At 36.4% G+C, this 72089-nt stretch overlaps 4 protein-coding genes, 1 long non-coding RNA gene and 1 other non-coding gene across 7 annotated transcripts in view; 2 read left to right on the top strand and 4 right to left on the bottom strand.

Annotated features, from left to right (window-relative positions):
* Positions 8489–9740, bottom strand: LOC109720645 (dirigent protein 25-like). The gene has a single exon (XM_020247886.1). It carries the CDS (start codon positions 9651–9653, stop codon positions 8682–8684), a length of 972 nt encoding a protein of 323 aa, XP_020103475.1. The 5' UTR covers positions 9654–9740; the 3' UTR covers positions 8489–8681.
* Positions 11724–11797, top strand: TRNAR-UCG. Its single transcript has one exon. It is a non-coding gene; the product is annotated as a tRNA-Arg (tRNA).
* On the bottom strand, positions 24669–27833 carry LOC109720497 (60S ribosomal protein L35). The gene is made up of 4 exons (XM_020247652.1): positions 27704–27833; positions 27496–27631; positions 27224–27380; positions 24669–24987 (listed from the first exon to the last, which is right to left on the bottom strand). The coding sequence occupies exons 1-4, from the start codon at positions 27705–27707 to the stop codon at positions 24913–24915; spliced, it is 372 nt and encodes a 123-aa protein (XP_020103241.1). The 5' UTR covers positions 27708–27833; the 3' UTR covers positions 24669–24912.
* On the bottom strand, positions 37075–38674 carry LOC109720670. Its single transcript, XR_002219030.1, has 3 exons — positions 38483–38674; positions 37407–38376; positions 37075–37166 (listed from the first exon to the last, which is right to left on the bottom strand). It is a non-coding gene; the product is annotated as an uncharacterized LOC109720670 (long non-coding RNA).
* On the top strand, positions 42156–66172 carry LOC109720106 (nudix hydrolase 9). Of its 2 annotated transcripts, XM_020246991.1 has the most exons (10): positions 42160–42391; positions 45593–45667; positions 45809–45865; positions 46051–46133; positions 46508–46566; positions 60862–61010; positions 61467–61610; positions 63344–63502; positions 63593–63698; positions 65632–66172. In XM_020246991.1, the coding sequence occupies exons 1-9, from the start codon at positions 42227–42229 to the stop codon at positions 63686–63688; spliced, it is 987 nt and encodes a 328-aa protein (XP_020102580.1). In that variant the 5' UTR covers positions 42160–42226; the 3' UTR covers positions 63689–63698; positions 65632–66172. The 2 variants fall into 2 exon arrangements, with proteins under 2 accessions (XP_020102581.1, XP_020102580.1); XM_020246992.1 differs by lacking the exons at positions 63344–63502; positions 63593–63698; positions 65632–66172 and adding an exon at positions 62484–63337 and having other exon boundaries at positions 42156–42391.
* Positions 71841–72089, bottom strand: part of LOC109720105 — a 14726-nt gene continuing 14477 nt past the window's right edge. The window contains exon 18 of the mRNA XM_020246990.1: positions 71841–72089. This exon is cut by the window's right edge and continues 338 nt beyond it. Within this exon, the coding sequence (XP_020102579.1) occupies positions 72055–72089 (35 nt within the window). The 3' untranslated portion in view covers positions 71841–72054.

Here is a 72089-nt window from a genome sequence, read left to right as displayed (position 1 = left end):
GAATTTGATTGTGTTTGGAAGTTAGAATCAAGAAATCAATGTTGTAATAACTTTGTTAAGAACTCGATGGTATTAGGAAGCTAAAAAGAAAATGAAAAGTGTAATATGTGATGTAGAATGTATTAAGTGCGTTGAATACATGTAATAACTTAGTTGTTTATATTTTCGATACTTCCTTATGCAATCTCTGCTTGAAATCTGTTCCTGGTTGGAACATCGCGCTTTGTATTGATTGCGACGCCTAGAACGTACAGGAAAAACTCTGTCTGTTTGGCGGTCTGTCGGCGTGCCCGAATCCGACCAAAGAGACGGGCTCGGAGTGTGACAGCTAAGATGGTATCAGAGCATAAAAAGAATATAAAAAGAATAATAGAAAATGGTTTAGTCGGACCTAGGAAACCCTAGGATAGTAAACCATAGGTGATTAAGGCTCGTGAGAGACGAGGACTTGTGACTTTTGGCAAAAGGTAAATTGATTGGGTTGTGTCATAAACCTCTAAGACTGATGTTAGAGGTAGATTCAAGATGTGGGTTATTCTCAACCGAGGATGTTCGTGTTGGGCGCGCACAATATGAAACCGAGTGATAAGAATAGACACCCTTGCGTGACTTTCGCCCGATTTGAGTCGGTATTAAGTGTCTCGTGTTCGACCTAGAAGGTCGAGGATTAATAAAGTTGTCGCGTTTTAGGAAGCGATAGCACTTTTAGGTGATCTTCGTTTAGATCGGCGCGGGATGGTCCAAGTGGTGTCCCTGGGCAATTTAAGGCAAGCGGAGACTTGGAACTTTCCAAGTTTTGGCGGCCCTCGTGACCTTTGAGAAAATAATGGAATCCTCATCGCGTTAGATCACTTTTGGTCAAATTGACCGAAGTGCGTCGAGAGAAATAATTGGACAAAGTCCAATTGACATTCTAATAATGTTGGAAGAGTCAAAGTTGAGTCTCAAAAGAATTAGTAAGGTTTTAACATTGCTCGGCGTGAAGTAGAGTCGAAAAGGAGCTAAAATAGCAATCTGGGCAAAGTGTACCGGTACAACATTGATGCTGTCCCGGTACAGCCATCACAGACCGAGAGCAGAATGCTTTCGGGTTTGCCTCTGCGCGAGTGTGTTATCGGTAACACCCCTGGTGTGTACCGGTACACTTTGGCAGAACCCGAGTAGTTGCTCTCGGGTTTGGTTCTGCGAGATCGTGTTACCAGTGACACCATGAAGTGTACCGGTACACTTTGGGCCTCGCAGCAAACTTTGGTCTGCTACAAATATGATTGGGGGTTTAAATGCGATTGTGGCATCCTATAAAGACCCCGCCAACTCCTCCTTTCTTGTTCACAGCCAGAGACAACCCAACAAGTGGTTTTTCTCCCTCTATTTCTCTAGGAGCCCTTCCCGAGTGTGGAGTGGTGGAGATTAGAAGAGATTTGAGGATTAGACCTTATGGATAGAACAAGGCAGTGCAATTGTGCGGGAGGGAGCATGAGTCTAATTGCAAGGAAAAAGAAAATAGGACGGCCAACGAGTGGATTCGGTAGTCCGTCAAGTTCTCAACTGAGTGCAATGTGTTCGCGCTCATGATCCCGAGTTTTGGGGACCTACGGTATTCGGTCCTTGGTGAGATATGTCGTTTGTGGGTGTTTTCGCTACCCACAGCAGTGTGAGCTGTGAGAGGGTCTTGAGGACAATGCAACCTAAGGGTTCGCGGCGAGTGCCGTGTGGCCGTAGATACACGACCCAGGTTGAGGAACCTACTGCTGACGACGTTGTTGCAGGTATGGGTTATTGATGCAAGCATATGTTTTGCATGACGTGAAGTCCATGCATTGCATGCAATGGTTATGTGGTTAATTACTATTATCGTGCATGACCATAGTAGAGACCTAGTGGACGGGTAAGTATAGATACCCGGGCATGCTCGTGTTGTGAGCGCGTAGTACCTACCAGTACAGGTATAGAGCCAGATGGCACTAGTGAAGTACTGGTAGTGATCTATGGCAAGAAGTGAGACTCGCGGTAGAGACAGAAGTGGCGAATCGACTCTCCAAGCAATGTGAGGAGTAAATTGTGAGAGTTGAGCCATGATGCTTATGGGCACCCGTGTAGTCAGAGTATTTCGAATGTCGTTTCGATGTGTCGAACAGTGAATGTGAATCACTGTTGACGGAACAGTTGGTTGGTGGCCAAGTACTAGCACGTGGGCCTAGTAGTATCTCGATGTGAGGTAGGAGGGTCGTGCTCGTAAAGTCGGCGTGTGTAGACAAGAGTTGCCTAATGCTGGACTTAGTGTGAAGCGCTATAGAGGCGTGTGGCGTTCGAGTAGAGTTACTCGTGGAGTTCGAACTGTGTTTAGCCGAGCGAGTGAGTTGGCAGTAGCACTTGAGCTTTGCTAAGTGTGAAGCGTGCCTTGGATCACTCGTAGGGCTGGTGGCTCGCACTAGCTGCTTAAGAGCCGGTAGTGGTGCATGTGGCTCGGTAAAGCATGTCGTGCGGTTGATAGTATACCGAGAGTGCAATTGTGATCCAACCCGAGGATTTGTAACGGTTTGGGATTTTAGTTGCTCCTAGCTGGAGTGTGCGAATTCCAAAGTGAGAATTTTGCCCGATAATGATTGGGTCTGCATTTGCAAGCGAGAGACGCTGCGTATTGAGACAGGTTTAAGCGGTAGGCCTACGTAGGATTGGTGGCCTTTGGTCCACCTGTGGAGACCGAAGAGAGCGATTTGGCGGATAGCCTTATCGAGGAATTTCACTCGAATTTATTAACGAAGCGTTCGAGTGAGCTCGTTGCGAAAATAGTTTGATGTTAATCGCGGCATGTGGTATCAGATGATGAAGTGCTCTTGGTGAGACCTTGAGCTAGTAGCAAGCCACGTGGAGTTTGAGGATTGGAATTGGGATGCGCCGAGGTGGGCCATCTCACATTAGAGCTAAAGGTTAGTGCGGAATTGGAGCACTCACGATGGAGCGGTGCACCGGTGATATTGCTTCTAAGCAATGTCGGTGATCAAATCAGAATGTATTTCCCGAAGAAAAGGTAAATGCAAAGAAGAGTTCTTGCGTGCCAAGTGGCGAGCGGTGTTGAAGCGCGTAGAGTCGTCGAGTTTCGACTTGCGCTGCTGCCAAGAAGGACGGAGACCGTAATGCACTTTATGTGCTGCGCCTTGCAAACATGTATGCGTTTGATTTTGTATCCTCCGTTGCAGGCCTTTGAATCGTTCCGATGAACGTGATGCCATTCCAGAATGGGAAACTGCATTGGTACCCTCAATTGCTCGAGAAGCTAAATTGAGGCGTGGTTTGAATTTCGCGGATGAAATTCTTTTAAGGGGTAGAGAATGTAACATACCAGATTTTGGTATAAAAGTAAAAATAAATAAAAATAGTATGAGGTACTATTTTTATTGGATTTATAGAAATAAAATATAAGTTGGAAATAACCTGTGCTAAAATCAGAACGAAAACAAAAGATTTGAAATTTTCTGTGAGAAACGGAGCTAATATTTTAGTAGAAAATGCACAGTGTCAGAAAATTACGAAAACTAGAGATTATGTCAGAATTATTTTTATGAGGCTAGATTTAAACTTTCATGTCATTCTGACATCCGAAAAGTGGAAAATAAAATCCGACTGCTATCTGCTAGAAATTACAGTTCGATAGAGCTTTCCGTGATCAAACGGGGTCGAAACTGAAAGATTAAAAATTCTTTCGTTAAGTTAAGTAAAACCGAGCATGACTGTCAAATTTGAGCTCAAACGGACATTCAGAATGGCAGGCGAAAAATATCTGTATCTAAGCTGAAAACTGACGTGAATAGTATTGAGGGGCTATTTGTGTAATGGAGGCTTTTCTTCTCCTCCCTCCTCAACCGAACACAGCACACACACAACACACACACGCATGGAGAGGGAGAGAGAAAAACCTCCCTTTCTGTCTCTAAATCTCTCCCAAAATTGAAGGATTTGGTGGAGAAGGAAACTCGAAGGTGGATCTTCATCTTCTTCATTTTCTTCCTTAGCTTTGAGGAGAGCTTTTGAGGTAAGCTTCAAACCCTTTAATGGTAGATTTCTAGGGTTTAGATTTTTAAGCTCTAGAATGGTTTTAGATGCATCCTAGGGTGCTAAGTAGATGGTTAATGCTTGAATCATGAAGTTATATGATGGATTCTTGCATTGGTTCAATGTTAGGGCTCATAATGGGGTTTTGTAAAATATAAGGATTTGATCTAATTTAACCCTATACAAACCTAATTGCTAGGTATACGAACGCGTTGGCGAAGTCGGTTCGGCGATTCGTCGAGCCTATGCGAACATATTGAAGAAACGGACATTTCGGCTTCGTTTCCGCCTGGAGGGCCGAGGTGACGTCCAAAAATCACGAGAACGGATCTGAAGCATCGTGGCATCAAGTTATAGATCTTTAATTTACGGATCATGGATTGGTGGCCGTTCGGGTGGTCGCGCAAGAGTTCGGGCCAAAGCGGGTCACGGGTGCCGCGGGAGGCCGATTGCAAGTGACTACAAGCAATCGGAGAGCGTTACAAGGTGGGTTGTGCTCACCGAAATGTCTAATTCGCTTCCATGTCGAAGCAAAGTAATATTTCATTATTGATGCATACATGTATAGTAGTAGGTTGCATAAGATAATATGGATGCATGAACCTTATTATGCTTGATGTTTATTACCTACCGTTGAGATAAACATATTAATACATTGAGGAATATGTTAGAGGTAATATGCATGTTGATAAATTATGAAACATGTTAGATGACATATGAATGTTTGGTATATGTATATAGACATATAGTGGAATATGATAAATGAATATGCATGTTGACATTATGGAGTATGCTAGAGGAAAGTATGCATGACGGAAAGTTGTGAAATGTTCTAAAATGTATATACTTGTGCAATTGTGACATTGTGGCATTTGACATAACAATGAAAACTTAAAAACAAAGTGACATGTTGACATAGATGTATGAGTGGCATTAATGAATATAATCAATGCTAAAGAATGCTAGAAAGAGAACACTTAGCGTGTGTGGCATTAATGAGAACAAACGAGTGCATGAAAACGAGTGCATGAAAACGAGTATAAAGAACAAGTAGTGTAAATGACACTAATAAAAATAAAGAATGCAAGTAAAAAAGTGATAGTGACATTATGACATAACAACCTTAGAGTTAAGGGTCGTTTGTGCATTGTTTCCTTATAGTTAAGGAATGGATTGAACTTGACATCCTTATAGTTAAGGATTGGATCATACTCACCTGTAAGTCCTTATTCTAAGGCGGTAGCTCCCCCTCGGGCGATGTGCTCCGGAGTTATCATCACTGGATGTAGTAGTCTCCCCAGAGGACGGTCCCGTCGGGCGTAGTAGTCTCCCCGATACTGGAATTTGAGTTGGTGAGCCTATTGTGGGCGAAACCTACGGGCTAGTCTAGAGATTGGGTTCTGAGCAGTAATCTTGCATTCATCATGAATTGACTCAAGACCGAGTCGAATGGCATAGTTGGCTAAGGTAAATGTAACCTTAGGAAAGAATGACATTTGAGCAAAATGTGGCTAAGAATAAAGAGTAAAGAATGGCGAGTGATAAAGAATTGCTAATAATATAAAGAATGATAATTGATAGAGAGTAGAATCAATAAATCTACTTGCATGAGTTGCATAATTTACATATTGCATGTCTTGAGGCATAAACATGTATTCAATATTTGCATAAATATTATCTGTGGATATCTGTTGGACTAACATGTTTGCAGTGCCTCCTTTGGACCTGGTGGGTCGAGCTTTTTCCTTGGGTGGCCGTACCTACTGGGAACTATGGATAATAGTTCTCACCCCCGTTTTGTTTTTGGGGGTACAGGTTCACACGTGAGTGGCGTGGCGGCGCGAGGCGAGGGCGCAGCTCCATAGTTAGCGCCCTACCACCGAGACGAGAGATGACGATACCCTGTGTCGGCTACTTAGGGATGTCAAAGAAAAGAAAAGAACCAAGTTGTATTGACATAGTAAGAATTGGATTGTATTTGGAAGTTAGAATCAAGAAATCAATGTTGTAATAACTTTGTTAAGAACTCGATGGTATTAGGAAGCTAAAAAGAAAATGAAAAGTGTAATATGTGATGTAGAATGTATTAAATGCGTTGAATGCATGTAATAACTTAGTTGTTTATGTTTTCGATACTTCCTTATGCAATCTCTGCTTGAAATCTGTTTCTGGTTGGAACATCGCGCTTTGTATTGATTGCGACGCCTTGAATGTATAGAGGAGACTCTGTCCGCGGTACAGGGAAAACTCTGTCCATTCGGCGGTCTGTCGGCGTGCCCAAATCTGACCAAACAGGCGGGCTTGGGGCGTGACAGGAGTGGCATGAGTAGGTGCGAAAGAAGGCAAGGTTGAGTAAATCGATGAAGGGAGGAGATGGAGCTAGGGTTAGGGATGGAGCTAGGGTTAGGGTTGAGGAGGAGGACAATCTTGTTAAGGGAGATAGTGAGGAATCTGAGGAGGGTGTCGCTGAACCTCTTGTTAGTCTCCGCGTACACCATCCCGTTCATCGTCTTGTCAATGAGGAGCTTCACCTCGATCTTCGCCTCCGCTATTATTGTCAAGCCCGCTCGAGCTATCCCTCTTGAGTTTACGGAAGGAAATAAATATTATTTGTGTATTATTTACGCATAATATATACTATATTATTTGTAATGTTATATAAAAAATCATACAATGTGTATTAACGATGCATATATTGCACTATTTACACAAATATTATACTATTTGGAAGAGAATCTTGTACTATTTGAGAGTTTGTTGCACTCTTTCATCCTATTAACTATATTTTATTTTTTTTATTTTATGTTAAATGACAGTTCTCATATCTTGGGAAATATACATACAATTATGACTTAGCATTTGTAATTTCTAAAAAAATTAACACTTTATTTAATATTTAATACACTTTAAGTTTTAAAAAGAAAGAGTGTAACATATATACCATTTAAATGGTGCAATATTCTCTCATAATAGTGCAACATATATACAAATAGTATAAATATTTATACAAATAGTGCAAAATATACACCGTTTATGCATGCAATGCATGATTTTTATAATGTATTATAATATGTTACATTATTTGCATGTTATTTGCACGTTATATATTATATTATTCGTAATTTTGTATAAAAATCATGTAATATATGTATTCACGATGCATATTTTGCACTATTTACATAGATAATGCATTATTTGGAAGAGAATATTGCACTATTTGAGAGTATATTGCACCTTTTTATCTTATCAACTATACTTTATTTTTTTATTAACTTAAATGAGGATTTTCATATCTCAAGAAAATGTAAATGCAATTATGACTTAGTATTTGTCATTTTCAAGAAATTTAATACTTTATTTAATATACAATGCAATTTAATTTTTGAAAAGAATGAGTACAACATGCCATCTAAATTGTGCAACATTCTCTCATAATAGTACAACATCTATACAAATGATGTAAGTATTTGTACAAATAATGCAAAATATGCATCGTTTAGACATATAATGCATGATTGTATAGTATATTATAATATGTTATATTATTTGCGCATAATATACTGTATTATTTATCATTTGTATAAAAAATTATATAATATTATATAAATTGTTCAAATATTACAGTGTTTGTACAAATATTACACTATTTGAAAAAAATATTGCATAATTTGAAATGATGTTGCAGTATTTAAGGTGTATTCTATTCTTTCTTTTTTACTTTTATTATTTCAAGATTTTTATTTATATGTTAATGAGAACTCCGTTTTTCAAGAAAAATTTAACTATAATAATAACTTATCAGTTGTATTTTCTAAGACATTTAATGCATATACTCTTTATGCATTTTGAAAGAGGGGGTACTTTCATCATCTTTTTAAAAATTCGATCAGAATCTACAAAATCCAAAAATGCAGCCCACTTTTGCAAAATCTCAAAACTAATATATTTTTTTTATACAAATGGGTCATAGCAGAATACTAACAAAAATTAATAATAATAAAGAAATTGTAGCGAAACTATTTTGAATATATAATAAAAAAATTAAGAGATTTTAATTTTTTGTTAAGGTTATGGGTGTCAAACGGCCGAGTGGCCTGTGGGCCGGCCTGGCCCTGCAAAGTTGTGAGCCGTGCTAGGCCATAGCCTTTCGGCCCGTGGCTTGACACGACCTGGCCCGCATCAAAGTCAAGGCCGGATGTGGCCCGGGACGGCCCATTCCATTTAAAACTAAGCCTTAATACGGGGCGACCTTTTTCTTTAATTTTTTCCTTTTTTCTAATATAGATTTTTTAAAAAAAAAATTTATTTTTCAAAATTAATTTAAATTATCTAAATTTTAAATAATTTTTTTTTAAATTCATTTAAAACTTATTTGTTTAATAAAAAAATTATATACATACAGAAGGCAAATAAAAAAAAAAAAGTTACTAGGGCATAAAAGTAAATTTAACACTGAGAATTCCACATAAAATAAATTACAATCACCCTTTTCCACGATCACTTAAACATTCAAACCCACAAAAAAAAAAAAAAAAGGAAAAAAGAAAAAACCCACACAAATCAAAGACACAAATTAACCCGCATACGAACACCACGCACGAGTCCGCATAGAAATCCTCCAATACTAGCTAGTACGCGGAGAGATACACCGTGAACTGGAGCACCGACTCGACCCCGTCGGTCTCGTGCGCCGCTGCGGGCGTCCGCACGACCGCGACCTTCGCGAACCCCTTGGCGCCCGCATACTTCCCGGTCCCGCCCACCACCGCGAGGTACGACTCCGACTCCGCCGTGCGGTGCACCCCGAAGAGGCTTATCGAGTCCGCATAATCCCCCGCCGTTAGCATCGCCGTTAGCGCTACCGTTTGGCTCGTCCCCTCCTCCGAGCTCGCCACGTAAAACCCCTGCGCCTTTCCCACCACCCCCGAGCCCAGCTCGGGCCCCTCCGTTAACTCGTCGTCCATCACCGTTAGCGTCCCGAACAGGAGCTTCTGCAGGGACGTGCCCTCGGGGAGGTTTCCCCCCGCGAAGAACGGGAGCCCGTTGGCGACGCCATTACCGTTACCGTTACCGTTAGTTTGGGTGACGGCGTTGGTGGTCCCGCCGAGGCCGGTGAGGAAGGGGAGGTTGTTGTTGTCGACGGCGCCGTTCCCGGCGCCGCCGCTGACCGAGACCCCGCCGTTGAACGGGAGCACGGCGCCGTTGGGGCGCGCGAAGGGGAGCTGGCCGTTGACCGCCGTGTTGTCGACGATCCCGGAGACGATGCGCGCCGACGGGTTCGCGCCCCCCAGCACGTCGTGCATGAAGAAGCTGATTGGGGGCTGCTCCGACGCCGACGCCGACGCGGCGGCGTCATCTGCCACGTCGGACGACGAAGTGGAGGGGGCAGCCGCAGCACCGGCGGCGGATGCCGACGTGGCAGAGTCCTCCGCCATGTCGGATGGCGACGTGGAGGGGGCGGCTGAGGCATCGACGGAGACGGGAACCGGGGGACCGGTTTTACGAGCGGATGCGTTCGCGGTCGCGGCGACGGCGGCGGCGAGAGTAAGGAGGAGGAGGAGGAGGAGAGTGAAGAGAGGGGTTGGTTTGAGGGTTTCCATTGGGAAAGTTTATTATATATATGAAGGTGTGAGTATATATAAGCGTTTGGCTTTGCGTGCGCGTGTGTGTAGTAAGCTTAATTTTGGGTGTGGTACAAAGCTTTGTTTTAGAGAGCGTGTGTTGTATATATGGGAAGCTAGGGATCGTATATATATATACATGCATGCATGGGGTGATGAGGTGGAGTTGGAGTGGTTTAAGTGTTTTAGTTGTAGTGTGTTTCAATTGTGGGTGGAGTTTTACAATAATTTAGACCTACTCCATTGGAATTAAAGAAGAAAAGGAGAGAGAGAGAGAGAGAGAGAGAGAGAGAGAGAGAGAGAGCGCAATCTAGGTTTTTTGTTGTATTTGGTCAAGCTATAATACTACTAGTTTCCAAACTATTGCTGAGATTTTACTTGGATTTGTAAACTTTGATTAATTTGTTTCAGTGGGCGCTTAAACTTTTAGATGTTCCAAGCTTAGCACCATGATTAGCTTCTGTTTCCCACATTGGCCAAAAATCTAAATTAATTAATTAATTAACATGCCAATTTTTAGTGTTAATTTCTAGCCTCGTATCAACATGCCAATTTTTAGTGTTTCTAGCTAGCCTCATATATATCATCCATCCAAGGAACAAACATTTATGTATATACTCCGATACGGAAAAAAGGTTAAAACCTCTAATTAAACTTTAAGCAATTTTTAGATGGATCCTCTATTTTTTTTAATTTAATTTACACCCTCTCTACTTACTAACGGTCGGATCGACTTAGTTTATTCTGTTAGTAATTTTGATAATTTTGTTAGAATCAAAACAAACACCCTCTGGAGATCGATTCACGTGAGCAAAAATTGCTTTAGTGAAAAAAAAAAAAGTTACATGCATATTTCGTTAAGTGTTTGATTCCAATAGAATCTCCAAAATTACCAGTAGATGGAGTTCAATCAAATGACTGGTAAATAGAGAAAGTGCAAATCATACCAAAAAAAAAAAAAAGGGGTCAATTTCAAAATTGAATAATTAATAATAATAATAAAACGCAGAGAATAGAGAAATAAATGGAGGAACAATCCAAGATCGGGCATTTCACATTAAAAATTTAAAACACTAATTTTAACTCTAATTCATGCATTATATAGGAATTTCAGACTTGAAATTTAATTTTACTTCAAAAATTAATCAGGACGGGGTGCTTCAAAAGTGAAACTCAACTGAAATTTGAGAACTAGTATCATAATTGGTGCCCAATTTGTTATTTTGACACATTATCTGTGAAATTGCACCACAAGAGCTTAAGAAAATACTATGGTATATAAAGCATGGATATATATGGCTAGCTGTTGTGTATTAACTATTAAGCAACTGAAAGTTTGTTATTTTCCTCCAAATTCGGCAACGACGCACCTGGAATGCCGAATATGAAAAAGCATTGAGTTGCCTTTACAGAGTCGGCGACGAAACAAGTAAGAGTGACGACTCGTACTCAAAGAACGAGCTAATTTCGGTGACGAAATACTCTAATCTGCTGGCTTCAAGGAAATTGACCTGAGACGAAAGGCGAAATTACAGAAAATATCCTTATAAATTTTTGCTTTTTGTCTTTGTTTTTTTTCTGACTCTTACGAAGCTACACTTTGGGCTCTTAAAATTTCAGAAATATTTTAGGGGTACGGTATTAATGTGGTGAAGATAAAATAAAAAACATAGCCCTTACTTCTTCTATAAATAAAAAAAAAAAATTTTAATATATTTCTATCATTTTGAGTACAAATTATAAAACAATTGAAACCCACCTGAAATGTAAATTAATTAGGATGTTACACGCTTGCGGCATTTTTTGAGAGAGGTAGCATGTCATACGCTTCGTTTAAACTTTAACTGAAAATGTGAATTAATTAGGATTCGAACTTGGGACTTCGGATACCAATCATTAAATCCTTTGCTTCTTGCGGCAGGGACGGTCGGTTAATAACTTGAAATATTAAGAAAGAGAATAAAATGTAGATTTTAAAAAAACAGATATGTAGACTAGGGTTTCCTATAATTTATTCTATATCGAAAACTTAGTGAAAACCAACAACATGACCGCATAGCGCAGTGGATTAGCGCGTCTGACTTCGGATCAGAAGGTCGTGGGTTCGACTCCCACTGTGGTCGCAGCATCTTCTTATTAGGCTTTTTTGACCATTTTTAACTACATTGTCTTCTTAACGATGAAAAAAATATATATATGATAATAACTAAATTGAATTCTTCACAATGTTGATTATTTTCTTTAATATAATATCAATCATTCTCTCCTTGAAAATTGTTTGTTTATAAGAGAAATCTATCCATTTTAATTAAAAGAAATGTTATCTATACACCGAAAAAGTTGGGATAAATCACACACTTCACTAGTCATCTAAAAATTTATATACTTTTTTCGATTTTTAGTATTAAAAAAGTAGAGGTGTTATAAAACTAGTGTATTAATATGGACTAGTGTTGAACCCGCATTTCGCTGCGGATAGTTTAAACGCTAATATTTTGATGTGAATTTTAATATGGTTTTGATGCTAATATTTTGATATGAATGTTAATATATAATTACGAAAAAGGAGAAAAGGAAGAAAATAAAAATATCAACACATATTTATGTAAGAGGATGTAAAAGAATAGTAGTCAAGATTGATTTGCCATACAAAATAAAATAGAATGACAACAAAATATATAATTATGAATTATGCAAACATATATTTAGCTTGATTGATTACTATTCTTTTACATCCTCTTACATAAATATGTGTTGATATTTTTATTTTCTTCCTTTTCTCCTTTTTCGTAATTATATATTAACATTCATATCAAANAAAAGAATAGTAGTCAAGATTGATTTGCCATACAAAATAAAATAGAATGACAACAAAATATATAATTATGAATTATGCAAACATATATTTAGCTTGATTGATTACTAATTATTTTAATATATATATATATATATAAGTAATTTGGATTGATAACAAAATATATAATTATATAATATGCAAACATATATTTAGTTTGAATAGCTACTAATTATTTTAATATAGATATATATAAGTTAGAAGCAGTATACAATATGGAATGCCTGCAAGAAGTGTACAACACACCATATACATTGTCACCCGAAAATACGACAGTAAGATGCTTCCAACCGAAAAAACTAATTTTTTCACTTCCGCATTAAGATGTATTGGTTAAATATAACTTAAATAATATATGAAAATAAGAAGGGATGACAATAGGTGAAAAACAATACAATCACTCCTACATTCGACATTAATTGACACAAACTTATTTTTAAAATTAAAACATAAAATAATATAACACTAATCATAGTTTAGAAATAGAGTAATAACTAACTAATAAACTTCATATAGAACACATTTTTAATATGATAAACGTAAGAAATCAGCAGCATTAATTGTCATTTCACTTGTCTTCATTTAGTGAAGCTTTATCAAATGTGCAAATCAGTTTGAAGCATTTAAAACAAATTATCTTATATATAAACAATGTCATTACATATGAAAATAAATCAACACTAGACATTACATAAGGCGACGTCTTTTTTTAGGTTGAATTTCATCTAAGTCAGCAGTAGATTGTACAGAGCTATTTTAACAAAATTATATAAAAATTAGAAGAAGTTATACAAAATTACTATAACTATAAAATATATAGAAGTTAAAATTAGAATAAATTATACAAAATTACTATAATTATAAAATATATAGAAGTTATAGTTTTATTTCTTTGATGAAATCATGGCTCCTGGTGATGCCTCTTCAAATAAGTCTTCACGAATTTATTTGTTGGTAGCAGATGAATCAAGTTGCTCTTCACATTCAACAAATAAATTTTTGTTGCAAGGGTCTTCCCTCTCATGTCCAAATTTTGAGTAAAAATTTTTAACATTTTAAAAGAAGGGAGACTTGACCTAAATTTCGGTGTGTCGGGTACAACTTGCAAGATGTGATTGTCACCAATAATTATTTTTACTAAAGGGAGAAGAGTAAATTTATTTAAACCAAGTAAAATGGCTAGATTCTGATCCGGAGAACAAACCAAATCTTGTGCAAACTTTCCGAAGATAGTAAAATTATACAATATTATTTTCAACAATAGTATTTAATCTATACCTATTTTCAGTAAATACGTTAAACAATATTAATTTTTGTGGAACAAAATTACTCAATATTTTGAAAGTAAATTAAAAAATATTATCAAGAAAAATAAGAACCATGGAATGGGAGTTTGATCATTTTTACCACAATTGAAGCAGCAAAAAGTATAACCAACTTTAGGCAGTTTTGCACACCACCAGTAGAGAGAACAATTCAGTAATTAGAGCAACTATGAGTAAACTTCAACAGCTAATAAAGCAAGGGAAGAATAATACAGTAAGTAAAGCAAAAGCATGAGTAAAGTTGAATAGCTAATATTAGGCCAACACCCTTTTTTCCCCAAATGCATGTAAGATTATAATTTGAGACAAATTTGAGCAACAATAGATGGAATCCTAGCTGAGTTGTCGTTTTATTACAATTCAGCATGCAAATATATACCTATTCTTCTTTTGGCAATATCATAGCCCGAAAATCACAGCATGAGAAGGCAGAGTTATAGAAGCAAAACAAGTGCACGGTAAAAACCACAAAAATATTAGTAGAAAATATAACTTTAAGCAAGGAAATAGGTTGCATACTATCAATGGACACACCAAGCATAAATTTACATTGAACTGAATATTCCAGAGGTTTTGGAGAAGGCACTAACCCATAACTTAAATATTAAAAGAAAAAGTCAAAGATTGGAAAATATAATAGAATATACGAAATTTGAAAGCCAAAAACTGCAGTAGGTACAACAATCAAAATACAACTTTAAACAGACCACCACATAGTTTTAAGCCAAAATATAAATCTGAAATGAGTGGCGAATAATTTTGGAAAGGACAACACAAAAATCATATGTGCATGCATGATCAGGCACAAAATGAGCAGCAGCAAAACATGTCACTTTCCTTTGAACGTTCGACAATTAATCCAAGGGAGCCGATGTACCATTTAATGGATCAGTTTATGTAATAGGTGGAACGGGAACCAAGCGATTAATTACAGCATGGCACTCTTCAATGGCACGGGATATCTGTACCCGCTCGGTCACGAACTCATTTATTTGTACAAGAGTAGTGACATAACAATCCTTCACAAAGTTATACTCATGAACCAAGTTGTTGTACTGTGCAAATAACACAACATACTCTATAGCTAGATGATCATATAGATTTTTATAAAAGATACTATCATCGTAATTAACATCTTTAACTTGCAAATCAAATTCTTCCACCATGCTCTTAATAGTAAGGTGAGCAGCATCGTGTTCAGCTGCAACAGATGTGGAGGATTGCGACCCCCCAACATCGTACAATTTTAACTATAGATTCATTCTGTGGAATCGGAAGATCTATATATGCGAGGTAAGTACCTTTTGCAGCGGGGCTCACAACACACTGCGGTGTTTTCATATGTAGCTGCTCATAAATCTCACACAACAATCAAAGAAAAGAAAGTTGGACTGTCGACATAGAAGAAACTGCAAAAGAAAAAGGCTGAAAAAAAAGAGAGGGAAGGGGAGGAAAATGAGAAGTCATTAAAAGTATAGAGATCAGAGTGAAAAAATATTTAGTAAAAATTATAAGATAAGAAAAGGCAAAGACAGGTTGGCCAATTTATTTCGTAACATTAAATATTAATTAAATATGGAGATAAAAGATGCAGCTATAAGAAAATAATCGAAACAAAATATTGGTAAACAAAGAAGTTTTGGTAGGAAGGAAGAAAAAAGAGAATGCAGGAAAATTAAGAAGACGTGGCAGCATCTTTTTAAAGAAAAGTATCACTAACTTTATACAATGGAAGTCTCATGTAGTAGGTTTGATCCATTATTGAAAGTAGGGAAGCATATATATCAAAGTAAGAAACAACAACATCTATCTAAACAAAAAATAACAGAATAAAATAATCTATAAGGCTCAGATAATGTAGGCAAATAATTTATGTCATGTAAAGACGCATGCAGCAGGGTTGTTCTTTTGCTGAAAATAAGAAAGCACAGCCCATACAGTTAGGGATGATATACAGTTGTGTACATCACTGCTGATTAATTAAACAGTAGCAAGTGGTTGCCTTTGAGAAGGCCCTCTATACTACTCTCTGTTCCCTGGCAACTTCTATTTTGGGCTTTCTTGCCTATCATCACTGCCTAAAAAATTAGGCAGAACCTAAAGCGGCAGTATAGAAAGAAAAAAAAAAAAAACATTGCAAATCTTTAGAGAACTAAACAACATATGCAAGAGTAAACATTAAAGAATTAGAAGAGCTAAGAACAGTTGGAAGAAAGGCAAATTTCCAATATCGATAATTGAGAGCTCAAAAATTAATAAAATAAAGAAAAAATAATTCAGCATAGTGAGAACAATTGAAGCTGAAACATTAAACTGTAAAGAAAATAAGAAAGTAAAAGATTCAACCAGGAGAAAGTAATTGAAATGAAAACATGGATAATAAAGGAAGCCAAAAAATAATGTAAAAAGTACTGCTGAAAATTGGGATAAAGAAAAGCCTATGGAAAGAAAATAAGAAAATGTAGCAGCATAAGTAATCTGTAAGGCTCAGGTAATATAGGCAAATAGTTTATGCTATGAAAAAAGGCATGCGATAGGATTGATCCATCAGTGAAAGAACCACCCCCAAGCCCAGTTTAAAAATAGTAAGTGGTTGCCTATGATAAGACCGCCCAAACTTCTATTCAATATTTTGCTTCCTTTATTTGTTCATGCCTGCCTATCATCATTGCCTATAAGACCGGCAAGAAATGAAAATAGTAAGTGGTTGGCTATAATAAGGTCGTCCAAAGTTCTATTCAATATTTTGCACCCTTTATGCATGCCTATCATCATTGCCTAGAAGACTGGTAAGAAATAAAACAGCAGTCATAAAAAAATGAGGCCTCAAATCTTTAGCGAAGCAAACAATAATGAAGAGAAAGTAGGAAGAGAAAAATCAAAGTGCGGAAAGTCAGCGCAAGTTCGAAAAGACAATAAAGCGAAAGTCATGCTAAGGAATACAGGAAGAAAGAACAAAAAAATCACAGTTAGAATTAAAAATTTACAATTAGTAGAGTTTAACAGAAACCAAACAATAAGAATCATAAAAATCAGTAAAAATGGCCTATAAAGTGAAGTCCTGTCACGCCCCGGGATCCCTTTCAGTTTAAAAGATAGCGGAAAAGCGTCTGAAATTTTTTTTTTTTTTTTTTGAAAACTTGACCCCAGAGTATGCCAGATCCGCCACAAATACAGGAAATCCACTGTTCACACGGACAGAGTCTCCCCTGTATTTGCACGGCGTCGCACGAGTACAAGAGTACAGCAGGATACAACCACCACTAGATGAATATAAAGATAACTATACATTCATACATTCACCATTCACATCACAGTTTTACATTCAATGTTTAAACAGAAATCCACGAAAAATCCTTTTGAAAACTGTGTCCTACACGGAAACCTTTATTCGTTAAAAACGCTACCACGAGGGGTAGAAAACCTTTTACTTTACAAAATCCAGAAATCCGTTTATTACATTCACGAAAATCCACATTTTCAAATGTAAATGAATACTGAACCATATAAGCTAACTATCAACAGAAATAATAAGGGTAATAACTAAACCGAAATAACCTGGGTCGGAGGCTCTATCGACCGCTACGTATCTCACGTCTCGTCTCAACCCTCACCGCCCGCGATACCTGAAAAAATGGTGGGGGAGGTGAGAACACGTAAACATGTCTCCCCTCCCAGTAGGTACCGCAAGCCGAAGAAGGCGAGGAGTACTCACCGGATCAGGAAGAGATAAACAACAGTATGGGTAAGTAAATACAGTAGCAACGATAATGAACGAATGAGATATATATATATATAAATGAAAGCACAACTACCGCTACTGTAATGTACAGCTACAAGCATACAAGGATATCAAAACTATAGTAGCAAGACACTGTAAAGAAAGAACTAGAAGTATATATGCAACAACCACTACTATAGCTATATGCGTCAACCGGACGAGAAGTCCAAAAGTACCCAATCTATACCGCCGTGTCGGTCTAAGGACCTCAGGCAAAAGCCACTGCCTGCTCACACCTGGCATGTAACCCTAGCACAAAGAGAACACCGCTGGGCTCACGGGTCGGATGTACGACCACTTTTCCGGAAAAGAACACCCTCCTGCGGGGGATCAACCCGCTGGTGTACGTGAAATGCACTCGAGCTGTGGCGATCAATGCGGATATGATCAATAGCCAACCGTCGACAATCAGCCGACAATCACTGCCCCTCTGGGCAAACCAACCAATAGGTCATCAAACTATAAAGAAGCACACAAACCGACCACTCAGGTCAACTAGGATGGAACGACTCTACATCCTCTCAACTGTATGCAAGTACTGACTGATTAAGTCAACTGGGATGGAACAACTCAACATCCTACCAAAAATATGTAGATACTGATCAATAGGTCAACTACTGTATATATGCAAGAATCGATCAACAAGTCATCTGAGTATATAATCTAGAACTACCGTCGGCCATAGCCGACAATCCTACCCCTCAGGGTACACCGACCTCAAAGGTCATCAAACGACAGAAGTTAAGGAACCGACCGACCAGGTCACCGATCTCACAAGAAATCACGAAACCGCTCTACTCTAAACATGAAACTGGATATGCAGAATAGCTAAGTAGAGCAACAAAGAAACATGGTGTAGCTATTCTACCCCTACTAAATATAAAGAGAACAACCGAGTAGAGAGTAACCGAAACAACATGGTGCTAGGCTCAACACTATATATCAAGATGTATATATGCTAGATAATAATGAAAGAGTAAAGGTAAGAAACCATCACCGAGCGTGCACCACTGTACCGACGTCGGATCGAAGTACCCACCTGTACAACTGTCGCGTCTGTCTCCTCACTGCAAAAGAACGTCAACCGGACCTAAGAAGGGTCCACTGGGTTAGTGTCTAACCCACAACTAAGAAACCCTAAAGGCATAACCCACAACAATCCCACAAACAATTTCACGAGAATCGGTTTTCCAAAACCGATTACCGAACAAACCGGAAGTCCCGAAAACCGCACCGGAACTTCACCGTCGCTCACCCGTCGTTTCCAAACCCACGAAACGACGCGGGTGACCAGCCAACAAGGCTCAGCGACGAAACAAATGATCCCCAAGTACCGTCGGAAGAATTCCGAATCGAAAACGCGTTCTATCGGCGGATTTCGCCGAAAAACGCTCCGAAAATGCATTTTCGATCTTCGCAAGGGTCCGGGGCCTTGGACAATCAGTCCAGAGGTTACCCATAGCTCACCCATGCTGCCAACAGCAGCCACGACGGATCAAATTGCATAAAAGCCCTCCCGATTCCAAGAAATCACATTATTTCATGTGTTTTTCGGGCTTTTATGGTCTGTCTATGCAAACCAGAGGTCACTAAGCCAAACCGAGACACCTACTGACAGGTCTCGGCATGCCGGAGGCCGTGCTCACCTTTCAGAGCAATTCCGGCCACTGTGGGAAGCGCACGAACGACACGAAGTTCAGCCACGTAGCGCGCACAGCGCCTAAATCACATCTAACACGCAAACCGGGGAACCGTTGACCCTGACGGAGGTGAGAACGATGCTCAGCACGGAGTAACGATGATCGTGCTCACTTCCACTGTCATCGGGGTACCTTCGGATCGCCCGAAAGGTGACCGGAACCCTAAACTACAGTGCTGGAACTTAAAACAGTAGCATACCGGAGTGCAGGGAGCTAGGGTTGGCCGCCGGCGGCCGGAAGGCGGGCGCTCCAGCCGGGGAAGGGTGCGGCACGTCGGAGGGGTCCGGGGTAAGTACTGGCCGGCGACGGGTGGTTGCCGGTGGCGCGGCGGAGGAGATCCATTCCTCGACTTGCTCTCGGGTTCATGGGTTCCCGGCGGCGCGGCGGCGGCCGGAGGATCACGGGACGGCGACGACCCGTCGCCGGAGGTCGAGGGGGAGCCTAAGCGCGTGATGATGGGCGGCGGCGGCGCTTGGAAGCCGAGGGGACTCAGCCATGGCCCGCACGGGTCTGGGCGGCCGCAGTAGCTTCGGGTGGCGGCCGACGGTGGTCGGGGATGGCCGGGGACGCGCGCCGGAGGTCGCCGGAGGCTGAGGGATGACGGCGCTGCCGATCTGGAGTGGCGGCGGCTCGCGGATGCCGAGGTCTCCCATGCTCTGTCTGGGTGACCGCGGCTGGCCGCAGGGAGCGAGGCGGCGCCGGCGGTGCGTGCTGGCGGCGACGGCCGGCGGGGACGGCGCCGGGGAGTTCCAGGAGGGTGGCGCTTCCGATCCCGAGCGGCAGCAGGGCTTGGAGAAGGAGATCCCGCTACCTCGGCCAGATCTACTCAGGTTTGGCCGCAACTAGCCAGAGCGGCGGCGACGGCGCTCGGGGGCGGCGGCGACGGCGCCGGAGGTCGAGCCACGGCCGAGGAAGAGGGTCCCAAGGCGTGTGGGTGATTCCCTGAGGTTTTCGACTAAGTTGGTGAAGGCAAGATGGAGAGAAGAGGTGAGAGTAAGATCGGGGTGGCTCTTCCGGCGGCCGGGGTTGCTCGTCGGCGGCCGGGGCCTGCGCACGAGCAGGGCAGTGATGCTCTGAGGTCGGCTAGGGCTAACTGGGGTAGCAAGGCAGCTAGGTCTAGGGTTTTCCATGCATGAAACCCTAGGTACACTATATATACCAAAAGTTACTTTGCACCAAAGTCCTCCAAAACTGAATATTTACTGCCCAGTCCCTCACAATGCGTGTATTACGCGTGTACGCACCTCGATAATCAATCTCACGCGATTCAGTACATAAAATATTAGATCTTTTCGCGATTTAACCGTTTTGCCAATTTGACCTCTCAGCGATAACTTTGCAATTACCGGAGATCCGTCCGTCGGATTTTCGATCCGACAGCACCATTGCGTTCGGCACGACGGGTGCATCGAATCTAGCATTTCGTTTCGTCCAATTTGACCCCCGATTCACGACGAAATCCGTCCGCTCTCCAATTTCAAAAGCCACACACATATATCGATGTGTAATCCCGCTAAATCCTTTAATTCAAATTCAAATTTGAATCTCCTACCACTAGTAGGTACAAGTAACATCCCTCACCTTACTCTAGGTCACATACACAGATCACGAGGGGTGTCAAAACGCAAGAATAGCGAAGAACGAAAACCCTCTTTTTGATAAAACTCCTTTTTCTCAAAAACCGTGCATCGAATCTGAAATCCATCAGTGCCATTGGTTCCAGAATAGCTGATCCGGTCGAAACGAGCTATTGGACCGCTATGAACGGAGTCCGATACGCGCCGAAAGCCAACTCTACTCCGTGGCTTCACCGGAAAACCGGAGTTACTATTCACTTAAGTGAAAACTAATAATCGCGTAACTTCTCCGTTTTAGCTCATTTTCTCCTGAAACTTGACGAGTGCTAATGTAATTAAATTACACACATAAACATCGTCAACAGAGAGTTTAGTTGCACTGTAAGAATCTCAGTCCTTATAAGTCCATGTTGGCTTAGAATGAATAAACCTTGCTGCAAATAGCTCGGAGGAAACCACACTGGCCTAGAATGGAATCTTATAGGCACCTAAGAAATAATGACAATACTTTATACTTTAGTACTTCAGTTCTCCGAATATTTAGCCAGCTTTTAATCAATACGAAAATTAAAAGCGGAGCAGAAGGAACCAAAGAAGATCAACCTTTGTGAGTATGCGGTAAAGTAGAAGCTAATGTAGGGACCTACAAAACAGTATAACCATTAGCAGGATAAAGAGAGAGTAATTGCAATATTAATGTAGAAAAGTTTTGAAGTCATAAGAATATACTGTTCTTGGTTTGAGGAGAATATTGTACCATGCAGTAAGTAATAAAGTGAGCTATTTATAATATATCTCAGCCAAGTTTTCGACTCTCACAAAAGTAAAAGAGGAAAGACAACAATGCTAAGAACAGGGAAATTGTCTAGAAGATCTTAAAATGATTTAGAAGATTTTTCCTCAATAGAAGAATCCATATAAATCCATATAAAATATAAAATAAGAGAGTAAGATAGTAAAAAAAATTCAACAAAAATAAGTGGAAATCTTTTGAAACTCTAAGCAGATCTATAAAGAAACTCTCAAAACCCTAGAAATAGGCTAGGTTTAGGTGCAGGGGCAATCCATATAAAATAAGAGCAACATAGTGAAAAAGAAATCGAACAAAAATGAGTAAAAATCTTTTGAAACTCTCAATAGATCTGTGAAGAAACTCTCAAAACTTTAGAAATAGGCTAGGTTTAGGTCTAGGAGCAGCTGGATGCATCCCATCTGTGTTAGCAATGGAGCGAGAGATAGGAAAAGGAGAGAGTAAGTGCAACGACCCGACCCACTAGCAATAATAACTCGTTGGGCCCAAACAACCGGCCCAAAATGCTTAAGCCTAGTTATTATTACTAGTGTGTAGGCCTCATATAAACCGATCGAGATCAGTATCCCATCCGATGTGGGACTATTGGAGCGTTACAAACTCCCCCTGTTTAGACCTTGACGTCCTCGTCTGGTCTAAGCCAGATCACAGACAGACAGACAGATCAGGACCAGAATTACCAGGCGATGTGAGATTCTAGAAGTGGCTCCTACGAGTTCAAGAGGTGGCTCCCACCAAACCGTTGGTGTAGCACTTTGTCCCGCATAGCACTTAGCTCTCACACTTTCGGCTGGTATTCAGCTCTGATACCAATTGCAACGACCCGACCCGCTAGCAACAATAACTCGTTAGACCCAAACCATTGGCCTAAAATGCTTAAGCCCAGTTATTATTACTAGCGTATAGGCCTCATATAAACCGATCGAAATCAGTATCCCACCCGATGTGGTACTATTGGGGGCGTTACAGTAAGAGATTAGGCAATGAACCCTCTAATACAGATTATCTAGATAGTTAGCCGGATAGGTTGCTCATTACGATGGCCACCATCCAATGGACGGGCTCATCCCATCCGCGATCGAATCGAGCGGCAGAGGGATCCAAAGAGGCATCGGAGTAGGGAAAAGAGAGCATATGAGATTGGGAAGAAGCGCCCAGATAGGTTGGTCATCATGACATCCAACACGATGGCCACCGTCCAATGGACGGGCTCATCCCATCCGCAATCGAATCGACCGACAAAGCAATCTAGAGAGGCCGCGGAGTAGGGGAGAGAGACCAGATGAGATTGGGAAGGAGCGCATGATATAGCTTACCTCGATAGGTAGGGGATAGGGCACTCATTAGGGAGGCATCAGAGGTTTAAGAGAGAAAGGTTATATTGTGGCATAGGCGAAGAAGAAAGAGAGAGATAGGGAGAATGCAGAGAAGCGCGTAAGAGAAGAGAGAAAGGGCGTGGAGAGAGGCTTCAGAAGAGGCGTACAGGGAGAAGAGATAAGGAAAAAGTAGGGCAACATAGGGAGGAAAGAGAGAGAGATAGGGAAAAGGGACAGAGGAACCTAGGGAGGAGAGACAGATAGATACCGACAAATAGAGAAAAACATGAAGGCGAGAAATACTTTCACGTGTATCTAAGAAAGCTCTCAAATATAAATACAAATATAGATCAAATATCAATATCAAACATGGAGACGAAAAATACCGCCACATGTATCGAAGAAACCACCAATTTATATATTTGTATGTATTCTCGGATATGTAGGGTGCACGTCTTATATCTACCCTAAATGTGCAAGTGGTGTTGCTTTTTGGTTAATGTTTCAATTATCTTCTTACAAAGTTTATGTTATTTTCAATGTTTTATGGTACAATTCTCGTGTATCTTAATTATTCCATTCAAACAAAAATTTTCATTAGTTTAAAGCTTCGTGCTATCATTTTTTAAATAGTTCCATGTATTTTGAATGCTTGAGAAATTAGTTGAACGCTTGTAAAACCATCCAAAATTTTATATAAAAAAGTTGATAGATTAAAGTGACTAACTCATCTTACAAAATCACTTAAATCAAATAAATTTTTTGATAAACTTATAAATTTGATAGTTCTCACAGAATAGATCTTTTTGTTTAATTTTAAAAGTTTCTTATGTTAATTGCCATATGTCAAACTCTCTTACCAAGTGGTAGTATTATTATTATTATTATTATTATTATATATATTAAATTTTGATAGCTCTCATAAAAGAGGGGAAAAAAAGAGAAAAATCTCTTTTGTTTAATTTTGAAAATATTACTTAAGTTGCATTTTGGACATTCAAATATAAAAACTGATGTGAAATACCAAACTATTTCCATAGAATTTTGAATCCTAATTCAAAAATCATTCTATATATATTTCTAAATTAAAATAGGAAACAAAAATTGATGTAACTTTTAATCGCAAGTAAATTAATTTATACTGCAAGGAAAATTGGGACACAAACTAGAAGTGCAGGAATTTTCTTTTTTTTTTTCTTTTTTAAGGTAAATTTGCGGAACTAGTTCCCAAACTTTCTCCAAAGTTCTATTTTGGTACTCACAATTTTTAATTTTGACGGTAGACTAGTACATCTGTACACCTGAATATTATAGCTTTATTGACTATTTGTTTAATCTTTATATATATTTTAAGTTTACTATCAATATAAAAAAATTCGACTATAGAATTACAAGTAGGAGACGATGAAAGGTCATTATATTTACAACATGTGAGCATCTATATGAACTATGTACAACCAATAACTTATTACTTCAAGATGATAAATACAAGAAAATTTTGTGGGAAGTTCAAAAACTAAATTAAAATCACATTAAAAAGTTTAATCCTTGGATATAGAAGTCCAAAGTTCGGGGACCGAAATGAATTTCCACTTTTGTAATGCGTGAGCAGTAACAAAATGTTTGAAGATTAATAAGGAATCTAGCACTTGCTGCAGAAGAAAGCTAGGATAAGCTTTATACTCCCACGGATCCAAGTCTGAAATCAGACCGATTACAGAAAATAACTACAGATATTGTGGAAATTAAACAAAATCGTACCAAATCACTCATTGAGAAGACAAAATTCATGAAAAACAGCAGAGTCGAAGATCAAAAATAAACAAAAAATTCGTCCAATAAGATGACAAGAAAGTTCACCCCATGTTTCTAATCTAGGCTTTGATTGCATATTTCCGCATGGGGAAGTATTTTTCTCTCTTCTTCTCCCTTTCTGTTTTCAATGACTCCTGTTCGATGAGGAAAAAAAACAAGATGTCATGCGGGTTCTAGAAAAGAACAAAGATTACAACCATCTACATATGATAAAAGAGCAACAAAGAGAACTCAACAAAATTCGTGAACAATGTCGCTTGAGAAAAGAAATTTCAAGAACATAATTCCTGAAAATAATTCCAGCCTCATAGTTATGATATTCAAGAATAAGCTTAAACTTTTAAACTTCTTGTATTCATTTCCATTTTCATAGCACTTGATAGTCAAACAAGACTTCTATAGAATCGGGGTAAAAAAGAATGGCTCCTTTATAGGGAACAAGGAACAATTCAAGCTAGGAAAAAAAGAAGAATTTGAACACGTTTAGAAAATTAACACAGTGCTTGGAGATGGAAGCAGGGAACATGAATTCAGGTAGCAACATATGGATCTATAATGCGTCCAAAAATATTGTGAAGTTGTGTAAAACTTTTATGAAGTGTTTTACCACATCACCGCTGTGTTTGGTCAAAGTTTTGATTCTTATAACAGGTACTACAGAACTGGTGAACCAAAAAGGTTTCCAATCAAGGCCATAAAGGTGGTTCCAGCTAAAGGCCCTTCTAACCTTAAGTAGAGCAAACTCAAGTGCTAAGGGTATGGGTCACCTGGCAAGTGGCAAAGGAAATATATGCCAGACCACCCAGAAATTTTGCACAGCAACGCTTAGTCACCCAAACTTAAAGAAGTTCAGCAAAACAAAAAAAAAAAGATGAACTTCTGATTCATTTCAATTAACCACCTGCCCCAATTTCCACGAAATTCCAACTAATTATAGTTCACATCTACCCTTTTCTTTTGAATGTTTACATGAATATAGGAATTATTTGATCATTATGTAACTTGCCAAGCATCAAGGGAAACGAATAAAATTTGGAGTCAGGTGGCTGATTGAAATGAATAAAAAATGCATGAAGTTTTTACTTTCCAAAGTTCAGTGGCTAAGTATAATCAGGTTAAAGCATAGAAGCGTCCAGCATTTCTTTCCCACGTATACGAAAATTAGGCAATTATATGTTACAAATTTCTAGACTTGTACCAAGAAAATGAAGGAAAAGAAAGACTCTAATGGTCAAAACGAACACCATTAATGATGACTCAGAGCCCGTTTAGCCCGCCATAGGTTGTAGTGTCGTTTGATGAAGTGTTCAATTAAAGTGTTCTATTAAGTAATGTTATATAAGAAGCTTTATATTGCAACCCTCCTAACAGCTTCTTCTTGCAAAAAAAATTAGAAGTTTTGAAGTAGCGCTTATTTCTTCTTCATCTTAAAGCAAAACCTTCAAGACTTGTTTGTTGCGTAAACTCTCTACTAGAAGTGACTACAGCTGAAAACAATGGTAAAGTCAAACAAGCCCTTAATAGTAATTCTAATTACGTTTTCTTTGTGAATTGCTGCATTCCAAGAAGAGGAGGAAATTTTTTCCCCCCCGAGAGTATCAATTTGAATGCAATGTTCAACACACAATACCCAACTTCATGTGCGACAGTATATACTAATATGCGAGGATGATAAAAACACATGTTTTCATCTTCACAATCTCTTTACCTTCAGATAATAAAGGTCTAAAAGAAAATGGCAAAAGCTTGGCTAGTGTCCTTATGACATGGAAACAATTATAATCGCCTAGTCTTAGTCATTCACTGTAGAAGAACTGTTCTACTGATATGTAAACTGTCTTAACAGTAGGACAACTTTTAACATAGCTAACGCCTGAAGCAATCTGAGACATCGAAAAGGCCCTAGGGAACCCCATAACCCTAAATCAAAAACCACTTACTAAGTTACTATACAACTTGTTTCTGTAATCATACGCGAATTCTTCTTTCTCAGGCCCTCAACCGAAAACTCCTCATTTGTCTTACTAAAATAGCGGCTTATACCATGCCCCTTGGAAAACCCTGTTTGAATATATGTTTATAACCATCTACGGTTGCCACCGAAGATAAAAGCTTAAGAACCTCTTAGATAAAAGCCAAGTGCTAAGTAATGCATAGAAGCAGAAACACAAAAACTATGATTTATGCATAAATCCATCATATAACCCAACCAAGGCTTCGAAACGACGAAAAAGTCCATCTTTTAACCTATAACAGAGGGTCAAACCAAATCCAACAAGAGTACTCATGTAATTAACGAAAGCTTAAGGCCTGATCATCCACAATACACAATTTGAACAAGAATCGAAGAGAAATGGGGAATAGGATGACCTGGTGCTTGGTGAGCTTGTGGCGGATGGCGTGGGTCTTCTTGGGGCGGAGATCGAGCGGCTGGTACTTCTTCTTCTTGTAGGCCTCCCTCAGCGCCGCCTTCTGCTTCTGCGAGATCACCGTCAAAACCCTCGCGATCGAAACCCTAACCACCTTGCTGAATCCCAAAACCCAAGCAACACCATGAGAGGGAGCGAAAGAGAGAGAGGAAACGATGCATATGGGGAGGGAGAGAGATCGCGGCATGAACGAGGGAGCGGAGAGGGGCTTACATCTTGGAGAGCTTGTTGGGGGCTCCTCCGGTGACCTTGGCGACGCGGAGGAGCGAGAGCTCGGCCTTGAGGTCCTTCAACTGCGTGAGGAGCTCCGCCTTCGTCTTCCCCCGGAGCTCGTGCACCTTGATCCTCGCTATTCACCATTGGAGGAGGTGTGAGAGGAAGCAAGAGAGAGAGAGAGAGAGAGAGAGAGAGAGAGAGATACCCATGGCGATGCGAAAACGGAGAAGTCGACGATGCGTGAGAGGGAGGAGGCGGAGTAGCAAAGAGGCGGCGTCGAGGTTGTCGGGTTTTTTTTACCTATTTTATATTTTTCGTGTGTGTGCATATATATATAGCGGGCTCCTAAAAACCCTAGCTTTTCTGGTGAGCTTGCGCTTGTGATGGGGATTTTAACGGGTCGGATTTAGTTCTGTTTTTGCACAAAACCGACATCAAAGCTGTGAATCAAAACCAAAATCAAAAACACAAATCCTACTTGCATACAAAAAAATTAACTATAAATTGTACGTTCTTCCATCTAATGACTCAGCTATTTTTAAAAACTTTTGTTACTATTGAGGTTAAAATGCACAATATTTCCTTCAATATATTACTTCTTGCACTATTAATTTAACAAATAAAAAATATACACTTAATATCCCTAAAAACTTAGGTTGCAAGCACTTAACCCCTTGGGGAATGTGACACCCCAATAGTCCCATATCGGATGGGAATGGGATTGTCATTGGGTTTATAAGAGACTTAGATACTAGTAATAATAACTCGACTTAAGCATTTTGGGCCGGTGTTTGGGCCCAACGAGTTATTGTTGCTAGTTGGCTGTGTCGTTACAGTTGGTATGGCTGTGTGTGATTGTGATTGGACTGACGAGGACATTAGGACCTTAACGGGGGGAGTCTGTTTGGACTGACGAGGACGTTTAGATACTAGTAATAATAACTGGACTTAAGCATTTTGGGCCGGTATTTGGGCCCAATACACTTAATCCCCATGGGAAGAAAAAAAAATGATAAAATAGATACATATTTGGTTATTGATAAAAATTTTTTAATCTTTTGAGGAGGGTCAAATGTAAATTTTTTATCTAGGAGGATAAAGTACTACATATGAAAAATTGAAAAATATTATATGCATTTTAGTCTAATTAAATAAAATGATCAATAAGATTACTATGGAAAAACTAGCCTTTGAATGGCAAATTATAAAATTTACATTCACTTTTGGGTATACCACTAACATTACTCAATTCAAAATAAAATTCAGGATTATCTGGTTTTGAAAAATAAAAAATTAGAATCCTTACTATTCAATTTTAAAAATTTAGTAGAATCCTTGCCGTTTGATTTTAAAAATTTAGTATTATAAATATATTCATCAAGAATCCGTACACCGTCAAAGCAAAACAACAAACTTAAATTTTGGCCTGGTTAAAAGCACAGTAAAGAAAAACCTTTCTGGAGTTTATTAACAGTAGTTTAGGTTAGAAAAAAAGGTTAATGATTTTATTTTTCAGCTATTTGGATACACTCTGCATAATACTACAGAATTTTCTGATAACTTTAAAATATTAGCTATTAGAGAATTCAAATTAAACAAAAAAAAAATTAGCTATTAAAGAGATCAGATTTTAAAAATTAGGTATTATATGGCTCCAAATTTTGAAATTCAGACCATTAACGATATATTTTAAATATGGAGCTCTAAATTCAAAAAAGAACCATATCATCAGACTAGTCATTATGGATTTTGAAATTTAGAAAAATAGCTGTTAGAAACTTTTAATTTCACTTAACTAGCCGTTAAAGCTCAAAGTTTAAAAAATTAGCCGTTAGAGAGCTCAAATTCAAAAAACTAGTTGTTGAAGACATTGTTATATTTCTTCCTAGCCTATCCAAGGTCTATTTAGAAATATTAAGAAGTGCTACAAAATCACAATTATTATTTCTTGTATCATCTTCTGTACATCACCACAACTATAAATTATGGATGATAATGAGTTAATATTTCTTCTTTCGAAATTTAAAAACGGGAAGGAATCAGTTCATGGACTTCATTCTTTCAACGATAAATAGTGGGAACATCGAAAGGGAGACATCACACATTTATTTTACCGATGCAGTGTACATTCAAAAAGTTCTTGAAGGCCATGAGAAACAATTCAGAAGGGAGTTCAAAATAAAAACTCATGTTCTCAAATTGCTAGTTAAATATTTGAAAGTAAAGGCTTTTTTTAGATACAAAATATGTGATTGTGGAGCAACGAGTAGCTATATTTTGATTTACCTTTTCTAAATGCAAATAATCGTACCGCACAAAAACGTTTTCAACATAGTAATAAAATAATGAGTCATCATCTTTAGTAGTATTATGGGCAATTACACAACTTATAGGTGATTTAAGTTAACGACCATTGACCATCACTCCATTGAGTATCAGATGTAATAATAAATATTACCTTTATTTTGAGGTAATAAAAATTTCTCACTTATTTTGATTTAATTTAATAACCATTGTAGATAAATAATTTTTTAAATTTTGCAATTAAAGTTATTATTTTTTCTATTGCAGAATTATATTAGTGTTATTAACCATACTTATATTCCCGCATCAATTGCAACGAGCTTATAGTTACTATATCATAATTAAAAACAAAAATTATCACAAAAATGTAATAACTGCATGTGATTTTAATCTTCATTTTATTTATGTGCTGGTTGGGAGAGTTCAGCATTAGATGCTTACAAAACATCTTAGATTATAATTTTATAGTTTCGTTTGAAAAATATTATCTCGTTGATGTGGGTTATGTTAACAAATCAAGCTTTATTGTTTTATATCGTAGTATATAATATCACCTAAAAGAGCAAGGTGTAGCCAGTGAAAAGCCAAATAATTATAAATAACTATTTAATCTTCATCATTTGCAACTTAGAAACCATTATTAGAGTTATAAAAATGTGTTTTTCCAATTTTGAAGGTAGCTACGTTTAATTCTATTGATTAGCAAACTAACATTATGATGGCTTATTGTATGTTGTATAATATCATTTAAAATCATAATGGCAGGGATGATTGGCTGAATGAATAATATTACAATAATCAGACGTCATGAAATAGTCGACATACTAAATTGTGATGAGGGCTATACTGACGATATTGAATGAATGAACAAGCAACATAAGGCAGGCCAATCTTAAGCATGCATAAAGAAATAGCAAACAAAGCATGGACTGATTACGTAGCTAGACAACAATTTAGGAGAAGTTAGAGACTATTGAATGTCAAATGAGGAGTTATATGATAATATTATATATAACTACAAGTTAAGAATTGAATGAAAAATATTATGTATGAATACAAATGACTTGTATTGCAATATTTTGTATGAAGGCAAATGAGATACATGTTAAATATTATGTATGACTAGTGAAGGTATCCGCATGTTGCGGCGGATCGATTTCGTAAACACAAAATATGAAATAAAACTAAAAAATAATAAAATAAAGTCAAATAGTAAAAAAATACAAATAAACAAAATTTAAGAAGAAACAACAGCTTCTACAGTAAAAACATAAGAATAAAAATACAAAAAGAATAAGAAGAAAGTATAAGAAAATTTTTATTTATAATAGCAGTAAAAGTTGAGAATTAAAATATCATATGTCTTATAGTTAGATTCAAAAATTATAAGTAATTAAAGTTTGATCACTAAAACATCACATGCCTCATAGTTTGAGAAAGAAAATATAACGTATTAAAATTCGAGGACTAAAGTATCACGCGTCTTATAATTTTGAATCAAAAGCATATTTATCTTTTTTATACTTTAATTCTATTTCAAACGAAAAAGGTCTATACAATATGTTAAACTATCTAATAAATTGTCACACCCCAATAATCTCACATTGGATATGATCGGGATGTGATTGCCTGATTGGGTATGTAGGAGACTTAGACGTTAGTAATAATAAATAGGCTCAATCATTTTGGGCCGGTGGTTGGGCCCAACGAGTTATTATTACTAGAGATTGGGTTGTTATATTTGGTATCAGAGCCAGTTCACCAGCCGAAAATGTGTGGCGAGTCTTGACTAAGCCCAGGATCTGAAAGACAAGGTGATAGGCTATGTCGGAGTCTGAATGACAAGGTGACCGGCTATGTCAGGGTCTGAATGATAAGGCTAATGAGACGAGTCTCACATCGCCTGGTGATCTTGAACTATGTGTGTGATTGGACTGACGAGGACATCAGGGTCTTAACGGGGGGAGTCTGTCACACCCCAATAATCCCACATCGAATATGATGGGGATGTGATTGGGTATATAGAAGACTTAGACACTAGTAATAATAACTGAGTTTAAGCATTTTGGGCTAGTGTTTGGGCCCAACGAGTTATTGTTGCTAGTGGGCTGGGTCGTTACATAAATTTTAGAATGTCTAATTGTTAAAATTAAAAATCGACCAATCATATTTTGGATATTTCAAAAGATTTTAAATATAAAATTGATCGCTCATCAAACTATAAATATGGCAATGAAGTTGATATGAAAATCAAAGTAAAAACATATAGAATTTTTTAGAACTATAAACCATTTTGAATTAGCTATCCAATCTTTTAAAATTTTATTTTTACTATCCAATCTTTCTTTATGCTAAATTTGAGTGAGTAAATGATACATTAACTTCAAAATTTAAATCCGTCGTTTAGCTTACAGATTTAGTTAATATATTTCACGTGATTTTCGCAACTACATTTATTAAAATAAATTTTAACTTAAAGTCTATCATTATCTTTTTCATTTTTTGTTGTATAATTTATATCTAAGTTGTCAATATTATAAAATCAAAAATTATATTTAATACATATAATTTACACTATTTAAAAATTATGTGTAAAAAATTATATATTTTAAATTTTTATAACGAAAAAAGAGGATAATTAGATTAGATTTAAAAAAACTAATTTATGTAGTCCTAATTAGTGAACGAGGAGAAGAAAAAGGGGGGGAGGGGGGAGGGGTCCAACCCCAGCCCCACCGCTACCTCCACTTTCTTCTCTAACTCCCCTTCCTCAGCCACATAGTGACATGGCCTAAAAAATTGGGGATTCATATATTACAATAGGGGTGCGTTTGGTTTGTTCTATCTTTTTAAGATTCCTAATAATCCAATAGGAATAAAAAAAAAATGATGATGTTTGGCTAAACGCATTAAGTAATCTAGTTGGTAATACTGGATTTACTTGGGAATGAGATGCATCCCAAAGTACTAATCTCATTCCTTTGAGGGAGGGTGGGTATTTTTATATTAATGGATTGGAGTAATTATAATATGTCTAATCTTTTTTTTTTCCCACCCGTCAGATAGTTGGTATTATATTTTTTTACACTCTAACCTCATATCTCTCTCAAAACTTTTATTTTTCTCTCTAAACTTTAATTTTTTTTTCTCTCTAAATTAAGTTATTTCTCCCCATTTTTTTCTAAAATCTCAACCATCTCATTCTCTCTAATCTCGACTCTATTTCTCTTCCTATTTCTTTAATTATGCTCTTTCTTTCTAACCTATATTCTCTCTCTCTCTTTTCTAAAAAGTTGTTGAAATTTTTTATAGTATTATTTAAAATTAAATAAATAAATAAATAGTATATTTTTCGTAATCTTAAATAACATGACTAAATAATATGACCGTACAAACCAAACACCGAAATACTACATTCTTAGTTATAGGATGAATAGGAATAAGATTCTCGGATATCTTTTTACTCCTAGTAATCTTTCATAGTGCGAACCAAACGCACCCTAGATGTAATGCAACTACAAGAATGTCTTTTTATTGTATTTCAAAATTATATTATATTATATGAGTCCGGCTGGTATACTATCAATAGCAGTAAGTGTTTGGTGCTATCAAGTTTTCCATCGTTAGATTTAAACTTTTGACTATTTTCACATGTTAGATTATACTATTCAATCAATAACTCACTCAACCCTAGGGGGTCCACATCATCATGACCGCACATTTTTTTTATCCAAGGTTCAAAAACCTAATAGCACCAATAGCTTGGTGCTAGTGATAGTATTCCAGCCTAGTTCATATATATATATATATATATATATATATATATATTACTACAAGCATTGATCAAGTTAAACGCCCATTCAAATTTATTAACATCCCCTTTGTCGCCGTTCCTCCTGCCTTACTCCTCTACTGTTGCTGCTCTCGGCGTCTTCTTGTCCTTAATTGAGAGCCACCGTCAATTACTTTGATTGAAGAAGAAGAAGGAAAGGAAGAAGAAGAAGACAGCGGCGGCGACTACGAGAAGAAATTAATTAGCCAAGACAAGTTACAAAATTCTATGGCATTATAATTAAGACATAAAAATAGACACAATTATTAGATTGGATGGCGAATACAATTACCAGCAGAAATAGACGAGGATCACCCTTGTTGTGCCACCGCACTGCCCCAACCGCCATCGTTTCCCCTACGGGCTTCCTGCCTACGCTTCCAAAAGCAGTAGATTAGCATGCCAACTCCCGCCATGAAAATCAATGTGCCGCAGACTATCCTGACAAAGGCAACTTTTGGGAGATTCTAAGGCCATATTGGCCGTCAGTCAATGGCGCAAATTAAAGAACCAGATGAATAAAAAATTAGTTTAAGGCCGTGTTGAGTAAGATGTAGTGGTATTACTAAGGGATCTTGTGAGATCCCAGGTAGTTCTATATATAAAATATAATAAGGCTAAACTCTTAACCCGGCTTAAGCATTTTGCATGGTAGCTAGGCCCAAGAGGCTAAGAGAGTTAAGCGTGTTAGAACAGGAGTAGTCCTAGGATGGGTGACCTACTGGGAAGTTAGGGCGTCATTGTTGGTATTAAAGTCAATTACCAGCCGAAAGTGTGAGATGAGTCTCGGCTGAGCCAGGATTATACAGCGGAGAGAGCGAGGCTTTCATACTGTTGACTATTGTGGGTAGAGCGCGGCTGCCTTACAAAGTCGGTTTAGGCTAGCGAGACGAGGCTCACATCGCCTAGCTTAAAGGGGGAGATTGTGAGACCCCAGGTAGTCCTATATATGAAATATAATAGGGCTAAATTTTTAACCCGGCTTAAGCATTTTGAGTGGTGGCTAGGCCCAAAAGGTTAAGAGAGTTAAGCGTGCTAGGACAGGAGTAGTCCTAGGATGAGTGACCCCATAGGAAGTTAGGGCGTCATAGATCTTTATAGAGCAGAGAACTCAGACAAAGCACGCATTTTCGAAACCTCATCCCATATTTTTTTATAGACTCAATTGTATGACTGGTAAAGTTACCCCGCATTGCGGCGGATTTATGCGATAAAGATAGAAAATAGGCAAAATAAAAAATTTTAAAATTTTTTGACTTGTCATGAAAAATCAATAAATACAAATAGAAGATATAAAACAGATATAGCAAATAAATTACACATAACAATAATAAAAAAAAGAGTAATAGAACACTACTCCATATGCACCTTAATTGCGCTGCCAATATCAGGGACGTGAATCCTGATCTCCACGTCACATTTGCTGCCATTGTCAGCATCGAGCTCCTTTTTAGTTACGGCCATGTCGATTCCGTACAGATCTCCCAAAACCGCTTCTTTTTCTTTACCGACTCCAAACTCATCGTTACTTCCTCCCATCGTGTCGCATCGTGATCCTCATAATCCTAATTTCATCCCTACCCAATTTTTTTAAAAAGAGAAAAATTAAGAAAATTACAAAATATGAATCTTTTGTGTCGTCTCTAAAAAAGGAAAAAAATTTAAAAAAAAAGAGCATGAATATATCTTAATTTACCTTTTTTGTGAAAGGGAATCTCAATCTCCGCGTCGCCTCCACGACCATTTTCGGCATTGAGTTTCTCCTTGGTCACAATCACGTTGATGATCCCCCCTCACTCACCGCTTCTTCCCCCCTTACTAACTCCAAATCCATCGCTGCTGCCCTCAATCGTGCCGCTCCGTGATTTTCAGATCCCTAATTTCAATCCCTACATAATTTAAAAAAAGAGAAAAAAATTAAAAATATTATAAAATATGAACCCTTACACACCAAAAAAAAAAAGTATGAAAATATCTTATTTTATTTATTTTTTTATAAAATTAATTTGTTAGATGACAATAAACCATGTGAATATATTAATTAGGAAGTGGGCAAGTGGGAAGACAAAACACCGCGCGAAGATGAAAGATAATAAATTCGATCATTTGGAAGGGGGAGAAGGCACATGTGAAGGAGGCATTGCCACGTGGCAAAGTTTATGAGGAATAATGCATGTACTAGTGCAGGGCACACGCTCGGCGCTTCGCGGCGGGTAGTTTGTATTTCAATCAATTAAAATATATAATTATTAAGCTTGTAATATTAAAATATTATAACTAAATAAAAATATTATCAAATAGTGTTATCTACATTACAAAAAATAACTTTTTTTATTAAGGGTGTGTTTGGTTACTCGTAAAATCACCCTGCAAATTTTTTTTTCGGTTGAAAAGTGGAATTCCCGTGTTTGGTGGCCCGTAAACAAATTTTTTCGAAAACTTTCTTTTACAGATTATGAGGAAAATGAAGGTTTTCCGCTCGATTCGAGTAAAAAACGAAAACACGCGGCGTTGCGCACGCTGCACGGGGGAAGAAAAGGTGCATTCCACGAGGTCTGCTCCACCTCGTGGACCGCGTGAGGAGAGGATGGACCCCTCTCTCTGCCCCTCTTATATATATATATATATATAGTATTTTATTTATAAATATTATTTATAAATTTATTTATAGTATTAAATATATATATATATATATACTATATTATACTAGTGTAGGTACTCGCACGTTGCAGCGAGTAGCTATTGTTGAAGTAAAATTATAGTTTTTTTTTCTCCTTAGAAAGACTCTACCGCAAAAAATAAGAAAAGACTTTAATTTAATTGTTGTCCCTACTAAATAAGAAATTTTACTGAAACAAATCTGATGTAAAAATAAGAAAAGACTCTAACTAAGGGAATTTGAATTAATTTATAATTATTGTAAATCTATTTTGAACTAATATATAGATGCCTAAATTAATAACAATGAAATAACCAGGCTACTTAAAGATTAAACTCAATACTACAGCAGCTACACATTTCAAATCTAGGTATGCTGGAAATAAAAAAGTCACAAATTTACTGTTATAAATTAGCAGAAGCAATAGAACAAAAATAGAACAATCGTAGAAGAATGTTATTTCACATAACAAAGAAGTAAATTAATAAACAAACTATTATACTACAGCAATAATAAAAACTCAATTTTAGAAGTCTTAAAAAGAAACCCAAAATACTAACTAATTGTAGACAGTAAAAGCATCACCAAAATATGAGAAGACCATATTTCAATTTATGTCTACCATTCTGAGCATTCATCTTAGCAAGAGCTATCAATTACATTGGAGGATCATTCATTGAAAGTGGGCATTTAATTTAAAATTGGAGTAACAGCATAGCATTTGATTAAGCTCATTCTCCACCAGTGATGGTTCTGACCTCTGTTGAACCTAAGAGTTCACACCAAAAGGCAGAAAATTAAAAGGCTGAATGCCTCGTTCTCCACTACCCCCTCTTAGAAACACCGGGGAATTGCTCTCGAGTTCTTTATTCTCTAAAAGAAAAAGACATGAAAGTATGAAATATAGTTAAAAAAAAAAGAGAATAAATAATACCCGAAAATTTATTTTCTGTTGGTAAAGAACTTCACATTGATAAAATTGCAGGTTTCGATAAAGTAATTTCACATGGCATGCATAGTGTAGCTCAATAAGAGACAAACTGTACATTAACCTGGAAAAATTAAGAAAGACTGTGGAATCGATAATTACCGGCCAATAGGCAATAAACAAACCTTGAGAATATGGTGCTCCAGGCTGCCAAGGACGCTTGAGCCTCAGGGGGAACAATGATGGATACATGGGGTATGTTGTTTATGAAGAATCATATAACACTGGAGAACTGGATGCAACAGTTTACTCCAATTACCCAACTTTACCACTGCTAGAAGTTTTACTATTTTGAAAAGAAAAGGGATGTTGGAACGCCAAACAACAATTTACATGTGTGCATGCACACGTTCATATGTACATGTAAAAATACATTTGATAAGGGCATAAACAATGCATTCTGTCCCAGGATTCACATTAAGGTCGGCGGGTTGCTCAAATTGATGATCCAAATTACTCATTCTATGGTTCAAAGAAGAAGATAGTTTTGGCAGTTAATCCCGATCAAAGGTGAGAAACAACATCTCTCTTATAACTGTTCATGCCACAGAATATATTCTGTTAAACCATTCAAGAAGAGTCCTTATTCAACAAAATTTCTTTAATAGATAATCTTGCTTATTTACAACTCTACTGTTATATTATTGTCAATTCCTTGGGCCTCTCTTATATTCAAGAACATCAACTTTTTTCACTGTATTGAATCAAAGAAATGCCTTATCTAATTACCTTCAAACCCAACCTATATCATGAGACATGCAATCAATTCTTTCCAACCATAAAAATGCTACATGCCTGAATACATAATTTGGCGTTTGTATCCATCTTATCTAACATCTATGGGCATCAAACTAAGTAAGCACTACTCTTAACATCTATAACCAATTTATCTATATGCTATACAAGCACTGACTCCTGAAGATGTTACACTAATCCCTTATGTGCATCAACATTCATTCTTTCCAATACCTCAACCACGGCACGGATCTATTTCCCTACCTTCTCCTTACCTCGAAAGATGTGCCTGAACTTCCATTCAACATCATGAAGATCACGCGCAATGAGCTCCTGCGCTGGTGGCTGCTGAGTGAAATCCTACAACCAACACCAGGGTCAATTTCTTCATAAGCTTATAATAAATACTCCACAACCAATAAATCTTGACAAGAAAATTCATGTAATTTGCTGAATCCTAACATACCAGGGGAGGAAACACCTTCTCAGCAGCACGGTGGGGAACAAAGAATCCCCCGTGAGTACTCGTATCGCTTCCCGTCAGAGTCTTGCAGAAGTAATTTGTCGGCTGCTTGCTCACTATACCCATCTCAATTGGAAGGAAGCTATCTATCTGCTCCTGCTGCATAAAAAAAATCAATCACTTTAGGGTCTGGTTAGCCTAGCTTATCACCACGGTTAGGTCCGCAACAGCAGAAGCGAGCCATTTGCTGCCGCCTTTAATGCTCCAGAGTGGCCCGCAACCGCAAATTTGTGCTATCCACAGTAGCTTCGTAATCAAAGCTTTTTAACACCACAGCACTATGCCAAAATGCAAAGCTAGAAACGCTTAAATTGAAAGAAAATGAATGCCCCAAGTAGTGGAGGGATGTAACGGCAAGGGTAGAATAAATTTATTTATTTATTTATTGAAGGTAACAGTTACCAACAATGGGGAAAGAAGAGAAGAGGAGCAGATGGGTGAAGGAGGGGGTGCCAGGTGGCAAAAGTATTGCGGATTCATATTATTTAATAGATAATAGATTATATACTTATTGTATAATATATTTTAAATATATTTTATTTACAAATATAAATTATAATATTAATATATGTAATATGATAATTATTATATATTAATAATATATAATATATAAAATAAAAAAATATATAATAGTTTTTTATTTATAACTCCTTTTTTTTCTTTTTTTTTCTTTCAACCAAACAACCGTAACGAAAAACTACTGTAGTGTCCCTGGTGTTTGGATGCTTGTGTGATTTCAGCATCTGAGACTTGTTGATACGTCTGGAAAGTGTCGGGACAAGTCGGAGTCGTTTTGGTGCGAAATGGACGCAAAACGGACTTAGCACAACGCGAGAATGGAGTTTTGACACCGAAATCTGTAAAGTGCAGGATTTCAGTGTTGAGTACCGGTACCTGGGGAGAAGTACCGGTACCGCAGTGAGATTGCAGAACTGGATGCTCTCGGGTTTGCGTATATCCGATGCTGAGTACCGGTACCTGTTGTCGAGTACCGGTATCGAGCTCGGGTACCGTTACCGCATCGGGCTGGTACTGGTACCGAGCGTGCGAGGCTGCAGGTTGAGGGGCCGAGTACCGGTATCCAAGTTAGGTACCAGTACTCCAGCTGGAAAAATGAGTAGGTAAGGAGTAGTTTGGTCTTTTGAAGTGTCGTTCATTCCAATATTAACCCAGCTATATATGTATGCATAGAGAGCTTTGGAGAAGAGGATTCTTTTTCTTTTCCTCTCTTTCTCTAACTAGTGGTTGCCGTGCGTCGGGAAGGTTGAGGCTTGAGCTCGTTCGGATTCGACGTTCCTCTGGAGGACCGTTCGTGCGCGTGGGTGTCGCGGTTGAGCCGTTGGAGATCCGGCGAACGCGTGGGTTCCCTTCTATCAACTTCTCGCCAACGTTGGACGAGCGATCGAGGTGGGTTGATGTTTACCGAAATCGTCAGATTTCCTCCTAAGTTGGAGTTTTGTCAGCATGTATGGTTTTATGTATAGTATCATGTTTAGTAGCTAAATTCATCGATTTGCATAGTTTTCATGGAATCTGAATTGGGAGCCTTAATTTTAGAATCTTTTTACATGTTGAACTGGAAATTGACTTAGGAGAAAACAAGTTAAATCTTACACTGTCATTTTCTGAAAAGTTACCAGATTTAGCTTTAGGAGCTACTGTACTTTGTATCACCGCTGTTAGTGCGAGGTGGATACCCAGATTAGTGTAGGTTGAGATTACGCTAGTGCAGAGGGGCCGAGCTCGTTTTACAGTAGAGTGTGGACTGTTCCGTACTGTCGGGTGCAGTCGTGGTTTGACGGTAGACCCAGATTTCTGTATTTTACATCAGATTGTGCCAAGGACACGTGAGCTGTGGTTGTTAGACCAGTTTAACCCATTTGCATTGACTACAACCAGTGAGAGCCTAATTGAGCTCGGTAGAGACACGCTTGCATACTCTGTTGTGTTGCGCCCACGAGTGCCGCTTCGGAGTTTGGCTACCTTGCGTTGATGTCGTAGTAGTTTGGTTTGGACTTTGCTCTCCACCGGCCGCCCTCGGGGTGATGTACGATGTAGCTTAGACAGGCGGGACAGGCGTATCGCAGTCCCTAGTGAGATTGGGTCAGTGTGATACATATTTATATCTACAGATAGATTGTGTTGGTTAGCGATAGTATAGTGATAAGTAGCTGTAGAGTTCTTTCCGGCTTTCCTTACTGTCCTTTGGGCATATTTCTGTGGACTTAGTGGGTGGGCCGTTGAGGTCGGTGGCGGTACCCACTGAGGACTACTTTGTTTTGTAGTAGTTCTCACACCCAGTTGTTGACCCCTTTTTGCAGAGCATTCGTCTGCGGCTGCTGTTGTTGCTGATTCCGACCGCGGGAAGAGAATCACGAGCTAGATTCTTCCTACCCTTGGTTGCTGTGCTAGCGGAGTACCCGTCAGAGGTAGTGGGTTTTGTTCGTGTACATACTCTATATTCGGTTTACTCGCTAGAGCGAGGTGTTAGTGTTGGTTCAGAGCTTTTGTATGTACTATGAACCTTATGTTTTATATATATATTCCTACTTCAGTTTAGGAGCTCTATACACTTGGTTGTAGCTATGACCTGCTTACAGGTACAGCTATTGCTTCGTATACACAAAAAATTCTTATGTATACGGCGGGTCTGTTGGCGTGCCCAGAAAAACGTGGTAATCCGGGAAGTGACAATTACTATTTTTTCCTACAAACCAAACTCTAAAGAGCGTAAAATTTATTTTCCATCGAAAATTTTTTTTCTGCAGTTTTATGAGGAACCAAACAACCCCTAATATTTTCTTAATTTTTGACTAGTTACATTATTCTAACAACTTTATTTCAAAATTAATCAAATTTAATAGTTTTGAAAATTGTTTTGTAAATAACTTTTTTAACTAAAAACTTACATGCGCATGATATATATTAACATTTTATACACCACAACTTATATTAGATAATAAATATTTTGATATTAAAATTTAATTAAACATATATGACCTATAAATTAATAATTTAAATTCTATTGAATGAATTAGATTTTCAAATCTCTATTAAAAGGTCTTAAGTATATGATACATGTACAAATATACACCTGATACACATATACACTCAGTGCAGAGAATGCTTAATTTAATGCACCCACATGGCCACAAAATGAAGAGAGAAAATAAATTTTTTTTGCACTTGGGATATACTAATGCTTCATACATCATAAAGTATATTAAATAATTAATAAAATATTTAGTAATCAGTAGTGTAAAATAAAATATAACATAAAATACTTAAATAATTTATTATATAATATAAATTTATATTTGACACATAATTTGAAATCGGTGTATGGTGTAATTAAAACATGAGTGTAAGACCCCAATCGGGCCTTTCTAAAATATGGCACAACCACTAAGATCGAATATTCTATCTCTTGTATAATTCTAGCCGTCTAATATATCGAGCTTCATTCATCATAAAAAAAAAATAACTCTCTCTCTCTATATAAGTAAATGACTAATAATATTTGTATTAAATAATTAAAATAATTATTAATACATAATATGATATATACCTATTAATCATATTTATTAAGCAATCTGATCACACTATTTGTTTTAAAAAATATTTGGAACAATTGAGACGTGCCCGCAAAGCTGCTTCTTAAAAAGTTCTCCAAAGCGGTTAAAATCAATGGCGAGGGTCGTCTCCTACCTCCGCCCTCTCCCCCACCTCCTCTCCCCTCTCCTCCCATCGCCGACGATGACGACGATCTCCATTAGCAGCGGCGGCGCCGGAGTCGAAGGCACTTCCTTCAAGCTCCTCCTCTCCTGCCCCTCCGGCCTCCCCCAATCCCGGGTGCGATCCCTTTCCCTCTCCTTTTCGAGCTCCATAAACGCTAGATTCTTTCTTCCTGTTGATTTCTTTCTCGATATCTGATCAGTGGTCTTGTTTGTATGGGAATGGTTGATTTGGATTGATGTAGTAGTTGCTGCTTCGATCGCATCTAGATTTGAACTTTGGCGTTCTTTTCATGCGAATAGATGAACCGTGGATTCTCGTTGCTTCTTGTGATACCCCATTTTTTAGAGGGTCATCCATTTTAGGACTACTCTAGTACTAGCATTCTTAACTTTTTAACCTCTTTACTTCTTAGGTTTAGCCATCGTCCAAAATGGTTAAGAGTTTTAGTCCTATTATATCTCATATATAAGACTATATGGGGTCTCATATTTTTCTCCCCATTTAAGCCCCGATATACTCGTAAGGTTCAGACTTACAAGTATCAAGCAATGTGAGACTCGTCTTACATGTCTTTACCGACCTTGTAGGGGAACCATGCTCTATCCACACCCCATTTAAGCCCCGGCGTACTCGTCAGGTTTAGACTCACAAATATCAGATGATGTGAGACTCGTCTCGCTAGTCTTAACCGACTTTGTAGGGGCCGCACTCTATCTACAATAGTCATCAGCATGAGAGCCTCGCTCTCTTTGCTATATAATCTGGCTCGGTCGAGACTCATATGATATTTTCGACTGATAATTGGCTTTGATACCAACGCCCCATTTTCTAGAAGGTTATCTATCCTAGGACTATTTTAGTCCTAGCACGTTTAACTCTCATAACCTCTTGAATTTAGCCACCGCCCAAAATGCTATAGCTAGGTTAAGAGTTTTACCCCTATTATATCTCATATATAGGACTATCTGGGGTTTCACACTTCTCGATCCAGCTTTGATCGCATCTAGGTTTGGATTTTAGTGTCTTATCATGCGAATCGATGAGCCCTAGTCTTTTTAGTTCCTTGTTGGTTTCTCCTTTGGTCTCCGACCGGAGCTGTTCTTTGTTGGACATCATTGGAACGTATTGTGGTTTAGATTGCTGTACTAGCTGCAGGTTGGATTAGATGTAGAGTTGCGTCTCAGTGTTCTTGTCATGTGAATTGATGAGCCGATCTTTGATTGCGGGGTGATGCTGCTCTTGTGATTGGGACGGGTGGGAAAAATAGATTATTTCTGACTTTTTTTCTGTTTACTGTAAATCTTTCCATTTCTAATGGATCAATCACAAGCCAGGATTTTATTATCTAATTGAACTCTCTTGCCCATCAAAAAGAGATGTTGTATGCACCAAAAACCAAATTAATAATTGACCATAAAAATAAAAAAATTATGTTTTGATCCAAAAACCTGATAAAATGTTAAACTAATTTAGGCTCTCTAGATGTGAGAAATGCGGGCCACATTAATTTGGGCCCAACAAACACATGATTCCACAAAATAAGTTACATGCGACTAGGCAGAGTACTATTCTGGACTTCCAAAAAAATTGTTTCTATTATCTTACTTAAATTGCTTGGAAGTTGGAACAATTACTTTTCTGTATGAACCTTTTTCATCTCATATATAAGTTGTTCACAAAGCAAATCTCAAAGTTGAAGAATCTACTTTGATTGATCGAATCAGTCTCTGTAATTTGGTGCTAAGTTCTGGATTGTTTATTTCAGACATGAGAGATTTTTCTATATATGAACTTGCTGATTTCTTTATCTAGCATGGCGATTCATATATTTTAAGAAACAATGTACTACAAAGTCCTTTGAAAGGATCCAATGAAAGGGCAACATGAAAGAATACCTCATTAACTCCTAGATTCTGAAGTGATTGATGTTCTCTATGATTTATCATCATTCCTTGCAGTGTTTGAAAAGGCGCGCTTCAGACGCGCGCCTTAGCTCCCAGGCGCAAGGCGTGAGTCTCAACGCCTCAGGAAGTGAGACTCGCGCCTCAGATGCGCCTCGTGATATTTACGTTTAATGTGTCTAAGGTGTGGGTTCTTGGGTTTTGAGTTTCTTCAATATATTCTAAAATGTTAAGAAATTTTTTTTAAAAGAATTTCTAATTGAACGCTTTCTTTTCCTTTTCTCTTGGTTGTTCTCTCTTCCACCCCACAATGGCAATAAATAGCAGCGGTAAGAAGAAAGAAGTAACAACAAACACTTTTAAGCTGAAAGTTGAAACATAATTTTTTTTATTTTAAGCTGAGAATATTTATGCATGCGATTTTTTTACTTTTTATGGTTATTTTATATTTATATAACTATTTTAGAATTTTTTAATATAAAACATCCATTTAAAACATGCTTGTTAAGAGTGTTTTATTTTTATTAGATATGCACCTCACCTTCTTGAGGCGCGCGCCTCGCGGTGCGCCTCGCGCCTAGGCTTCATAAGGCCTTTGCGCCTTTTTGCGCTTTGTCAAAAGCCTATATCAATATGAAAGTGCAAAATCAAAGAAGGCCTCAGGAAGTCCTAGATTCTAAAGCAACTGGTATTCATTATGATTTATTAGCATTCCTTGTCCAAAATCTTATATTGATATTTCAATTATTTGGTAGCAACTCCATTAAGACATGTTACTAACTTCACAAATCTAAGACACAGATGCGTCTATGATAAATATACTATGATGTCTCTTTTCAGGAAACATTAGTCACCTAGATTCATCTCTATCTGAAAGTAACGAGATCTCTGCATGACATGCTAAGGGGCCATTTGTTTACTGATTTTGAACATTCTGTGTGTGCTTTACTTTTCTATTTATAGTAGTCGCCAGCTTGCAACTCTGACAAAATTTCCAACCCACAGAAACGTTATGTTCCTGTAGAAATCTCGTTCCGATGGATATGGAATGATAAAATTCCCCACTCCATGGTTATCTAAGATGCCTGCTAGCTGGGAATCTATGACGTTTTCATCACTTTGCTGTAAGCCCCTTATAGTGTCTTGACCTGTCTTGCAAGGTGACAATCTCTCACCATATATAATCGGACATTTAAAGCATTCCTAGAATGCTACAAAACAGTGAAATAAATAGAAGTTATTTAATCCTTGCTAGTGTTGGTGAACTTTCCGAGCGAGAGTAACAATGTGCCACAGACGATGTGATTAATGAACTCATCCATTTACATTTTTTTTCTTAGTGACTGCGAACATTGCTTCTGTTTTTAAGTTGCTCAGATTTGTTTGGCTAAAACTATTATTTTCGTATATGAAGGTTTTTGTCGACTTTGGTCCAGTACATGATAGGGTTCCTCATCCAGATGCTAATTTAGAAGAATCTATAAATGAGGTATAAAGAATCACTTTTTTATCCTCAATGCTATTTGAAAGGTTGCAGAATTTTATTTAGTCAATTTAATTAAATACATTTATGAAATATTTTCTACTGAAATCCATTACATTTTCTGAAAATTTTGATGATGTGCTGCAGATCTGGAATCGTCGACTTCAAGAGAATCCATCCCTGTACAATGGCACAAAGTTCCGGGTAGGTTGTTTTCTATCAGCTTTTTGTATGTTCATAAATCATCAAATGTTTTATTTTTAGCCGAAAGAGTTCTATTTATGTTATCCGCAGAAAAGCAATATCAATAGAAAGGCAAGTGGGTAACAACTAAATTCATTATTTCATATCCAGTCTTGGGCACTTTGACTTTATTATTCATTTCGCAGTATGGAGGATATTCCTTGCTTGATGCAGATGGCTTAGACCAAGAGTTATCTGTTTGCCTTCTACTTGGTCTGACAGATTATAGGTACTCTTCTAGTTTCAGTCCTTTTACCTTAATTCTCTCACCAAATTTTAGTTTTGCCTCTCACATTTAAGTGAGCCTGTTGAACTTTACATTGATTATTGCTAGGTGATATTATGAGATAACAAATTCACATTGTTAAAGTTACTAAAATTGACATGCCTTTCCAGGTCACATTATTTGTTTTTACGGATCACTTTTTCAAGTATTTATAGTATGCTAACAATTAATATGCGGATGTTATTCATCCGCTATAGCACTTGATGAAATTAAGATGAACTTTTCAACTTGTCTCTAAATGCTATGCAAGATATAACCCTTTGGCGATGCTATTGACTATAACAAAGAACTAAAATTATTAGTTGCAACATTTACAGGACATTTATGGGAACAAATTTGAATCCTCTATGGAAGAAGTTTCTTGTTTCATCCGAAGGTAATTTTCGTATATCATGTGAATTATATTTCAACCTCCTATAGTTAAGTGCTAAGAAACATAAACTGTCTTTGCCATATAGTGACTTTGCAAAAACTTCATATATTGATTGAGAAAAGATACATAAATTCTCTGGTCTAAATACGGGGATAATTCACAGTCATGATTTAATGAAGTCTCAAATAGAGAATTCTGTTAGGCCCCGTTTGGATCGCGGGATAAGCGGGGATAACGAAAGTTATCCCCGCTATTCCGCCAAACGGGGTGAACTTTGGCCGGGATATTTTATCCCGGTCAAACCTTGCTATTCCCGGTTATCCCGGAATAGTAAGGGATTTGCTATTCCACCATTTTGGTGGAATAGTGCTATTCCAATGTTTAATTTCAAACTTAATTAAACTTATAAATTGAATTAAACTAAATTATATAAATATAATATGTTATATATTATAATACATTATTTTTATTATAAAATTATTAATTGTACTATATTAATACATATTATTTATATTTAAATATTATAATAAAATTTATAATAAATTATATTTAAATATTATAATAAATTCTTTTTATTAAATTTAAATTTAAGTAGAATTTTTAAAAAATTTATAAATTTATTATAATAAATTATTTTTATTAATTGTTCCCACCACTATTCTTATTTTAAAATTTTAAAAATTAAAAATTTAAATTTTTAAAATTTATAATTTATAATCTCAAAATTAAAGTTTAAAATTTAAATTATAAATTTTAAATTTTAAATTTAAATTTTGATATTTTAAATTTTTGAAATTTAAAATTTGATATTTTATATTTTTTTAAATTTAAATATGATCTTAAATTTAAAGTTTGAAATTTAAAATTTAAAATTTTGAATTTAAAATTTGAGATTTTAAATTTCAAAGTTAAAATTTTAAATTTAGAAATATAAATTTAAAAATTTAAAAATTCAAATTCAAATATAATAAATGGATAATATCATTATTTTTTATTTACAAAACCCATTATTTTTCTTATTCCATCTTACCTAACCAAACGTTATTTTTTTTATTCCAGGAATAATCCAATTTTCATCCAAACGCAAAATTAATCTAATCCTCGCTTATACCTCAATTTATACCTATCCCTGGAATAACCCTTTTTTCCTTATCCCCGAACCAAACGATACCTTAGTGTACGACATTGATAGTTCTAGTTTTAACTGAAGTGATAAAGAACATAAGATTGCAGATGATTTGGAAAGAGTTGTTGGACTTGCCCAAAATCAGTTAAATCCAAAATAAATTTTAAAAAATGAAATAAAATAATAAAAATAAAAATAATAATAGTAAAAAAAAATAATATATATGTATTGAATTGAGCTTCTATACTATTAATAATATTTTGGCTTTTTTATTATATAGTTTTTAACTCTTAGATGAAATATTGTAGGGTTAGGATGATAGTGGTCCCCTAGGGTTGCGTGGTGGTCCCCCTAGGGTTTAGCGGTAGTTGGCTAAATAGTATTGATCAAATAGTAGAAATATTCAAAGGAGTAGCTCTAACAGCTAAAAACTATATAGTAAAATATCCCAAATACTATTGATAGTATAGTAAACGGACTCTATATATATATATATATATAATTGAGCTCCTATGCTTTTAAAAGTACCAAGTTATTGGTGCTTGTAGATTTTTAGCCATTAGATTAAGAGATATGCGGTTAGGATGATATGGATCCCCTAGGGTTGAGTAGGTGGTTGGTTGAATAGTATAATCTAATGGTTGAAAATAATCCGAGGAGATCTAACGGTAAAAAACTTACAAGCGCCAAGAGCTTGGTGCTTTTACAAGCACCATAACTGAACTCTCTCTCTCTCTCTCTCTCTCTCTCTCTATATATATATATATATATATAGAGTTGAGCTAGAATGCTATCGATAGCAAACTGGCTTCGTTGCCACCCATTTGTTTTTTATGATGGAGCCTCCAAATCAACGATCGGCGCCATTGAACATGATCTATACCACTTGAAGCATCTAGAAATCAAATTTCATGCTTTTCCGATATTGTTCTCTTGTCCATCAAGTGGACACAAAATGAACGACTAAAAATGAATATTCTTTAAAAAGTGATGATAGGAATCTTATAATCAAGATCGAGAGTATAAATCTTGTTCTAAATTGTTTAAAGAATTTTCTAACCAAAATTCAATTGATTTGGATATCTTTACACCGTTAAACAAGAAAATGCCTCATATTGACCATTCAAATTATAAATTTTGAAACCCTTTGATCATTAGGTTAATAATGTCTAAAAGATTTGAAATTTGGTTTCTAGATACTTCAAGTGGTATAGATCATGTTCAACGGTGCCGATCGTCGATTTGGAGGCTCCATCATCGAAAACAAATGGGTGGCAACGGAGCCAATTTGCTACCGATAGTATTCTAGCTCAACTCTATATATATATATATATATATATATACGAAATAGATTTAGTGGCGACCAAAGCTGCCGTCATAAGCCAAAATGTCGCCACGAAAAGATTACGACGGCGACAAAACTGTCGCCGCATGGCATCGCCTAAAAGCTTGTCGGAAAACGTATTTAGTGGCGACATAATATTGCTGCTAAAAGTTTTGATATAGTGGCGACAATCTGTCGCCACTAAAAGTTTGAATAAAACACGGCGACAATCTGTCGCTGCTAAAAGTTTGAATAGAAGACGACGACAGCCTGTCGCTGCTAAAATTTTGAATAAAGGATGACGGTTACTAGCGCCACCAATTGACAATGAATAGTTTGCTAGAATTTTTGTTTTTTATTTTTTGACGGCGATTATAGTCGCCGTTAATTGTGTGTTGTAAAGATACCATCTTTCAAATATTGGCAGTATCCAAGTCTCAAAATCAAATTAAATATGAGCACCATGACTCCAATAGTGAAATCTCTATAATGTAATTGATCATAAAATTCCTATAATAAATAAGATTGGATCAAATTAAAGATGTTTAGAAGAGTAAATATGATCATATAGGATAAATCAGCAACTAAGATTGTCTTAGAAAAGAAAGTTAAGAGTATCACTGTAACATTACAATCATTCAACTCACACCCAAAAAACTAGTAAAATGAGATAAGAGTATAATGCTTTTCTAAGCCCACATAGTATCAAATGTAAACTTGTCATAATATACCTAGATTCCTAAACTTGCTTTAATATATTTCGCCAAAATGTTGCTAAAATGTCACCAAAATATTTTGTCATCACTCTCTCTTATAAGCCTGTAGAAAAAGAAGAGAATTTTGTCATCAACTCTTTTATAAACATGTACAGAAAATAAAAAAATTTAATATTATTATAGCAAATAATCTATAATTCAACTAATGCAATGCAATTTGCCCTTCTTTTTGCCTCCATATAGTTGTCTAAATAAGGTAGGAGATGAGAATGTCATAGCAAGAAGAGAAAATTTGCAGCTATTCTTCTTTTTTATAGCTGTCTCTACTTTTCCTGCAATGGTTAATTTTTTTACGCAATTATTGCTGATAAGTGATTGTTTAATGATCAAATTCTGCTTCTGGGCGATTCAAAAGATAAACTCAGTTTCCTGAGTAGCAGAAGCATCAAAACATCCATTTGTCAGACTCCTTGCTGCTAGTTCTAAAAGAAGTGATTTTAGCAGCCAAGGCAAAGAGGCACTAGTCAATTGATGTTTTCGATCTTTACAGTAGTTTAGTTTAATACTCGTTGTTAGTTAACATGTCAAAAAAAAGTAGAGCACATATCCATTTATTATAAAACAATCACATGCGTTTGATCACGATGATCACAAACAGAGATTCAAGAATCACGGACGTAAATTATGGATCGACACAATAATAGTAGATAAGCTTGTTACTATTTCTTAAATCTGTATGAAACATAGAAAGCTATAACTAAATTAAGACCTATTGTATTTAAGTTTCAAGTAGAATATACCACTTCTATCTGCACATGAACAATTAGGAAGGAAAATAAATGAGCAAGTAATTACCCCCAAGTTCTTTAGACTAGCTGTGACATCCTCTTTGCTCTTGGAGAGTTGTCCTCAATCCTTGGAAATCGTAAATAGGAACAAAAATACAAATAAGAAAAGACAACATAGCGCGAAAGAAAGTACAACAAAACAAAATTTTCATTTTAGGTTTACCAAGTAATCAACTTCACTAAGAGACTTACCAACTAACCGTATATTTTTTTATACTTATAATTTAATTTGTCATCACACCATAAGTTTTACTTTAAAGGACAATACAAAGCAAAAGATAACTTGAGGTAAAATATATAATTACCTTTAGCTAAGCAGTTCCTAGAATCATTTTGATCGGAAGGAGGGGATGATGTGGTTGGCATTCCTTGACTCGAAGGTAGGGATGATGTGGTCGACCTTCCTTGACTAGAAGGAGGGGATGATGTGGTTGGCACTCCATATAATTGTACAATTATCTTTAGTTGTTTATTAAATTTAGCTTTAAGTTGTGCCTTAATGTGTGCTTTAGTCTCTTCAGTTTCTTTTTTAAATTTCTCCTCTCTCTAATTCTTCTCCTTTTGTAGATGTGATTCTTTTTCTTCATACTCTCTAGATTGCTTCGGCTCATTTTTCAAATCTACAATTTGTCTCTCAAAATCCTCTTGTGATGCTTTGACTTTTAAGCTCTTAGCATTTATTGGCCTAGGTCCACATCCTAAACCACGAAGATATTCAGAACGTGGACCAAAAGCCTTTGTTAAATGTTCTTCCATTTATAATGGAGGATCGCCTAACTCTTCTCGATACATACCCAAATTTTTTCTGCATTCAACTAGATACAAACGTAACAAGAAATATTTTTATATTTGCATGGCAAATGTTCTTTTTCACTAGTCTAAGCATTTAAAACAAAATATCAAATTTAAATTGAAACTTTTTAAGTTTTCACAATTCTAATGCATATATATAGAATACGAACTAGAGTTGTGTTATGAAATAAGGTTGTTGTACCATAGCATGCTAAGCTTTATCAGAATACCATGTCCCATCGATTCTTCGCTGATGTGTAGCCTTCCAGTATTCAGTCAAATGAGGATCAATCTCAGTTCTTGGATCTCTCTTCAATTTAAAATTAAAATCTTGATATCATAAAAGTAATAATATAAAAAGGTATCCATAAGTTTAATCAATGACAGAATCACTATATCATATAGGACACTAGCAAATGATTTTATTCCATAGATTGAGCTGGTTGATTGTTTTGCTCAATTTGCTTTATTTTGTGCCGACATTCTCTACAAGAAATTAAACATTGTTATGTTTGAATCTACGAATAATTCTTACAAGTTAATAGATATATGTATAAAAAAATTAACAACCTTAAATGGTTTAGAGCCAAAGTATTCAACTAAAGACGCCCAATCTGATTCTATAATATCATATGGACAATTTTAAAGCCTTTCCTCATCTATCTCGAATTGTTTATAATTTAGATGCTTGCGATGTCTTCAATCTCTATACATATGATTGAAATTGTATATGACTTCCTTTCTAAAACCATCAATTCTATTATATTTTTCCTTAAAAATAGTAATTTTGTACAACTGTGCTTTAGAATTCTTGCTTTCTCCCACCATTGCCTATCAATTACCATAGATATACAATTATTCAAATAAACAAGAAATATTATTAAAAATTAAAAGCAAGTTGATCAAGTATATTATCACCAAACACACATAAAAATGCAAGAGACAAACAAATGATAAATTATTACCTGAGAACAAGGTGGGTCAAGTTTCATTCAAAATGGAATTGTTATCATCATTATTACAATTTAAGAGGTCCTCTTTGTGCGCTTCTACACTAATAGTGACCTCACTGACATCAAATACAATCTCTTGTTCGTTAGCTCTAGCTAACTCAAAATTACGTAAATCGTTGTCGCTATCGTCATCATTTCTATAGAAATTACCTATGTTCTTATTTTCTTGAATTGGTATTGATGCAGACTTCTCTGGATTAGTAGCACTATTTTCTATTATAGGCACATCAAAAAGATCTAGAGGTTGTGTCTTGACAACAACTTACCATTTAGAATCCTTTATATCTTTGCCATAATATACTTGTTGAGCTTGTGATGCCAAGATATATGGATCAGTTGTATTAGGGAACAATTCACAATCAACATTAACTAAGAAAAACCCATTTTCAACCTCCTTATATCCCCGACCACAGTTGTACACATCCCATCAACGACATTTAAATAAAGCAACCTTTTTTGATCCTTGGTATTGCAGTGATATATAAAATTAGCCCATAGTATTCCTTTTTGCTTAGCCTATCATCTCCATAAACAAATACCTCATTATTTTGAGTCTTCAAAAATATCTCATGCTCTTTTGTGTGAAATCTGAAACTATTAATTAAATATCCAGAATATTTATGCACTCACTTATCTGGACCTCGGGCTAGGTGTAATAGCTCTTGTGATATTGTTTCATCTTGGTTATCAAACATCTCCGCTATTTTAGCTTGAAACCAGCCAAAAAATTGTTCTTCGTGCCACCGCTCTACATCACTACTGTACTTTCTGCAAACCTCTTCAACATGTCCCCCATGCATTAAATTATCAAGTTGATATTAGAAAGTATAAAAGAAAAAAGTAGTCAAACTAGAACTACTAATTTAAATCCTTACCTAATATAAGGTACAGCTTCTTCACAATTTTTGAGAACGTACAGAGTTGCCTGCTTCCAATAAGAGATAGTTAATTGCTCAATTTTGGAATTATTTAGAGGAGAACTGCATTTGAAAAAAATGGCCAAGCCGGAGCTGTTTTGTGGTGGATCACCCTTATAATTTCTCCCGACACAATTCAATCATGTTTCAACATCATGCAAGCATTTGGAACAAAAATTTACACATTCTCGTGCAATTATTCCTTCTACTATAGATCCTTCTGGACGAACCTTATTATGAACATATGATTTGAGCATGCGCAAGTACCTATTCAATATAATATTAATACCACATTTTTCTAAAAAAATAAAAAATAAAAAATAAAAAATATACCTTTCAAATGGGTACATCCATCTATATTCAACAAGGCCAGCAATTTTCGCCTAAGTTGCAAGGTGAATTGATGGTTGAACCATGATATCAAAGAATGCAGGTGGGAATACTCTCTCAAGAGCACAAAGTCAAAACAATTGAACTTTTCAGTCCTTCCAAATCACTTACACAATGATTTTGAGCATAACTCTCTAAAGTAGGCACTAAACTTGATTAAGGCATTAGAAATATATTTCCTTAACAATCCGCGAATACCTTATGGGAGGTGACGATGTAATAAACAATGAATGTCATGACTCTTCAAATTTTGAAGCTTACTTTCATGTTTATTGACACATCTAGAAATGTTTGATGAAAATCTATTTGGAAGCTCTAATCCATTAGAAATTGGCAAAATGATTGCCCCTCATCCTTGGATAGTTTGTAATGAGCACTAGGCATTTTATATATTTTGTTGCTACCAATTGTTTGAATTTTATTTTGTATGCCCATCTCCTTATCCTCCATTGGTATCAAGTGAAGTTCCTTTCTTAAACCCACCAACATCAAATCCTTTCGTGTATTCAGATTATCGTTGGATTTTCGGTCTATATTCATAAGTGTGCTAATTAGATTATCACCGATATTCTTCTCAACGTGCAGAACATCCAAATTGTGTCTATCAACAATGCATGCGAATACGGCAAGTTGAAGAAAATGCTATATTTTCGCCAATTTAAATAGCACATTTGCTGTTGAGAACATTTCCTTTTTTTATTTACCTTACCAAAAGTTACTTGCTTCATTTGACTCAATTGCTCTAGCACTTCATCACCAGATAAAGTCTTAGGTGCAAGACGATTCTTTTTAGTTCCGTCAAATGATTTTTTGTCAGGTCGCCATTTATGATTATGTAACAAGAAACGATGGTGACCCATGTAACAAAAGTTTTTCCATACTTCAATCTTTTCGGAACTGTATCCTTGTTGCAACAAGGACATGCTAGATCTCCTTTCGTACTCTAACTAGATAAATTGGCATATGCTGAAAAGTCATTTATAGTCTAAAAATAGGCAACACACATTAAAAAGTTTTTTTTTTGGATGCATCATATGTCCTAATCCTTTCTTTCCACAAATCATTCAACTCGTCAACTAAAGTTTCCAAATATACATCTATATCATTACCAGGAGCTCTTGGACCAGGAATAAGTAGTGATATCATAAAATTATCATTTTTCATGCACAACTATGGGGTTAAACCCATCACTTGCTAAGCCCAATCTAATAATACGTGGCTCTATGGCAAACTCAGGATGGATATAATCAAAATGCTTCCAAGCCGATTGTTACGACATATTTAGTATCTCATGCTATATAAGGATACTATATATTACGACATATTTAGAGTAGGATTATATGATATGAGATACCTAGTTATATTGTTACTATATTAGACATTGTTACTATATTAGACTCATCTCTTGTTCTATATAACATCATCAATAGAATCCATGAGGGTATGCCTTTTGCCCTTCTTTCATAGTATCAGAGCACTAAATATGTCGTAATGCCGATGAATAAGCCGGATGCTGTAAAATTCCATCGTTTTGCCGAGCATCACTATGCCACCTCACATTAGTGGCCGTCATTTTTATTCATGTACAATCTTTGTAATCTCGATGTAAGTGGAAAGTAATGCAAAACCTTTTGAGGAATTTGTTTTTACTTTCTTAAGACTACTTCCTCTCTGCTACTGAAGATCCACGGTCCACCTAGACTCACCACATATGGGGCATGTATCATTATTTGCAAGCTTCTTCGCAAGATCACACAGTCATTCTTGCAAGCATCAATCTTCACATAATCCAATCCTAAATCTTTAATTATCTTTCTTGTCTCATAATATGATTTTGGAATGTTTGCACTATCTGCTAGTAAATCGATCATAAACTCTAATAATATTGTAACTGACTTATCAGTCCAACCATTGAGACATTTGAGATTCAACAAATGTATTATAATCGATAATAATTTTGAGCTTTAGGAATAGGATCTTCAGGATTAGTACACTCTATTATCTATATCAGCAGTTGTAGAGTTCCCTTCATGTCCAAATAAGTCCTCAAGCATTGTCTTCATATATTTGCAGCTCTCATCTATAGAAGTATGACATCTTCCGCATCACTTTCACTACTTTATTCATCCGACAATTCACCATAATGATGCCATTTAGTATAACTTTGACGAATCCTGTTACGAAATAAGTCATACTTCACTTCTGTTCGGCTTTTTTAGTCTAACACTGTAACATTTAGCACATGGACAACGAATTCTTTTCACATTTCCTAATCTTTTAAATGCGAAATCTAAGAATGTGTCAATCCCTTTTTCATATTCATTACATGCTCGCTTCTTAAGAGTCATCCAACTTCTATCAATTTCCGTCTTCCTACAATGAGATAATCAAACATACTGTAAGATAATATAGTAAAATCAAAACTATTAAAGTTGAAGTGTCCATTCCAAAATGCGCTATAGTTCAAATACTTCCTCTTCTACTTGATCCATAGTAAATAGACTTTAGAATACAAACCTATAAAAACCTATGAAATACCAAATATATATCATCAAATCAAATACTATACTATTTGAACCAGTTACTAATTCTTATTAATTCCATAGCATATACATACATAAATACATACATTATATAAATAACATTTCATATATAGTTTATTAAATACATAATAAATAATATTATAGCTATTATATATTATATAACATTTATATCAATTATATTATAATTATATAGACTATAAAAGAGTCACAAGAAATAGTACTATACAAAGCAAACAATTTAAGAAGCAATGTATACAAGCTAATAGAAGGTGCAAGAAATATTAAATTTTTAGAAAATTATTTTTTCTAAGCAAATTTAGAAGCATATGAAGTTAAAGAAATAAAATTTTAGAAATAACTTTTTTTAAGACAAATTTAACATTAAAAAATACATTAGAATTGTATGTTAGAATTAGGAAGCAGAAAAAAAAAAATGGAGAGAATAGCCAAATATTTCAATTGCCAAAGAAAGCGGGAAACTTTAACATTTTTACCTTGGTCTGGGTGAAAGAACACAATCCTGCACGCAGATCTGAAGGACCAAATAAGTAAACGACCTTAATTTCCATGCTGCTTGCGATCGGAGACTCAAGATAGTCGAAGACTATAATGTTATACATACTGGTGATCCTGATTAGCCTCAGCCGCGCGTGCTGTTACGGTATTGCCACGCTGCGCCGGCCTGGTGTGACGATATGACAGTTGTTCGACCTCTAATCCTGCCGCGCACCCCCCCCCCTCCCGCCTCGTCCTTCTCCACCGGCTTGTCTGCTGGGAGCTTCGCTGTCGCTTCCTGTTTCTCCATTAATAAATAGTAGTAAGTAATTCTCCAAAATAGTAGTAACATATAATGAATTAATGCTCAAGGATCAAACGGTCCCAACAACTGTAACTAAATCCTAAATTTCCGCGTAAAAAAGAAAGAAAAAAAGGAAACACAAAATAAGACAGTGAGAAGGCAGTAGGCATCGAGAGGACATCAAAGAGCTTGGACATGCCCTCGTCGTTAGATGCACGAAGACGTGAGCGGCAGAGCACGGCGGACCGGATTTTGCTGAGGAAGAGGAGACATAGGCGACGGGGCTCGACGGATTGGAGTTTGTTGAAGAAGATGCGGGGGAGCGGAAGAGGCTCAACAGGAACACAGAGAGATGAGGAAATGGGAGGATAATGAAAGAGATTTAGGGATTTTAACTTGTATATATTATTTACCTGTTTTTAATTTGTCAAAAGACAAAAAAAATCAACTATTTATGCAATGACTCAATCCGCTAGCAATAATAACTCGCTGGGCCCAAACCACTGGCCCAAAATGCTTAAGCCCGGTTATTATTACTAGCATGTAGGCCTCATATATTCTAATCAGAATTAGTTTCCCACCCGATGTGCGACTATTGGGGCGTTACAAACTCTCTATGTTTAGACCCTGACATCCTCGTCCGGTCCTAACCAGATCACAGATACAGACCATAATTACCAGGCGATCTGAGATTCTAGAGGTGGCTCCTATGGATTCAAGAGGTGGCTCCCACCAAATTCGTTGGTGCATATTTGCTAGTTTAGTAGGTATGCGTTGTTACGCCTCGGGTTGGGGCGTGACAATTTACATATAACATATAAAATAAGTAAGCGCCAGTGGTCCAACAAAAATAAATGATAACGTTGGTTGGTGAAAAAAAAAGGAGGGAAGTAATGGCGGGATGTATGGAAAAATAAATGATGGTACTAGTTGGTGAAAAAAAAGAGGGAAGTAATGGCAGGATGTATGAAAAAATTATTATCGCCGCTAATGCTTCGACTTTTTCCCGCGACAAAACATCACCGCTATTTATTAAGTATTGATGGCGACATACAGTTGTTGCCACCATTGTTTATGTATTGGCGGCGACAATTATATTTCACCACTATATCTTTTACATTGGTGGCGACAATAGTTGTCGCCACGAAAAAGTCGCCGCCAAAATTCCTTTATCTTGTAGTGTAATTTGGCTGGAATGCTTCTAATAGCACCAATGCATTGGTGCTATTAGGCCTTCGGCCCTTGGATGAAGGGATATGTGTTTAAGATGATAGTGATTCCCTAGGGTTGAGTGGGTGGTTGGTTTAATAATTTGATCTAATAGGTGGAAATGGTCAAAGGGATAAATCTAACGGTGGAAAACTTGGTAGCACCAAGTGCTTTGTGTATTAGAGGCACCCCAGCCGGACTCTCTCTCTTTTCTCTCTCTTTTTCTATATATATATATATATATATATATATATATATATATATATATATATATATATATATATATATATATATGGGCAATTGCTTATATACTCCTGAAAAGTTCCTGACTTTTCGATTTACCCCTCTTAGAAGGCTAATATTGAAAATACCCTCTTTATGTTCCAACCTATTTCTAATATACCCCTAGAGTTAAAATCTATTAATTAATTCTGTTAACTCTGTAAAATTACTATTTTGCCCTTTCAAATATACCCTTCCACCATCACTGACTTTCTTATTTGCCCTTAAAGTAAGGGGCACAAAAAGTATTTTGACTTTTGGTCTTTTCCAATATAGCCCTCTACTGTCACCAACATTTCTTATTTGTCCTTAAGTTAAGGGCAAAATTGGTATTTTAAATTTTTTTAACTGCGGTAGATGTTTAACTCACGTTTAACCCAAGTTAACTTAACAGGAGATAACTACAGGGGTATTTTGCAATAACGGTGAAACATATGAGGGGTATTTTAGAAAGAAAAAAAAAAGTAGGGGTAAATCGGATATTTTCAAACGTGTGAGGGGTATATAGGCAATTATCCCATATATATATAAGAGCAGAATCACCCGTCTCTCAATCGAATGTCGGAAAATCCGGGATCACGATCCCATGTCATAGCTCGCAGATCTTCGAGATCCCCTTTTGGTTCACAGAGATCTCGCGTAATCATCATCACGATCTCGGAGATTTGGAGAATTTGGCTCTCGGAGGCCTATAAAAGAGCGAGGAGGAAACGATGCAGAGGGGTAGGAGCACGGGCACCCACATACACAGATTGCATAGAAAGGAAGAAAAAAAAATAATAAAAATAAGGGTGTAGAGGAAGACGAAAAAGAAGAACAAAGAAAAGAAAAAAGGGGGAAGTAGAAGAAAGAGAGCAGTTTGGTTCCGCCTATCGGCTCGTGGCCAACTCTACTGCTGCCACCGTGTCTGCATTGACGCCACCATTGCCGTTTTCGCCGTTGTTGTCCCCCAAGCCTTTGCCACCACCAAAGTCAAGGTCGAAGCTGACAATCGCTCCCACTGCTTCGAGAGCAAGATAGTGCAAGAAAAAAAGGGCTAGAGTACTTCTTTTGTTTGCTCACACTAAGATGTACCATATAATATGCTTTTATTAACAAAATTATCACATTTTGTACTAAAGAAAACAAGAAGACTTATTTGCAGTAAAAAAGAAATCGTCTACTTCTTACTTTCTTTCTTACCTAAAACCGATTATTCTGAGAATTCAAAGTCATCTATGTAAGCGTCGTTTATTTGTTTGCTTAAAAAAGGGTTGAGTTATTGAGAGTTGGAGACTGTTTCATGTACACATACGTTTGTCTTTTCCTTAAGTAAGAAATGTCTTAGTCCTCATAATACTATGCACTATATTGTAGTTGGCTCAAATAGAAAGCTCCCTTTTTTGTAGTATTATTATGATACTGTAAATTTGTAGTTAATCTTGCGTCCTTATTACAGACTATATATTCTCTTATTTTCAAACGAATATATATGATGAACACCTAGATAGTCTTATTATTATTATTATTATTATTATTATTATTATTTTCTTCTTTTGAAGTTAATGGAATCATTGTTGGGTAGAGTCTATATCAGTTTCAAAGTTCAAGGATTTAGTCCAACAGTAAAGAGGCAGCACTTAATTATAAAGACAATGTGTTAATCTAGCCTAATATCTTGGATTTTACGGTTATCGCAAGCTTGGGTGTGTATATATTCTATGACTCTGCTAAACCTTTAATTTCCTGCTCTACTAATATTCATGTAATATTGCTATTATTATTATTATTAGTATCATAATTTTTTTTAAAAAAAATTAAATATCTAGAGGACGGTATTTTGATCATGACCAGCTTAATCGAAGGTGGTCCAAATGTGACAAGAGAGTGCAATAAACTGGGTACCTGCGGGTACCTGGGAAGCATGAATTCTTTAATCTCTAATCCCCTAAAGTCTTTTTGCCTTTTTGGACTATATATATATATTTTTTTCTCTCGCTTTTAAAGGATATATAGTCGAGAAAGGTGCATCCCTAATAAATAACCATTTTTGTTTATTTATTTAAATTTCTTGTTTTTCTCTTTTCGGGAAAACAAGAGTCAGAGAATGATGCAGAAGGATTACTAATCCTGTTACTGTTTCTGATTCTTTATGAACGTACTGTGAATATAGAGAATAATAACTATGTGCTTCGTGCCTCGCAATGTTAAATTTATTTTAGCTTAGATTTGTCATTTCATGTAGTTTGCAGTTTTCTTTGTAGAGGCCCAGAAGAAAATGATTTATTTAATGTTGTACTAGTGTTTTTTGTTATTTAGAACATGTTGTACAAATAATAATTGAAATTATTTTCTTATAGATGACTCAGTGTGTTGTCGACACATGTCAAATCCATTGGGTAATGGTGCAATAGTGCAAACATCAGACAGAAGGATTCTAGTATTGCAAAGAAGCAATAATGTGGGAGAGTTTCCCGGTTACTATGTTTTTCCTGGAGGTCATTCAGAGGTAATCACATAACCTTGTGTATTGTAATCATGGACCTGGCCTACCGCATCAGCTGTGGACTGACCATTGCATCTCCATCCCAGATCATACTCTTAATCCAACCAACCAACTCATTTTCTTTTTATTAAAAAAAATTTGAATCAAGAAAAGCAACTTATGGGTGGTGAGGATTGAAGTATGGGATAAGATGGACGGAGATCCAATGGGTGGTCCACATAACCTTGGTTGCCTTGGTCCAGGCATACTTTCTCGATCGCCCAATTTTGTGACCTTATATATTTATTCTTAACTGGATATTTTATTTTCTTGTGAAGTTCCTGTAAGAAAGGAAATAGGCTGTTATTTACATACTCGTCCGAGCGGACATTAGATACATTAATCTAGACTGGACTAATAAAACAATCAGAAGCTTGCTCACATGAAACTTTTTGAAGTTTTGTCTCCTTTTCTCTGCAGCCACAAGAAATTGGAATCTCAGAACATGAAACTGATAAAAATTCGATGGATTCTCGGCTTTTGAATGAAAAGGTTTCCCAAGAGATGTTCGATGGAATTATCCGCGAAGTGGTCGAGGAAATTGGAGTTCCTGGAGAGTCTTTGGTAACATGACAACTTAATTTTTTCTCTTTTTTTTTGGCCTTAGAGTGAACCGAGAAACTGAATTGAACCAATGACTCAATTCAGTTTGGTTTAGTTTTTGGAAAAACCGTCCATTTTGGCTTGCATTTATGGCAAATTTCGATTTGCTATTGGTTTCTCGATAAGACAACTGGTTTTCAGCTGAACCAAACCAGTTTCACTTTTTTCAGAAAATAACAATGAAAACAAAATATTTCAAAGGTACAAGTGTGTGAAATTAATAGCAAAAGCTGGGAGTGTGGGGTTTTGACCTGCACCTAAGCAGCAGAGCAAGGGGTGAAAACGGTTTAGTAAGATTGGATTTTGGAAGAAATTATTTTTGCATCTGTAATTAATTTGCAGATTCAAATCCAGATACAAATTTTAAAAGGATACTAAACTTCATTACCATATTTGATAAACATATGTACAGATATGGATTTTGGACGGTTGTGGAAGAAATGAATTAAGGACAACTACAGATATGGACCTAATGTGGAATAATTCTAATACAAACTGTACTTGTTTCAAATATGAATATGAATTTGATTTTGAGACAGATATGAGTATAATCTAACTACAGTAGAAACAACTTAAAAATGCTAAATTTGAAAAACATAGTAAAGTAATCAATTGTTCAATATAGATTACTTAGTACATTCACTATTAACTTAAGCTACTGGAAAACATATTATCAAACGAAATATTTTATATTTACATGAATTTCAACATGAATATGCAACTCACAGAAGATCAGATTTGAGAGTAAAGAAGGAGATTTAAAGTGGGTTACCCACATTAGGTTTTAATTCTAAATTACTTCAATTTGATCTGCCACTGCTGCACCTATTTTAAGATGGATATTGGAGCAATGAAGCTGTAGTTGAAGAGCTTTGACCACATGATCTTGATGATGTTGACGAAGGTGATGGTGTGGCAGTGGAGTTGATAGCAAAAGGAAGCGAAGCGACCAAGGAGGCTAGGGCAAGGGAATAGATTGGGTGAGGGTGTAGATTAGGCGGAGGAGGCCGAGGTGAGGGATGGGGACGCAGGAGGTGAGGGGTGAGGGAGGCAGGCAGACAAGGTTGGGGAGGCTGGTGGTGAAGGAGCGATGCGGAGGCTAGAGGGAGAGAGGGCCGGATGAATCCCCAAGGTGATGGAGAGATGCGGAAGAGGCCAAGATAAAGGAGAGGTAGAGGAGGGTAAGGAGACCAGTGTTGTGGAATGGAGATGGAGGAGCCTGGGGGTTACATGAATAAGGTAGAGAAGATTACAGGTGAGTAAAGAGGCAGGGTGGCAGAGGCAGTTGGGGGTGAAGGAGAGAGGCGACGAGGCCAGGGGGAGGAGGCAGGGAGGCAAAGAAAGCCATAGTGATCGGTATGGGAAGACAGCAAAATTGGCAAAGGAGGTCATGTGAGAGAGTAGGCGACAAGTTAGGGCAAAATGGGAGCTAGAAATGATTTTTTGAGGGAAGTCTATACAGGTTTGATAATGCACATCAGTGCATGCGTAGCTGTATGTTCTCATTATGTTACAGTTCTGTTTTCTATGTTCTTGGTGAATATCAGTTGGTAATTGGATCTACATCTGCTGTTATGGTGAATGCTCAAATTATTGTTCCTATACCTTATCTTTTTAGAGTATATCATGCCATTTGTTTTCATTCTTCAAGTAATTCTACTCTCTACTTTCTGTCACTAAGACTTATTCTGCAGACAGAGCCTGTCCTTATTGGCATATCTCAGAGGGAAATGAATGTCAGACCTACTGCTTTTTTCTTTCTAAAATGCATGATGGAGTCAAGTGAAATTTACAAGCTGTACTCGAGAGCTCAAGATGGATATGAATCCACTCAACTATATGCAGTTACTATGGTTTGTATAGACTCTGTCTGCAATTATTTTTAACGTCTCTTTTTTTTTTGTTCTTTAATTTCTTTATCATGATGGATATTGGAATATCAGGATGATTTAGAGAGAATGACGCTGCACATGCCTGGCTGCCACCGCGGTGGATTTGCTCTATACAATTTGATGATACAAGCCAGCAAAGATGTTTGATTATTTTGGTGTAAGTTTCAGGCAAGGTTTAAAGTGCCGTGGCACGGGGGCGTTCCGCTGTCTGCCTGGCACGGTACGGCATTGGCACGCTTCCGTGCCGACACATGGTACGCTTGCGTGCCGATGGATACGCATGACCTTCTATTGGCACGCTTTGGCACGGATTTATTTTAGTTTTTTTTTATTTCAATAAACTCTTATAATATTATTTTGAAAGATTTAATCAAATAATTATGAATATTTGCTATGTATAGCTTATTATACTCATCAATTAATATACTTGTAAACCTTTTTGTATGTAAAGTACAACTATACCTGATGCAGAATAGAAACTTTTACAGGTTAGAATTTTTAAAATGCAAAGATATCTTTTTTTTTTCTTTTTTCTTTTGACCATATTACAGTCTTTCTTTTATAAAGTACAAAAAAATAAATTTTAAAATTATTTTAAAAAATTATTTTTTAATTAATTTTTTTTTAAAAATTAGTATATCTATTAAAAAAATTAAGCGATAAATTATATGACAAATAAATTAAATAAATTTAAGTATTAATTAATTTAATTTAACTTTTAATTTTATCAGCATTTTTAATTTTCTAACGCAAAAATAAAATTTTATGTTTGATGTGCCTTAAAATTTGTTTATTGAGTTCGATTTTGCTTCCCTAATTTGGTAAAAGTTTTGCAGTGCGACAAAATTTGATAAAATAATTTGTAAAGAAAAAATGGATGCCTACGGTGGAAGCGGAGAGATTGGATATGTAAATTAAAAATGTCCTATATTGATAAACAAAAAAAAACTATAATTTTTTTAACTTGCCTAACAAATAGATTTTCGATTTGTAATATTTTTTGAGGGTTGTAGAGTACCCAGAATACTTCGGGTACTCCAAAAAATAAAACAAAAAAAAAAAGTAAAAAAGTAAAAAGTAAAAAAAAAAAAAGCAAAAATTTTTTTTTTTTTTGCACAGTGCCAGCATTGCACTGTGCCGTGGCACGCATCGCCGTGCCGCTCTGTCTCGTGCGGCACGGCCCCGAGTGCCGCAGCACGGCCCCGAGTTCGAGACCCCCTATACCGTGCCTTTTTCTTGGTGGCATGGTACGTGCCGCATTGGCGCACGGCCGGCACTTGAATCTTTGGTTTCAGGGTTGCTTCTTTACACTAATTCTTATTCATTTGCAAATAAAAATGCATGTAGACTCCCTTAAACGATAGGCTATTTTGAATTAGACCCTCAAATTTTATTTTTCAAATTAACATTCTGTTAACGTTTGTTTGGTTTGATTCAAGTTATTTTGCAGTTGAATTGGTGACTAATTCAAACAGCTAACAGCTAGCCATTTTACTAACTTTCAAGGAATCGCCTTGTCACCTGATTAACTTGAATCAAAACAAGAAAACCTTGGCGAGGTGTCAATTAGAAATAGAAAAGTTGTAGGGTATTTTCAAAACTGCTTATTGTTTCAAGCAACTTTTAATCTTTCTTTATGTTTGGCGGGATAGCAGTAGCTATTCCCAACTAAAAGAGGCTGAAGGCCTATTTGGGCACCCAGAATTAGATTGGATAGGATAAGAAGAAATTAATAACTCTGCAGAAAGGTTTAGTAATTCAAATAATTTTGCTTGGATGAGATTATCGAATCCTACACGAGGTTGGGATTATTCAAAATATCTTTTTTCCACTTAACCAAATTCCTCCCCTCTACCCATAATGACCTATGGTGCCCTTGAGTCACTAAACCTTCCCTCTCTCTCCGACGCTATGCTCTCATTTTATTCTATCCAATCTACTCGCAAATTTCAAACGGGCCGTAAACTTTCTTTTCTTTTCTTTTCTTTTCTTTTCTTCCATTAACAAGCCTGGGCCATAAACTCTCTTTTCTTTTCTTTTCTTTTCTTTTCTTCCATTAATAAGCCTTGTAAATTTTCTCTGTTGTGTAGAAAATATCAGCAACAATTGGACTAAGAGAGGACAACCCGAGGGGCGATTTGTATCACGGATAAGGCTTGGAATTGTTGAATAAAGCTCTTTGGTTCGAAAAAAGAAGATAGTGAATCATTCACACTTGATAAGATGGCCACAACATAAAAAGGATTACTGGTAGAACTGATTACCTGCTCCACTATCCTATCACAGGTGAGGAGCCAACTACCTTTGTTTTGTAGGGTTTTGACCACCTTGTTAACTCGGAGATTCACAAGAGAGGCATCATTCATTCTGGCAAGTACATTATATACCATAAATAACTGGTATTTGATCTAAACAATTATTAATCTCAGGTTGCTTTAAAACAAAAAAAAATTGTTGCTTTATTATTATTTTTCCTCGTCCTCTTGCCGGGAGAATATAGAAGATTTTGTAGAAGAGATGTAAGAGGCTTGAATTGCGGTTATATTTGATCTACCATAATTACCAGATATTCGTTATGCCTTTCTATGCTTGTTTATTATCGGATATTGGTAATAAATACCTTTCTATGCTTATTGGTGATGCCTTTCTATACATTTTTATTATCAGATATTGGTAATGCCTTTCTATACTTATTTATTTACTGGCACCAATAATCTCATTGGTTGGTACTCTTATTTTCGGTGTAACCGTCTGGTTGGACTCTCTTGAGTTTTTATTGAATGGGACTGTCCCATGGCTGACTGTGGCTGGTCCAGACAATATAATTGGGCAAAAGATCTCAAATTCTTTTTGTATGAGAAGTGAAAACCAAAGTTTATGAGTTATGCTACCTGTATGCTTACAAATTTGGTATAAAACCTGCACCCTAGCATCTCAAAGGTCTATATTTACTTACTTGTCATATTATTATTACTATTATTATTATTTTGTAAAAATGTATAGAATTTATCTGAATTGTGGACCATTTTGTGCCGATTGTCCAGCCTATCAAAATTTTAATTTTACTATGCAATCTTTTAATTAGGTTGATTTGAGTTAGTCAGCTATAAATTGACTTCAAAATTTAATCTAACTATTTTAATAAATTTATAATTATGAGAATGGTATAAAATGTACAATCTGTAATGATAAACAACGTATTTATATTTTAGGGATAATATCTAATATATTCCTGAAATTTTTTGATATATCTTATTTATCCCTATTTTTTTTTGTTTTAAATATATCCCTCGTATAGGTCTCCGTTATTGAAAAATGCTCTACTGTTAGTACCTGTTAAGTTATCTCATATTAAACTCGGGTTAAATTTCTACATGAGTTAAAAAAAATTAAAATATCTCGTTTGCCCTTAACGTAAGGGCAAATAAGAAAAGCCGGTGATGATAGAAGTGTATATTTGAAAAGATAAAAAATTAAAAATATTTATTTTACCCTTATATTAGGGGTAAATAGAAAATAGAAAAGTAGGTGACGGTAGAATGATATATTTGAAAAAGTAAAATGATAATTTCACATAGATAATGGTTGTTTTTAACGATTAACAAATATAATTTAACTCTAGTAGTGGTATATTTGAAATAATTTGGAATGTTAATAGTATATTTTTAATATATGCCTTCTAAGACGGGCAAATCAAAAAGTCGAAAACTTTTTAGGGTATATAAGTAAGTACCTCTATTTTTTAAAGTCAAAGTGTCGTTAAATATTTTAAATTAAATAAATTGAAAAGTTGGGCAGTAACATTAAAATTTTGAAATGTTGGATAACTGACTTAAAGTGCTCCATAGTTTAGATAAGTTATTTATTTTTTTATTGATATTTTTTTTTTTGGTCAATTTGCATAAAAAATTTGTTAGTTTTGAGATTTTGCAAAAGTATGCCACTATTTTGAATTTTACATATTCAGTCCGAATTTTTAGAAAACTAATCAAATACTCTTATTCTTTTTTCTCTCTTGTTCTTTTTTTTATTCTCTCCGAGAGGGAGGCGAGGCCACTTGCCTCGCCTTTGCCCCGCGTGCCCTGCACACCCTCGCCTGCCCCTGCGCACCCCCCACCCTCCTTGCCTCTGACCCCACCGAGGTTGCGTCGCAACCTTTTTTTTTTCTCTTATTCTTTTTTCTCTCTCGTTCTTTTTTTATTCTCTCCGAAGGAGGCGGAGGCCGCCCGCCTCGCCTCTGCCCCGTGTGCCCTGCGCGCACCCTCGCCCGCCCCTGCGCACCCACCACCCTCCTTGCCTTCGACTCCGTTGAGGTTGCATCGCGATCTCTTTTTTTCTCTCTGACCCTCCTCCACCGCCTTTGCAGCCTTTTGGGAAGCCACCGTCCTCACCACCGACCCGCTAACAATAATAACTCGTTGGGCCAAATCACCGACCCAAAATGTTTAAGCCCAGTTATTATTACTAACGTGTAGTCCTCGTATATTCTAATTAGAATTATTTTTTCATCCAATATAGGACTATTGGGGCATTACAAACTCCCCCTAGTTAGACCCTGACGTCCTCGTCAGGTCCAAACCTAATGTGGGACTATTGGGGCATCACAAGGCATGTGGCCCATAGAGACGGAGAAGAGCGCGACGATGCTAGAGAAAAGGACGACAGAAGCGGAGGCAACGTCCCAGAGGGAGGGAGCACGGCCTCAGCAGGGTCGGAGACGAGGAGGGTGGGGGGGTGCACGGGAGCATTTCTAATTAAGCACTTTGTTTGCTTGAAACAAAAGAAAAATTAAGTAAAAGCCAAAAATTAGAGAATAAGGAAGAATAACACTAGAGAAGAAGTTAGAAGAAGATAAAATTACACTGTTGAGATGAAGTTGCACTATTTTAGAAGAATATTGTATTGTTATAAACGTAAGTTGTACTCTTTGAGATGTAAACTGCATCTTTTACAATAAAAGCTACACTTTTTAAACGAAAGTTGTATTTTTGAGAGATAGTTACACTGTTTCTCCTCCTCCCTCCCTTTTCCTTTCGCACACTATTTCTCTTCCTTCTCTTTCCCTTCGCTTCCTCATGCTTCTTCTATGTCCAACTTTCTGTCGCTCTCCACCTCCACCTCCACCGTAGTATCTTTGGTTAAGCACACTTTTATTTGTTTAAAACAAAAAAAAATTAACTAAAGGCTAAAAATTAGAGAATAAGGAAAAGAACTAGAGAAGAAGGAAATAGAAGATGAAGTTGTATTGTTAAAATAAAATTGCACTGTCTTAGAAGAACATTGCACTGCTATAGATGTAAGTTACACTCTTTGGGATATATTTTTTAAGATAAAAGCTATACTTTTTAAATAAAAGTTACACTCTTTGAAAAATAGTTACACTATTTCTCTTCCTCCTTCCTCTCCACTTCCTCGTGCTTCTTCTACACCCCACTCCTCTTCGTCCTCCAGCTCCAACAGCTGTTCCAAAATTATACCGGATCTGTTGCGGTGAAGGTGGAGCGCGAAGAGAAGTTGGGCCAAGAGGAATTGGGGGTAGAATCCATGAAATTTTTTATTTTATTTTATTCTTTTTCGTTTGAGTTTTGCTAGCAGGTTGAATCCCTCAACCCTTCCTAATTTAGATACTATTTTTAATTCAAGAAGTCAGGTGCACGAATATTTTTTCATAAAAGCACAAATCGAGACTAAAATTCCCTACTTCGAAGATAATAACTAGGGCAACAACCATTTGGCTAGGTCAATAGTTACGATAAATCTAATATTTCAAACTCACAAAAGTGAGTGCAGAATAGCATTCATGACTTAAGATTTTTTTTCTTTATTGTCGCATTCATTGCATCTTAAAATCTATACATATAATAAAAGTCGAACCCTAAACCCGCCACGCGTCGCCTCCCCAGCGACCCCCCCGCCTCCTCAGCTCTGCCCGCTTCCTTCGCTGGCGACGAGCGGCGTCACATGCCTCCCGTCCCGCGTCTCTCCGAGTCGTTCTCTCTCCGAGCCGGGCCCCATCCCCTCTCCTTGTATATAATAATAATTCACAAGTTGAAGGCTAAACCGAGACTATGATAAGAGGCTCTTGATAATATGACTTACAAGACCATCAATTCATCTTAGTATAGATGGCTAAGATATCCAATTTAATTCTATACATTGCTCTTGTATTGTCGATTCAATTACTGAAATCATCAATCTACTTTACCATAGGTGGCTAAGGTACCTAGTTTGATTTTATAGATTCTGAATTTAAATATAGACTAAGTGATTATATGTTTTTGAGACTGGCGAGTACATTCATACAAAAATAAAAAAAAAGGACACTTAAATGTAAGGGCGTGTTTGGTTCGAAGTTGGAGTCGGAATCGGAATCGGAATCAAAATAAGCTGGAATCGGAATCGGAATGACTCATTACCTAATTCTGTTTGGTTCATCATCTGAATCGGAATCGGAATAAATCATTCCCATTGTCGGTGTTTGGTTCAGGTTGATATAAAAAACGTAATCAAATTAATATACTAACATTATCTTTATAATATATTAATTTAAATTCAAATTAAATATTAAATATTAAAAATTTACATCAAAATTTTGAAATAATGTCAAAATTTTAAATCTATTTTTTTTAAATAAATTAATCTTTGAAGTTGAGTGGATAATTCAAAATATGAAACTAAAATTTGATTTATTCAAATTCAAACTTAAAATTATAATTTAAATTTTAATTTGAATCCATAAATTAATTTAAGTTTGAAATAAAATTTGAATAAAAGATTCAAAATACTTGATTAAATTTTAAATTTTAATTTAAGTTCAAATTAAAATTTAAAATTATATATTTAATTTTTAAATTTTAACTCATATTTTAATTAAAAAAGTTGAAAAAATAAATTTAATCCGAATAAATATCCATTCCGTCCGGATTCAACTTCCAATCCGGCATCCTAGGCCGGATTGAAAAATGAGGTGATTGGGGGATTCTTATTCCACTCGGGAATGGGAATCGGAATGGGACTCCCACGTATCAAACACCCACAAACGGATTCACCCATTCCGATTCCGATTCCAGGGTGAAAAAGAAGCGAACCAAACACGCCCTAAGTGTTAGAAAAAAGATTACTCACCATGTCAAAGAAATGGTTAAATCATCATAGTTTAGGTGGTAAGGTGTCCATTTAGCCTTGTCACTCTATTAATATTCTTAAGTTTTAGATTCAGCATTTCGGCTTTATAGTGTCACTATGCTTGGAGATCTGAGCAATGCTTCTAAGATTACTTGGAGATCTGAGCAGTGCTTCTAAGATTAGTATTAATTTTTTTTTTCTAAAAAAATACTATAGTAGGGAAAAGTAGAAGACATTTTTCTCTATCACCAGCCAAAGCTTCTTGGCTAATGATGTTTAATCACATTTGTTAGCTAATAGATAGGAACAATTAATGGCAACAAATGATAGAACGTTAAATTAACAGACCTTCGACTAAACTACTTAGAATAAGTTTATAAAAAAAATTAGAAATTAAGAAGACGCCAGTACCAAAAAATCAAAAAAAAGAAGAGAAATTAAAGTTGAGGGACCTAATAAAAATATCATATAGTTGAAGGAAAATCCATAGGTACATATTTAAAAAATTTTACTTGTACGCCCCAAAAAGATCTAGAATTCACAGAAATTTAAATACTTTTTAATAAAAAGTTAATATGATAAAGTAAAAAATCAATGGTCTCTAAATAGAGTGAATGTAAGATGTACTAGTAGCATTGCTCCGACATATTTACTAATAAATAAACTAAAATTTGTTGGAGGCACCTTCATATTTCTCCATACTTCATTAGGCTACCCATTCTCATTATGGTAGGCTATCCATTCTCATTATGGGTACCTTAACATACAAAATCTAGGATAAACTTCAAATACCACCCTTGTGGTTTCGCACTTTCTCACTTTATTACTGTGGTTTAAAGTATATCAAGTTAATATTCTGTGATTTCATTTTTATCTTTTCATCAGCTTTTCTGTTAATATTTCGTTAAATTATATACAAAAACTTCAGATATCCCACCTAGATTTATTGAATATTCACTTTAGTATCCTATAGTTTTAACTTTGCCACTAATTTAACAAAAAAAAAATAGTAGAATTGATAATAAAAAGATAAAAATAAAACCACAGAGTACTAAACTGATACAATTTAAATGACAGGGCACTACAGTGAACGACAGGGCACTAAAGTGAAAAATTGTGAAACACATAAGTGATATTTGAAGTTTTCTACAAAATCTAACAATTGAACTGTTGCTTTTGCAGAGGAAAATTACTGTTCTAGAATTCAATGATTATACAAACTAATCCCCTTTATTGGAAAAGAAACAGAAAAATTTATTGAGTAATTTACAGTATCATAGCCCCATGTATTAAAAAGAAACATTTTTTGTTCTTCTTTAATGTTGGACTCTATTACATATAGGATGAGAGGTGAAGAAACCCTACCATTGCCAATCCTATTCGTACTTCTATTTTGATTCAGTGGTGGTGCTAGACCTGAGCT

Source organism: Ananas comosus, linkage group 14, assembly GCF_001540865.1.
Source record: "Ananas comosus cultivar F153 linkage group 14, ASM154086v1, whole genome shotgun sequence".
Taxonomy (NCBI): domain Eukaryota; kingdom Viridiplantae; phylum Streptophyta; class Magnoliopsida; order Poales; family Bromeliaceae; genus Ananas; species Ananas comosus.
The sequence above is the reverse complement of the archived record's forward strand: the minus strand, read 5'-3'. Positions and strand labels throughout refer to the sequence as shown.

Coding starts and splice junctions, on each gene's coding strand:
- LOC109720645 (XM_020247886.1), bottom strand. CDS start 9,653: ATGGAAACCCTCAAACCAACCCCTCTCTTCACTCTCCTCCTCCTCCTC.
- LOC109720497 (XM_020247652.1), bottom strand. Junction 27,381..27,495: donor CCCAACAAGCTCTCCAAGAT/GTAAGCCCCTCT, acceptor TTTGGGATTCAG/CAAGGTGGTTAGGGTTTCGA. Junction 24,988..27,223: donor ACAAGCTCACCAAGCACCAG/GTCATCCTATTC, acceptor CTCATCGAACAG/GAGTCATTGAAAACAGAAAG.
- LOC109720106 (XM_020246991.1), top strand. CDS start 42,227: ATGGCGAGGGTCGTCTCCTACCTCCGCCCTCTCCCCCACCTCCTCTCC. Junction 45,668..45,808: donor TAGAAGAATCTATAAATGAG/GTATAAAGAATC, acceptor GATGTGCTGCAG/ATCTGGAATCGTCGACTTCA. Junction 61,011..61,466: donor TTCCTGGAGGTCATTCAGAG/GTAATCACATAA, acceptor TTTTCTCTGCAG/CCACAAGAAATTGGAATCTC.